Source organism: Triticum aestivum, chromosome 4B (genome assembly GCF_018294505.1).
Source record: "Triticum aestivum cultivar Chinese Spring chromosome 4B, IWGSC CS RefSeq v2.1, whole genome shotgun sequence".
Taxonomy (NCBI): Eukaryota; Viridiplantae; Streptophyta; class Magnoliopsida; order Poales; family Poaceae; genus Triticum; species Triticum aestivum.
The window spans coordinates 383,923,912-383,996,000 of record NC_057804.1 but is presented as its reverse complement, the minus strand read 5'-3'; positions in this window follow the sequence as shown (position 1 = coordinate 383,996,000).

Genomic DNA, 72,089 nt, shown 5'->3' with positions numbered 1-72,089 from the left:
CGCAAGGAAGAAGAACGAGTCCATGAAGAAGATGAAGCCACAAAGACGAACCAAGCATAGACGAACGAATCCTCACGATCGCAACGAAACGGGAACTATCGAGAAGAAGCACACAACATAGTAAACACACCACACATGAACAAGGTATGATGCTCAACCAAGTATGATGCAAGAGAAGACTACATGAAGCTACTCATGGCAAGGGATGATGCAAACAAGAGCAACACATCAAGGCAAGTTTAAATGAGGTCGGGAGCAACATATAACAATTCCGGTAAGTCCTCATATGCAAATTTCGAAATTGGTCCAGATCTGAATAAACATTATGTTCAAGTTGTAATACAGCAAGTTAAGATGCACAAAAATGATCTACACGAGATTCTAGTCAAGTTACATATAAAGTTCATTTAATTCGGAGCTACGACCTAGAAGATATGAGCAAGACAAGTTAAACATGGCATAGATGCAAAATGCACCCAAACATCAAGCAAACACCTCCAAACAAGGATGCAATATGATAATATGAAACTACATGCAATTCTAAGCAAGTTTCATATAAAGCACACTCAAAACGGAGCAACGGTTCAACACATACACTCTATATAAGTCATAACAGCAATCTATACAAAACAACAACTAAGCATCTTGCAAGCACCAAACCAATATGCTACAGCACCTTAACATAAAAACAAAAGGCATGGACATGATGTACAGGTAATGCATTACATAACATGAACACTGAGCTATCTCCATAAATCACTAGAACATGCTCAAACACACATGGCAAGATTGCAAATAATATCAGTTTCAGACTTTACAGAAATAACATCAGGTTGCAATGTTTAGAGCTATCAAACAGCATGTTACAGGAACTTATCATGGCAAACAAAGGCATGGCATAAACCTACTAAATGCATAGATCAAATGTCCTTTACTGACCATGAGCCAAAAGGATCAGAAGATAAGATGGCACCCATGTAAACATAGCAAGTTATAATACAGATTCAAACATGGCAGGAACAACGATAAGTAGACATGTTGGTGAGCTTGTGCCACTCACCACAGAGCATTACATGGCACGGAAAGGCAACCAACAGTAAGAAGACATATTTATGAAGCTAAGCATGACAAGAGAAAGTCCATAGGGTGCAAGGAACACTAGCAACAATCATGGCAACAACTGAACTTAATGTTAACAGGACGACAGCACCATTATTAAGCAACTTTAGAGCAAGATTACAACAAGCTACAGCAGGCTATAATTGCAACCAGGGGCATGAATGGATAGAGCATAACATGTAGAACAAAAAACCCTTAGTGAACATCTCCAGATTATGCATAGAATGACTAGTAGCAACAGATTTACATAGCATCACGAAATAACAGATTCAGCCTAGAAAAACAGTAACAGCAAGTACCCTACTTAACAAGCCCGATTCACTCTCCACAAGTCATTGCATGACAAGATAAGCATAGCATCAGCAAGAAGACATGTTTATGAAGCTAACCAAGGCAAGAACAAGTTCATAGCATGCAAGGATCAACTACAACAACCTTGGCAAAATTGAATAACATGTAAACAATCTCCCAGGAAACATTTTGTAGCAAAAGTAGAGCAAGCAAAAGACATGCTAGACTACTCAATAATTGCAAAAAGGGGCATGAATGGCTAGAGAAAAACCATATGTTCAAAACACCCTTACTGAAGTATCTCAAAATAAGCATGGATCTCTCTGTAGCATCAAGTTTACATGGCATCAAAATAACAGCAGAACAGGGACTAAGATCAGCAACATCACAAAGCCTAGTTTACATGCTTGTGCTAGTCACCACATTGATCACAAAAATACATGGTAAGCACCACTGTAAAGAAGACATGGCATAGTTCAAAACACATGTAGACATCAACCTCATAGGATGCACACATCAATCATGGCAAAAATGACAAATGAGCAAGTTCTCTTAATAGACAGCAGGCAACATCATATAGCACTCTTGCAACAATGATTCAGGCATCAAGATGGACTCAAATGAACATGATGCAATAGAACGAAATGAAGTACTCATTGAGTCGAACAACTTGACATATTACATGCATGAAACAGAGCTACAGATGCAGAGATATGATGCGATGAACATGGCATGATAATGTAAAAAATACTTCGGGGACTTAGCAGATTTTCTCACCCCGGGGACAAAGTCAACTGCGGCGAGGTGGCGGCGGATCTCGCCGGAGATGGAGAAGAAGATGGCCGGAGGGCCGGGGAGGACGTTGGCGAGGCCCGGCCGGACCGGATCTGGCCGGATCCGGCCAGAGCTGGTGCGGACGACGCGGAGGAGCGACGGGGTCGGCGGAGGCGAGGTCGGGCGGGCGGCGGCGCGGACGGTACCGACGAGGGGAGGCGGCAGGGCGCGGCGCTGGGGCGGCGAACGCACAGGCCGGCGGCGGCGGGGATGACCGGGAGGCGCGGCAGAGGAAAGCCGGCGAAGAGAGAGGCACTCCGGCGGGCTGTGGGAGGCGCCAGCGATGTCGGCGAAGGCGAGGAGGCGGCGGCGCGGGGATCCAGCGACGCGGGCGCGGGGGGGCACGGCTCGGGACCGGCGCGAGCGCGGGCGGGCCGGCCGTGGGCCTTGCAAGCCGCGGCGGGCGCGGAGGAGAGAGAGGGAGGGCGTGGGTGAGGTGTCGGCGTGGGATTGGGTGCGGGCGGCGTGGCTGCTGACGTGGCACGCCCTGATTGGGCTGGGCGACGTGTCCGGCGGACATGTCCGGCGTGGATGGACATGTCCGGCGGCCCGGGGAGGAGTTTGCTAGGGTTTGATCCGCGAAAATGGACGGGAGGACGTTTATATAGGCATAGGGAGCTAGGAGAGTCCAAATGAGGAGCGGTTTTCGGCCACGCCATCGTGATCGAACGGTGGAGAGCATGGAGGGGGTTTGGATGGATTTTGGGCTAGTTTGGAAGGGTGTCGGGCTGCAAGACAAAAGAGGCTTTTGCGGTTACCCGGTTAACCGTTGGAGTATCAAACGACCTCCAAATGGCACGAAACTTGACAGGCAGTCTACCGGTGCTATACCAAGGCCGCTTGGAAAACCACAGGCCATTCCGAGAACATTTAACACGCGCTCACAATGAGAGAAAAAAGGGGAACACCGGAGGACATAGGAGTGCTGGATTGCAAAATGGACAACGAGGAAAATGCTCGGATGCATGAGACGAACACGTATGCAAAATGAGATGCACATGATGACATGATAAAATGCAACACGCAAGCAAATGACATGGCAACGACGGTGAATAACTGGCAGACAACTGGCGCATCGAATCCGGGGCGTTACAACACTCCTCAACTAACAAGAGATCTCGTCCCGAGATCTTAGGACCGAGACGAAAGGGAAAAGGGATGAGGTGAAACAAGAACGGAAGAGAAGAAGCAAAGAATCGAGAGCATTCGGGAAGAAGAGAGGAACGACGAGAATGACGAGAATCAAAAGCTCACGGAATTAGATAGACTATGAAACCACTCCGGTTAGAACGAGATAGGAAAGGAATAAAACTGAAAGGATTTAGGCAGCACTCCGACTGAACATGGAAAGAATAGAACATGAACTTGAGAGGATGGAATGATACTTGATGAACTCTTGTAGAATAAATTAAATCATGAAGAACCACCATGAAGAACTCCGGTAACAAAAGGATGATGAGATAGAATGAAGGAAGAAAGAATAAGATGAGCCTTGCGGTGATTTAGATGGAGGTTTCGACAAAATAGTCGAGGAAAATTTGAACTCCGGAAAAGAAAAGATGAAAACACGTGGAACTAGAATTTATTCAACAAGAACAAACTCTTAAGGAAGGAATTAATCACTTTGAGGAAATAAGAATAATATTTATTGTATGCTTATCCTTCATCAAATTAAATTGATGACAAACAATGGATTTTGCATATTACTTGTTCTTGTTGAAAAGAATTAAGGGGAATGTGGCACAAAACTTGAGAAAGTCTTCAATGAACCACCGGTAGGATTGAAAAGAATGAATGAATTAATATGATAATCAAAGAAAAAGAATATTTAGCGAACCACCATTAGAAATGAAAATGAACGAATAAAAGAGAAAGAATCGCCGGGAAGAATTAGAAGAGTCGAAGAATTCTTCTGGAAAGATGGCCTCCAGATGATCGAGACGGAAAAATAACTCCTCAATTACTCTGGATGGATGAAAAGAATTGCACGACTGGAAACAATTTGATAGGATAACATCGAGCTAGCACCACGAATCTTCGAGAGGACAGACAAGATTTAGAGGAAAACTCTTCTTCTGTCTTCAAATGACGACGAGAAACACCACCAAAATTACTAAGGTACTCCGGGAGAACGAAAAGCAAAGAGGTTAAGCCAACAATAAAATGATTTGAAATCAATCTTGGAAAGGCATCTGACTGATGAAATTCATTCTTACGTCAGACTCCAAAAATAATTTGGAATAGCTCCGGAATAATTAGAAGAGTCAGGTAAGATCCTGGGAAAAGACCTGTGGGTTAGGGGCCACTAAAGAGAAAACACCGTTGAAAAGGATTGTAGAACAGATAGATGATGCACCGGAACAATTGAAATATTTGAATGAGGTGACAACCTCGAATTAATTGGAACACTGACGAATCTCCTGAGATGTCTTGAGCACTCCGGAAGGATCAACTAGCGAGAGGCGAACGAGCAGGGAAAACACTTGAGCCGAGGAAAAGAATGAAATCACTACCAAAAATTAGAATTGAATCCACCGGAAAAGAGATGAAGAATGTCCATCGAGACGAGAATTCACCGGTTGAAATGATTTACGAAGACTGAAGAGGTTCCGCACGAATGAGATAGATGGTCGAGGGAGAGTCAGACTCCGGGAAGAAAAAGGGTGGGAGGGCGGGAAAACAAAAGCAACTTGGAAGGGGAAACGACGAATATCTTGAAGAAAAAACACCGATTGAAATCATTGAGGAAAGAAAGCAAAGACTTCACACGAGTAGGATGGATAGTCGATTACGGACTCCGGCTCTGAGAAGGAAAAGGGGTGGGAAGGTGGGAAAAGAAAACCACTGAGGATAGAGAAATAACTTCGTTGAGAGCAAACTGAGGATTGAACTTGCAAAGATGAAGAGGCTCGAGTCGACTTGACGAGAAATGCGCCAAATGAAAAGAGAAGAGAACCAACGACCGAAAACTAACCACGTGATCCTAAAGAAAAATTTGAAGGGGAAGAGAAGTAATTCAAAACACCTACGTCAAGATTCCTTACCAGAGCGACGAAGGGGCTGAGGAGTTAAAAGAATTCCTACTCTCCGATATAACTAGACTCAGACAACAATTTTCTTCTAGACTCAACAACGGCCAGACTACACGATCAATCAAGGGGGCTCCTAGGGTCGGTCAAGGCTCTGATACCAACTTGTCACGCCCAATATGCGATACTATCCTAAAGAGACTCGAAGGTCCCACCAAGGATAGAACCGCATATTGAAACGCTTTTCCAAGGTGGATATCATTACATCAACATTACATAATAGTTGGGGATACATACAAGAGGTATACAATGCCACACGAATACAACATCATCATACATAAGAGCATCATCCGACTACAGATGAAACACAAACAGAAACTCGAACGATATCCACCCTGCTAGCCCAGGCTGCCGACCTGGAACCTATCCCCTGAACGAAGAAGAAGCAGAAGAAGAACTCCAAAACAAGCAAACATCGCTCTCGCGTCATGATCATCGCATAATCTGTACCTGCAACTGTTGTTGTAGTAATCTGTGAGCCACGAGGACTCAGCAATCCCATTACCATGAGTATCAAGACTAGCAAATCTTAATGGGAAAGGAAGGGGTAAAGTGGTGAGGTTGCAGCAGCGGCTAAGAAAATATGGTGGCTAACATACGCAAATAAGAGCGAGAAGAGAGCAAGCGGAACGGTCGTGAAGCTAGCAATGATCAAGAAGTGATCCTGAACTCCCCGTCAAACATAACCCAAAGACCGTGTTCACTTCCCGGACTCCGCCGAGAAGAGACCATCACGGCTACACACGCGGTTGATGCGTTTTAATTCGGATCTGGTGTTAAGTTATCTACAACCGGACATTAACAAATTCCCATCTGCCTATAACCGCAGGCACGGCTTTCGAAAGATTATACCCTGTAGGGGTGTCCCAACTTAGCCCATGATAAGCTCTCGCGATCAACGAAGGATATACCTTCTCCCAGGAAGACCCGGTCAGAGTCGGAAACCCGGTTTACAAGACATTTCGACAATGGTAAAACAAGACCAGCAAGACCGCTCGATGCGCCGACAATCCCGATAGGAGCTGCACATATCTCGTTCTCAGGGCAACACCGGATGAACACTACGTACAACTAAAACCAGCCCTCAAGTTTCCCCGAGGTGGCGCTGCAAGTGGCTCTGGTTCGGACCAACACTTAGACAAGCATTGGCCCGGGGGGGCTATAATAAAGATGACCCTTGGGTTAATTACTCCCAAGGGAAATATAGGTGGTGGTGAGGCAAATGGTAAAACCAATGTTGGGCCTTGCTGGAGGAGTTTTATTCAAAGAGAACTGTCAAGGGGGTCCCATAAATCACCCAACCGCGTAAGGAACGCAAAATCCGGGAACATAACACCGGTATGACGGAAACTAAGGCGGCAAGAGTGGAACAAAACACCAGGCATAAGGCCGAGCCTTCCATCCTTTACCAAATATATAGATGCATTAATAATATAAGAGATATTATGATATCCCAACATAATCCTGTCCATACTGGAGCAATCTTTAACTTCACCTGCAACTAACAATGCTATAAGAGGGGCTGAGCAAAAGCGGTAACATAGCCAAGCAATGGTTTGCTAGGAAGGGTGTCAAAGGTTAGAGGTTCATGGCAATTTGGGAGGCTTGAAGAGCAAGAGAATAGGTAGCGCAGCAAAGCGATAGAACGAAGCAACTAGCATAGCAATGACAGTAGTGAGATCCAGGGTAGCGGTTATCTTGCCTGAAATCCCGCAAGGAAGAAGAACGAGTCCATGAAGAAGATGAAGCCACGAAGACGAACCAAGCGTAGACGAACAAATCCTCACGATCGCAACAAAACGGGAACTATCGAGAAGAAGCACACAACATAGTAAACATACCACACATGAACAAGGTATGATGCTCAACCAAGTATGATGCAAGACGAGACTACATGAAGCTACTTATGGCAAGGGATGATGCAAATAAGTGCAACACATCAAGGCAAGTTTAAATGAGGCCGGGAGAAACATATAACAATTCCGGTAAGTCCTCATATGCAAATTTAGAAATTGGTCCAGATATGAATAAACATTATGTTCAAGTTGTTATACAACAATTTAAGATGCACAAAAATGAACTACACGAGATTCTAGTCAAGTTACATATAAAGTTCATTTAATTCGGAGCTACGGCCTAGAAGATATGAGCAAGACAAGTTAAACATGGCATAGATGGAAAATGCACCCAAACATAAAGCAAACACCTCCAAACAAGGATGCAATATGATAATATGAAACTACATGCAATTCTAAGCAAGTTTCGTATAAAGCACACTCAAAACGGAGCAACGGTTCAACACATACACTCTATACATGTCATAACAGCAATCTGTACAAAACAGCAACTAGGCATCTTGCAAGCGCCAAAACAATATGCTACAGCACCTTAACATAAAAACAAAAGGCATGGACATGATGTAAAGGTAATGCATTACAAAACATGAACACTGAGCTATCTACATAAATCACTAGAACATGCTCAAACACACATGGCAAGATTGCAAATAATATCAGTTTCAGACTTTACAGAAATAACATCAGGTTGCAATGTTTAGAGCTATCAAACAGCATGTTACAGGAACTTATCATGGCAAACAAAGGCATGGCATGAACCTACTAAATGCATAGATCAAATGTCTTTTAATGACCATGAGCCAAAAGGATCAGAAGATAAGATGACACCCATGTAAACATAGCAAGTTATAATACAGATTCAAACATGGCAGGAACAACGATAAGTAGGCATGTTGGTGAGCTTGTACCACTCACCACAGAGCATTACATGGCATGGCCAGGCAACCAACAGTAAGAAGACATATTTATGAAGCAAAGCATGACAAGAGCAAGTCCATAGGGTGCAAGGAACACTAGCAACAATCATGGCAACAACTGAACTTAATGTTAACAGGACGACAACAACATTATTAAGCAAATTTAGAGCAAGATTACAACAAGCTACAGCAGGCTATAATTGCAACCATGGGCATTAATGGATAGAGCATAACATGTAGAACAAAACACCCTTAGTGAACATCTCCAGATTATGCATAGAATGACTAGTAGCAACAGATTTACATAGCATCACGAAATAACAGATTCAGCCTAGCAAAACAGTAACAAAAAGTACCCTACTTAACAAGCTCGATTCACTCTCCACAAGTCATTGTATGACAAGATAAGCATAGCGTCAGCAAGAAGACATGTTTATGAAGCTAACCAAGGCAAGAACAAGTTCATCGCATGCAAGGATGAACTACAACAACCTTGGCAAAATTGAATAACATGTAAACAATCTGCCAGGAAATATTTTGTAGCAAAAGTAGAGCAAGCAAAAGACATGCTAGACTACTCCATAATTGCAAACATGGGCATGAATGGCTAGAGAAAAACCATATGTTCAAAACACCCTTACTGAAGTATCTCAAAATAAGCATGGATCTCTCTGTAGTATCAAGTTTACATGGCATCAAAATAACAGCAGAACAGGGACTAAGATCAGCAACATCACAAAGCCTAGTTTACATGCTTGTGCTAGTCACCACATTGATCACAAAAATACATGGTAAGCACCTATGTAAAGAAGATATGGCATAGTTCAAAACACATGTAGACATCAACCTCATAGGATGCACACATCAATCATGGCAAAAATGACAAATGAGCAAGTTCTGTTAACAGACAGTAGGCAACATCATATAGCACTCTTGCAACAATGATTCATGCATCAAGATGGACTCAAATGAACATGATGCAATGGAATGAAATGAAGTACTCGTTGAGACGAACAATTTGACATATTACCCGCACGAAATGGAGCTAAGGATGCAGAGATATGATACGATGAACATGGCATGATAATGTAAAAAATACTTCGGGGACTTGGCAGATTTTCTCACCCCGGGGACAAAGTCAACTGCGGCAAGGTGGCGGCGGATCTCGCCGGAGATGGAGAAGAAGATGGCTGGAGAGCCGGGGAGGACGCTGGCGAGGCCGGGCCGGACCGGCTCCGGCCGGATCCGGCCGGAGCTGGCGCGGACGGCGCGAAGGAGCGACGGGGTCGGTGGAGGTGAGGTCGGGCAAGCGGCGGCCGGAGATCGCAGCGCGCGGCGGCGCGGACGGCGCTGACGAGGGGAGGCGGCGGGGCGCGGCGCTGGGACGGCGAACGCACAGGCCAGCGGCGGCGGGGTTGACCGGGAGGCGCGGCAGAGGAAAGCCGGCGAAGGGAGAGGCGCTCTGGCGGGCGGCGGGCGGCGCCGGCGATGGCGGCGGAGGCAAGGAGGCGGCGGCTCGGGCCCGGCGCGAGCGTGGGCGGGCCGGCCGTGGGCCTCGCGGGCCGCGCCCGAGAGGGAGGGCGCGGGTGAGGTGGCAGCGCGGGATTGGGTGCGGGCGGCGGCGCTGCTGACGTGGCACGCCCTGATTGGGCCGGGCGACGTGTCCGGTGGACATGTCCGGCGGCGCGGGGAGGAGTTTGCTAGGGTTTGATCCGCGAAAATGGACGGGGAGGACGTTTATATAGGCATAGGGAGCTAGGAGAGTCCAAATGAGGAGAGGTTTTCGGCCACGCAATCGTGATCGAACGGCGGAGAGCATGGAGGGGGTTTGGATGGATTTTGGGCCAGTTTTTTAAGGGTGTTGGGCTGAAAGACAAAAGAGGCTTTTGCGGTTACCCGGTTAACCGTTGGAGTATCAAACGACCTCCAAATGGTACGGAACTTGACAGGCGGTCTACCGGTGCTATACCAAGGCCGCTTGGCAAACCACGGGCCATTCCGAGAACGTTTAACACCCGCTCACAATGAGAGACAAAAGGGGAACGTCGGAGGACATAAGAGTGCCGGATTGCAAAACGGACAACGGGGAAAATGCGCGGATGCATGAGACGAACACGTATGCAAAATGAGATGCCAATGATGACATGATAAAATGCAACACACAAGCAAATGACATGGCAACGACGGCGAATAACTGGCAGACACCTGGCGCATCGAATCCAGGGCGTTACATCGGAGAGCTCGGAAATCCGGATAAAGTTTGTCCTCAAAATAGAGGAAGAATCAGTGTATTGGTCCTCCACCACCGCTATTTGATGGGTGACCGACGGAGAGTTAATATTCCTTTGGTCGGGTTTAAGCCCGATCCGATCATAGTCCATAGCGACTCCTAGGGCGGCGATGCGATCCAAGAGCTCGTTCAAGGAGGAGAGCTCCATTGGATCCATCTGCTCGGTGGATTCCGAGCTGACGGGGAGGCTGCTTTTGATGACCCGAGAAGTCATCCTCGGCGCGACGGCCGAACGGGCGGTCATGACGAAGCCGCCTGGTCGGAGAGTTTGGCCTATAGCCAGGACTCCCCCAGAAGTGATGTTGTCCTCGACAATAAGGTGAACCATCAAGCCTTACTGTGATGGCACAGTGGAACTCTCAATGAAAGCACCAATGTCGGTGTCAAAACTGGCGGATCTCGGGTAGGGGGTCCCGAACTATGCGTCTAAGGCTAATGGTAACAGGAGGCGGGGGACACAATGTTAACCCAGGTTCGGGCCCTCTCGGTGGAGGTAATACCCTACTTCCTGCTTGATTGATCTCGATGATATGAGTATTACAAGAGTTGATCTACCACGAGATCATAGAGGCTAAACCCTAGAAGCTAGCCTATGATTATGATTGTTGTTGTCCTACGGACTAGACCCTCCGGTTTATATAGACACCGGAGGGGGCTAGGGTTACACAGAGTCGGTTACAAAGAAAGAGATCTACATGTCCGGATTGCCAAGCTTGCCTTCCACGGAAAGGAGAGTCCCACCCGGACATGGGATGAAGTCTTCAATCTTGTATCTTCATAGTCCAACAGTCCGGCCAAAGAATATAGTTCGGCTGTCCGAGGACCCCCTAATCCAGGACTCCCTCAGACGCCCCTTCCTCGTCGCCGCCCAGAGCCACCGCGGCCTCGTCGACTCATGGGGCTCGCGCGCCAGCACCCCAGGCCGCGAGGCCCTTAGGGTCTGCACTTCTGAAGAGGCGCTGGGACTACGCTGTCGTGGACCAGTGAGTATCCTGCCCTGACCTTGCCCTTGCTCCTGCTTCTGTCGCGGCTTCCTGATGCCTCCTCCTTGATCTACTAGGCCGCCGTCATCATCGAAGAAGAAGAAGGAGGGGGCGGCCACATCCTCGGGAGCCCAGCAGCCCGGCACGGCCACGCCTCCTCCGGCGCAGAAGGGCGGCAATGGCGCCCGCACCTCTTCGGCCCGGTCTTCCTCGCCTGGCCCAGAGGAGCGTATCCAGGGGACAGCGGCCCTTGATGCTACGTCGGTGTCACGCCCAATATGTGACCCTATCCTAAAGGAACTCTAAGGTCCCACCAAGGATAGAAGCGCATATTGGAGACGCTTTTGCTAGGTGGATATCATTACATCGTACCATTACATAATAGTTGGGGATACATACAAGAGGCATACAAAGCCACACGAATACAAAAACATCATACATAAGAGCATCATCCGACTACGGATGAAACACAAATAGAAACTCAAATGACATCCACCCTACTAGCCCAGGCTGCCGACCTGGAACCTATCCCCTGATCGAAGAAGAAGCAGAAGGAGAACTCCAAAACAAGTAAACATTGCTCTCGCGTCATGCTCATCGCATAACCTGTACCTACAACTATTGTTGTAGTAATCTGTGAGCCACAAGGACTCAGCAATCCCATTACCATGGGTATCAAGACTAGCAAAGCTTAATGGGTAAAGGAAGGGGTAAAGTGGTGAGGTTGCAGCAGCGGCTAAGCAAAGTATGGTGGCTAACTTACACAAATAAGAGCGAGAAGAGAAGCAAACGGAACGGTCGAGAAGCTAGTAATGATCAAGAAGTGATCCTGAAACTACTTACGTTCATACATAACCCAAACCGTGTTCACTTCCCGGACTCCGCCGAAAAGAGACCATAATGGCTACACACGCGGTTGATGCATTTTAATTGAGTCAAGTGTCAAGTTCTCTACAACCGGATATTAACAAATTCCCATCTGCCACATAACCGCGGGCACGGCTCTCAAAAGTTTATACTCTACAGGGGTGTCCCAACTTAGCCCATCATAAGCTCTCACGGCAACGAAGGATATTCCTTCTCCCAGGAAGACCTGATCAGTCTCGGAATTCCGGTTTACAATACATTTTGACAATGGTAAAACAAGACAAGCAAAGCCGCCCGATGTGCCGACAAATCCCGATAGGAGTTGCACATACCTCGTTCTCAGGGCACACCAGATAAGTCAAGATATGAGTAAAACCAGCCCTCAAGTTTCCCCGAGGTGGCCCCGCAGGTTGCTCGGTTAGGACCAACACTTGAAGGAGCACTAGCCCTGGGGGGGGGGGGGGGGTTAAATAAAGATGACCCTCGGGCTCCAGAAACCCAAGGGAAAAAGGCTTAGGTAGGCAAATGGTAAAACCAAGGTTGGCCCTTGTTGGGGGAGTTTTATTCAAAGCAAACTGTCAAGGGGGTCCCATAAATCACCCAACCGCGTAAGGAACGCAAAATCAAGGAACATAACTCCAGTATGATGGAAACTAGGGCGGCAGGAGTGGAACAAAACACCAGGCATAAGGCCGAGCCTTCCACCCTTTACCAAGTATATAGATGCATTAATTAAATAAGAGATATTGTGATATCCCAACATAATCATGTCCATCATGGAGCAATCTTCAACTTCACCTGCAACTAACAATGCTACAAGAGGGGCTGAGCAAAGCGGTAACATAGCCAAGGAACGGTTTGCTAGGAAGGGTGAAAAGGTTAGAGTCTGACATGGCAGTTTGGGAGGCTTGATCAACAAGAGATATGTAGCACGGCAAAGTGATAGAACCAAGCAACTAGCATAGCAATGATAGTAGTGAGATCCAGGGTGACGGTCAAATTGCCTAAAATCCCGCTAGGAAGAAGAACGAGTCCATGAAGTAGACAAACGGACGTAGTCGAACGAATCCTCACAACTCCGGAACAAAACCGAAGCTACCGAGAGAAGCAAACCGGAAAGAAGCAAACAACATGGTAAACAACCATCACATAAACATGGCATGATGCACAATCAAGCATGATGCATGTCCGGTTTAAAGATGCATGACATGGCATGGCAAAGTGCAACAAACAACACTACAAATTAAGTGGAGCTCAATGTGCAACGATTTGCATATTGACAAAACACCACAGTCAAGTTATTTAGTCCGCTCCCGTTTATGTACCCAACAATATTAAATGTTATTAAACATGGCAAGGGGTGAAGCATAATATAACTACCTATCTAGGCAAGTTCAAATGAGGACGGAACAACAATTCCGGAAAATCCCCATGTGCATATTTTAGATTTGGTACTGTTCTGCCCTAAACCATATTTTATTGTTGCTAAACATGAAAATAAAGTGCACCAGGTTAAACTATGCATTTTTCCACCCCATTTACATATAGAGTTTATTTAAAACCGAGCTACGGTTATTTGGTTATGAAATAAATCATTTTAGCATGGCATTTAAGAAAATTTAAACAAACAACATTTTAAACATGGATGAAAGTAGCAAATTATGAAACTAGATGAAAAACTAAGCATTTTGCATATATAAATCATTTTAATCCGATGCACGGTTGTTGAGTTATTAAATGCGTGAACATGAGGGTGCAATCTGTAAACATGCATTTTTCTGGATAATTGGACAAAATCACAGGCAAGGAAAAAAACACATTGGGCCGAATCTGGCTAGCCCGATAGTGTACAAGAGAGGGACTGGAGGGGGGCTGCTCACATTGGGCCCTGAGGCCGAATCTGGAGCTGGGCCACGGTGCTGGGATGAGGCAGCCGACGCAGCAAGACGATGCGTCCACGGTGCAGGCGAGCGGGCGGTCAACGCGGAGGGTCAACGAGCAGAGGATCGGGTGGCTAGGCGTGTGCGTCCTCTCCTGATCGATGCAGAAGCAGGGGAGGTCGATGCGGTCAATGGGTACGGGCGACGCCTCGCTGGACTTTGCGCGGTCGCGGACGAGGGCCTTTTTCATCGGGATCACGCCGGATCCGTCGAACGAGGAGTCCAGGCAGGGCTTGACGCGGCGAACTTGAAGGAGGCTGCTGTTAACTGAAGAAAAGCTAGAGTTCAGAGGGAAACAAAGGAAGGGAAGGAGAGATAGATGCAGTGGGATGGCAAGGGCCTGACGAGGCGACCTGAATGCTCACCGACGAGGTCAGCGGCTGCAAGGCTGGGACAAAGAAACTGCGCCGGCGGTCGGAAGGAGCTGAGGGTGCGGCCTCGTTCGTTGGCAGGACTTGGCGAGGAGGAGGACGAGGCAGAGGCGCGAGACAGCAGATGGGTCTGCGTGCGGCAGCGTGGCGAAGTAGAGCCCGACGGGGGGTCTCCATAACAGAAGGCGAGGCCGGAGGGGTGCAGAATGGACGGGTCTGTCCGGGAACAGGGCGGAGGCGATATGGGCGTCGAGGAGCTGTAGGCCATGGCGACGACACGGTCCTGTTCAGGGAGAGAGAGATGTGAGCAGAGAGAAAAGGAGGAAGAAAGAGAGCTAGGGAAGGAAAAGAGTGGGACGAGGCCGGTCCTGGTGTTGCTGGCTATGGTTGGGCGGTGGCGGATAATGAGGAAGGTGGTCGGAGATGATTTGGATCGAGGAGAAGGTGGCGGCTGTGGCTGGTGGTTTGGATCGGGAGGGATCCCGAGGAGGATTTGGAAGGTGGCGGCGCGAGGGTTAGGGTAGGGGGCTAGGGTTTGCACTGATTATATAGCTGGTGGGTTAGGTTAGGGCTAATTTGGGTCCTTCGAAAGAAATCGGGCGGTTGTGAAAAAATAGGCTAGGAGACACAAAGAAGAAAGCGAAGATATTTCAGGGATGTTTGGGGATGATCCGAATCCAACGGTCGCGACTGTCTGGATCAGGTTCGCAGAAGTTTCGGACGCGCACGCGAGGGGTTTGCAGGATGTGCAGAGAGGTTAGGAAGCCAGGCAAGAGGGAAACAAAATCTGGTTGGTCTCGGAACGATCAACGAAGGCAAGCGGAACATGGCAACTACGAGCAACTACAAGTTTTATGAAAACATGCGGATGCAATGCTATGATGAATGCAACACACAAATAAATACACACAACGATAACGGAAAAAATGGAAGCCGTCTGGAGCATCGGTCTCGGGACGTTACAGTCAGCTCCTGAGGCGCGCTTGTCCCCGGCTCGCTGGCCTAGGCCCCGCAGGCTCTGGAGCTCCTAGCTCTTCTTCCACCACCATCAACCTGCAGGTCTTGGCGACGATGCTGCCTTCTCCTTCCATCCCACCACCAGTTCTTGATCCTACTGCCTCGCGTGACGCCCTGTAACATGCCCTTTCTGCGCTGACCCGGCTGCGGGGTGATCTTCAAGACGCTGACCGCCGCCTGGTGGCCGGACACCTGGAGCTGATCTCTGGCTGGCTGCACTCGGATGCATCTGTTAAGGCGGCGCTAAGCCAGGCCGCGATGGCTTCCGAAAAGGACAAGCCCAAACCGCAGCTACTCGCAAGGTGGCGCCGAAGGATGCCGGGGCTGCCCAGGATCATTGCCGGTCGCTGGAGTCCGAGCTGGAGACCATGCGCAATGAGCGGGCAGCCGAGGCTCGTGACCGCACGGCAGAGGTGGAGAAGATGAAGGCCTGGGAAGATGCGGTCAATGTCGTGACGCCGAATTAGAGCAGTCAGCGAGGGCACAGGCCGTAGAGCGCAACCACCTGCAGGAGATGGAGAAGAACCTGGAGGCTGAGAAGACCCTGCTGGAGGCCAGGGTGAAGATTCTTGCCGAAGACCGCATGGCCTTCAAGTCCCTTGAGGATAGATCCCGCGAAGCACTGCGGGCACTCTACGAGAAGCACTTGGAGAAGCCACCCTCGACGTACGACGAAGGCCCCGCCCAGCTGCTTCCTTATCTTGTCAAGGCGCTCGAGGGTGTCGTCGATGGGATCGGCCCCATGGTGGAGGGGGAAGCCCGCGTTCTTTCCTCTTCGGCTCTGACACGCGTCTTCAGCCACCTGCATCTTCGCAACGCCAGCGCCGACCTCGGTGATCTGCTCGAGCCCGTGGAGGAGGCGCGATGCGCAGCCGCAGCCGCAGCCGTGGAGGGCCAGGTTGAAGCCCTGTTGAAGAAGTTCCTCCCCATCGAGCCCACGCTTCCAACCGACGGCCCCACCGATCCTGCGGCCGAGGCCAACGACACGACCGACGGTGCCACTGCCTGCGGGAAGGCGCTCCCCAACATGGCGCCCAAGGCTGGAGAAAGGGCTTGCTAGTGAAGGACAGCGCTCCTTCTTGTTTTACTTTCCTGCGAGCTTTCCTGTGACATGAGACGTGCCTCGTGGAGGCGTTAAAACTCTGCTTGTCGTTTGGGGGACAATATGCTATGTAATAATTTATTTAGGTTCTGTGATTTCCTTCCCGTTTGCTTGATTTTCTAGGCCGGCAGGGCCCGACCCCGCGCATACCTCAGCTGCTGTTGGGCCGTCTAGATCACCAGGACGGTCCAAGGGGTGAGGGGCTACGTTGTCGGTGTCAAAACCGGTGGATCTCGGGTAGGGGGTCCCGAACTGTGCGCCTAAGGCTAATGGTAATAGGAGGCGGGGGACACAATGTTTACCCAGGTTCGGGCCCTCTTGATGGAGGTAATACTCTACTTCCTGCTTGATTCATCTTGATGATATTAGTATTACAATAGTTGATCTACCACGATATCATATAGGCTATACCCTAGAAGCTAGCCTATGATTATGATTGTTGTTGTCCTACGGACTAAACCCTTCGGTTTATATAGACACGAAGGGGGCTAGGGTTACATAGAGTCAATTACAGAGAAGGAAATCTACATATCCGAATTGCCAAGCTTGCCTTCCACGCAAAGTAGAGTCCCACCCGGACACGGGACGAAGTCTTCAATCTTGTATCCTCATAGTCCAACAGTCCGGAACAAGTACATAGTCCGGCTGTCCGAGGACCCCCTAATCCAGGACTCCCTCAGTAGCCCCTGAACCAGGCTTCAACGACGACGAGTCCGGCGCGCAAATTGTCTTCGGCATTGCAAGGCGGGTTCCTTCTTCGAATACTCCATAGAAGATTTTGAACACAAGGATCATGTCCGGCTCTGCAAAACAAATTCCACATACCACCGTAGAGAGCACAATATTCCACAAATCTAATCTGCTGACAACTTTTCATAGCGTGACATCACGCCGCGGCTGGTCATTATGCAAACCATTTTTTTCAGCCTGCTACTGCACATATTGCGAGGCGGTTTTATTGGCACGTCTTGTGGAAGCAGAGATTGTGTCCCCTTATCACGGGATTCTCTTCAATATGGGTGTGGGTAACCCAACTGCGCCATCAACACGGCACATGGGGAATAAGCGAGTTTATGGGGCAAGTGGGGAGGCGCACAGTTTCTACCACCTTTAAAGAGATAATGATTCCCCCTTTTCACCCACGCCCTGTTCTTCCTCTGCACATCCATTATCGCTCAAGCTCCAGCGCCCAAGTTCTCACCTTCTCCGCAAAGTCATTCCAAGCATGTCCGGAGCGGGAGGCAAGTGGATGGCCTCCTCCGTCACGGAGGAGGACATTACGAAGCTTCGGGAGGCCGGATACCTGTCCGCAAACATCACGCACCGGCTTCCGGCCGAAGGGAAAATCGTCCCCACCCCAAAACCCCAGGAGAGGGTTGTGTTCCTCGCTCACTTCGTCCGCGGACTGGGTTTCCCCCTCCGCCCGTTCGTCCGCGGGCTGATGTTCTACTATGGGCTGGACTTTCATGATCTACCCCCCAATTTCATCATCAACATCTCGTTGTTTATCGTCGTGTGCGAGGCTTTCCTCCGCATTATGCATCACTTCGGCCTATGGATGAAGACCTTCAACGTGAAACCGAAGGTGGTGGTCGGCCAGCAGGCGGAGTGCGGGGGCGCCATGGTGGGCAAGATGCCCAATGTCACCTGGCCCGAAGGCTCCTCTGTGGAGACCCTGAAGGGGTGGCAATCGGGGTGGTTCTACATCACCGAGCCGCGCGACACCAACTGGGTGGCGACCACCGAATTTCGATCCGGCATCCCCATGCGGCTCACCTCCTGGAAAGAGAAGGGCTTAGCCTGGGGTTCATTGGTGGAGCTGACCGGACTTCAGACCCGCGTCAAAAATATGATAGGCAAGAAAATCAAGCTTGTCAACATGGTCCAGGTCATGCTCATCCGTTGGAGCCTCCCGTGTCAGAGACGGGCTTTCAATATGTGGGAGTTCGACCCGGCCAAACACCAGACATTGCGAGAGCTCTTCGACATGATGCACGAAGATGTCTGGAAGGTGCTGTTCAAGGCCACCAAGGTGCCCCCACCCATAACCGAAGATCGCAGACTCAGTGCAAAACGCCAAGCCCATTTAGTGAGTTTTTATGTTTTGCAAGATGTGCCCTTTACCAGCATACTTGTGGGAGGAATCTAATCTTCCATGCTGATTCAATAGGACTGGGTAGCGTTAGCGGAGCGGATCGACTATCCAGCTCCGCTACCTGAAGATCCAGTATCGTCCCTTCTAACGAAGATGTTGTTTTCGGCGCCCTACGAGGTGCCGGATAAGAAGGCCAAGAAGAAGGCCACGGGGACCAGGAAAGGTCTCCGACGCAAGGTTGTGTCGGACTCATCGTCCGAAGACACCAAGGCGCACTCCTCCAATGAAGACGAGGAGGAGGAAGAGGAAATCCCTCCCCCAACCGAGGGGGAAAAGAAGAGAAAGGCTGCCCTGCATGGGGAGTCCGAAGCGTCCAAGAAGGGAAAGACCTTCCTTCCGGACAACTCCACCACAGCCACCTACAGCAGCGAGGAGTGGTTACCCAGGGACAAGCCCCTGGCTAAGTCGTAAGTATCCGGACACTATAATACTTTCAGTATGTTTTTAATTATTGCTTCTTATCATGCCAAACATGCTCATGCAGTCCAGCCAAGTCCCGCATCGACGTATCCTCTTCGGATGGGTCTCTAGGCCTATCGGTGATGAACAACAATTCACTCCTGATAGCCTCCTCCCCCCGGCCCGCGGACAACACCGAGGTGTTGTCTCAGAGGATACCGGACCAGGGGGAGACAGTTCTGGAGACACCCTCCGGCGAAATCCCAGTCGCCGGGCACATGGAAGGGAAGACCCCCATGGACTCCAATAACGGGGGCCGCAGTAAGTCTGGCCCCAAGCCGAATACGGCTCCGGAAACCCAAGTGGTTCCAGATTTGGGCAGGCAGCCTCTCTCTAAGGAGGGCTAGCCGCTCGTATCGATGACCTCTGTCCATCCAGAGGCATCGGATCAATTGCTGGAAGCGCTTCACGGCGCTTCCATTGATGAAGAACACCGTACTCTTATGAGTACGGTGATTGAGAAAGTCCGGTCCGCCAAAAGCGGATTGACCGAAGCCTGCGCTAGCCTCCTAACAGGCTTTGAGGTAAGTAACAAAATTGTGAGAAAATATCACAGTGTAGACAGTAGCCCCTGATGCTCTGTTTGGTGTTCGGAAAGAAAAGCCAAACAGAGGGTCAAATAACATCCGCATGAGTCTAACAAAAGATGTCTATGTGAATAAGCAGGCATCACTGCTGGCCGCTGCCGCTCGTATTGCGGAGGTCTCTGAACCGAAGCGGGACCTGGAGCGGACCGGGGGAGAGCTCGGCCTCGTGAAGAGGCAGCTCGAGGAAAACAAAGGTACACAATACCCCGTCTATGTATTTATTGAAAAACTTGCTGCTGCTAATAGAAGCATCATGAACTTTAATAGGGGCCACGACTGAAGTGGCGGCCCTTAAGAAGGCGTTGACTGAGGCCAAAGACAAAGCGGCCAAGGAGCGTCGAGCGCGAGAAGCAAGAGGCCCGGGTCGATGAGGTCCAGCAAGAGCTCCAGGATTTCGTCAAAAAATACGAGTCCTTGGAGCGTGACTCTAAGACGCAAGAGTACGAGCTTGTGAAGGCCCTCCAGAGCATGTGAGACGCCAAAGCCGAAGCCCAAAAGGCCCTCCAGGAGATTCAAGCGGCCAAGAATATTGCGGCGGGTAAGGCATTCATTATGCAAAGCAAGCATGTGAAGGAGACTTTCCTTTTACTTACCCGAATTTGGAGCTCTCCAGGATCATTCGCAGATCTGCCGTGCAGCATATCTGATGCCATAGAGTTCTACCGAGCTGAAGAAGGGAGCTCAAAGGAGAAGTTGTTCTAGTCTTAGTATATTGGGACCTAACATCCGATGCCCTTGAGCGACCAGCTGAAGCAACTGGTCGAACTACACAAAGCGGCCGAACTGGCCATGAAGGACCTCATAGTCCGGCTGTGGCCTACCGAGCCCCTGCCCAGCAGCTACTTCAGCCTAGTAAAGCGGCTTGTGAGTGCCTGTCTGCGGCTTGAAGTTATAAAGTGGTCAGTTTGCATTGAAGGTGCACGAATGGCCTTCGCCCATGCAAAAGTGCACTGGGCGAAGATAGATGCCGAGAAGCTGATGACCGAAGGGCCGCCGAAGGACAAGGAGCATCGCCACCCCGAAAAGTATTACGATAGTGTCCTGAAGGGCTCCTGCCTCGTGGCGGAGCAATGTGCGACAGATGTAATCTTTTAGTGAATACACTCATTTTATCCTGTAATATGAAACAAGTTCTTTTACGCAATGTAACACTTGCTTATTTAAAATTTTCCCTTCTGTGCGACCATTTATAAAATATGAGAGTTGGCAGTCATCGGCTTCTATCCCCATGTAACTAGTACTGGGGTGTTTGGGATAAATCTAAACAATCTTTATCCAAATTTTTGGTCCTTTAAGGAGGTGTTTAGCGCAACGAACAAGGTAACGGACTATACAGCCTTATCACTCTCACTTAGCCATAGAAGTTCTATAATTTTAAATTTTGGCATATCCCCTGGTATTCTTAAGCCAAACTTGGGGCACTATACACGCCTAAATCGGACAAGGCCGATTCCTCACCCAAAGCGGAAAAAATCTTTAAGGATTTGAGACCTCTTGAACAGCGACCAGCTCTCGCTGCATCATGACAGTCAGTTTTCGGCTTTCTCTACTGAGGTGCTCGTCCGGAAGAACCGGGACACAATCGCAATAGTTCTCCCTGTGCCATCTTAGCTGATATAGCCGAAAGTAAGGCAGCAAATCATGGGAGCCGGGCAAACCCAACTATTGACCCAAGACATGATTCGGAGCTGATACATATAATGCTATAATTTCAGGGTGTCGCACTGTCGAAAGTGTTCGGACTTTTCTTGCCGTGTTATGGGGTACACTGAAGCCCCTGGCGAGCTGAACGTACCAGAATGTACGGGTGCAATTTGTAATAAATAAATAGTCAAGGAAAAAGGAGAAAGGAATGTAATAATAAGCTGACGCTGTACATTATTTTCCATTGTTATTTGAATAATACGTCAAGGCATATGTGTACAAGTAGTGGGATAAGCAAAATAGGACTATTTGACATGTCCTAACCAAGAACGAGCTGCGTGTGGGAATGTAAAATAGGTATAGCAATCGTTATCAGAGACCACCTGGGGATTTCCTTGTACATCAAAGCTCCTTGCCTCCTTGGTGTTTCCGTCCCGTGATAGGTCTGATAATCAAGCTATCAAAAGAGCCTCCAGAAAAATAGGGACCTGAAAGAAAGAAACGGGGTGAAGGTATACGGATCCTGGGGCGGTTGAGCCGCTTTGTGGACCGTATTGTAGTCGTGCCTCCACCTATGCCCATGGTATTTTAAGTGTTTAATTATGTACGCGCGGCACAAATTTCACCGCTAGACTGGGACTGGGACGGAGGCCGAATTGCTAGGTGAGCTCTGGACGTGCTAGACGATCCTGTTGTAGAGTACTTCAGACTCGCTTGGCGGTGTCCGGGGGCTTTATTGCCGAATTGGAGGTCTACCTAAGAAGGCTGCTCTGTACTTCTGCTGCGAGGGCCGCAGTGTGCTCCTTCCTATGGAGGGAGCGCTATGTGTTTCCATTGACTGTTATAACCCCGCGAGGTCCTGGCATTTTGAGCTTGAGGTATGCATAATGCAGTACCGCATTGAATCTGCCAAATGAGGTTCTTCCAAGCAGTGCGTGATAGCCGCTGCGGAAGGGGACTGAGGGAGTCCTGGATTAGGGGGTGTCCGGATAGCCGAACTATCACCTTTGGCCGGACTCCTGGACTATGAAGATACAAGATTGAAGACTTTGTCCCGTGTCCGTATGGGACTTTCCTTGGCGTGGAAGGCAAGCTTGGCGATACGGATATGTAGATCTACTACCATTGTAACCGACTCTGTGTAATCCTAACCCTCTTCGGTGCCTATATAAACCGGAGGGTATTAGTCCGTAGGACGAACAACAATCATACCATAGGGTAGCTTCTAGGGTTTAGCCTCTCTGATCTCGTGGTAGATCTACTCTTGTACTACCCATATCATCAATATTAATCAAGCAGGAGTAGGGTTTTACCTCCATCGAGAGGGCCCGAACCTGGGTAAAAACATCGTGTCCCTTGTCTCCTGTTACCATCCGCCTAGACGCACAGTTCGGGACCCCCTACCCGAGAACCGCCGGTTTTGACACCGACATTGGTGCTTTCATTGAGAGTTCCTCTGTGTCGTCATCTTTAGGCCCGATGGCTCCTCTGATCATCAACAACGATGCGGTTCAGGGTGAGACTTTTCTCCCCGGACAGATCTTCATATTCGGTGGCTTTGCACTGCGGGCCAATTCGATTGGCCATCTGGAGAAGATTGAAAGCTACGCCCCTGGCCATTAGGTCAGATTTGGAAGTTTGAACTATACGGCTGATGTCCGTGGAGACCTGATCTTCGACGAGTTCGAGCCACAACCAAGCGTGCCGCACTGTCACGATGGGCATGATCTAGCTCTGCCACCGGACAGTGCCCTGGAGGCCGCACAAGTGTCTGCTCCGACCCTTAGCTCGGAGCCGACTGCGCCGATCCAGTATGCGGTCCAGGCTGGACAGGCCCGGATTGTTTCTTTTCAATGGCTTTTTCCGCTGACCATACTTAGAGCCACTGAATCCGGCATTGACGGCCATGTCTTCGGCATTATCGCCATTATTTCGATGTTTGTGTCTGTTGCGTCGAGGCTTGCCGCTACTATCTCTGGTATCTGAGGTGCCAGGATTTCTTGGTGTGCTATTGCTGCGAGCCAGCCAGCTATCCTCGCCCGCACAAAAGCGGGTCATCAGTGTCGTGAGGGCTGCCATAGACTTCGGCTTCTCTTGGCCGAGGTGTCGGGCAAGCCACTCGTGACGGATGTTATGCTTAAAGGCCGCTAGGGCTTCGGCATCCGGACAGTCGACAATTTGGTTCTTTTTAGTTAGGAACCGTGTCCAGAATTTCCTGGCTGACTCTCCGGGCTGTTGGGTTATGTGACTTAGATCATCAGCATCCGGTGGTCGCACATAAGTTCCCTGGAAGTTTTCCAGGAATGCGTCTTCCAGGTTCTCCGAACTTCCAATGGAGTCTGCCGGCAAACTATTCAAACAATGCCGAGCTAGTCCCTTGAGTTTTAGTGGGAGATACTTGATGGCATGTAGATCATCGTTGCAGGCCATGTGAATCTGGAGAAGGAAATCTTCTATCCATACCGCGGGGTCTATAGTCCCGTCATAGGGCTCGATATTCACGGGTTTAAACCCTTCTGGGAATTCATGATCCATTACTTCGTCAGTGAAGCATAGGGGGTGTGCAGCGCCTCTATGTTGGGCTACATCACGACGCAGTTCAAATGAGTCCGGTCTGTTGTATTCTGCCCGACCGGATTTGTACTTAGTATATCCGGCGTGGCGGTCATCGTCACATGTTGGGGCGCGCCCCCGTGATCCGTAGATCGATCTTGACTGTCCTGCTTTGTTTTCCAATTTGTCTCGCGGGTCATGTGTGTAGCCCCAGGCCTTCATGTTTTTGTTTGTTTGGCGACGGGGTGCGGGCTGGTGTTCGGGATGATGCGCCGCTTTGTCTCGGCCACGAGGTGGCCGGTCAGCCACATCCTGCGCTGGTAGTGTAGGCTCTAGTGCCTCCTCCTCGAATTGAGGTAGCAAACAACGCTTTGGGTAACTTTTGGTTGGGCGCTCGAGTCTGTATTCCTCGGCTGCCAGTACCTCAGTCCATCTATCAGTTAGCAGATCTTGATCAGCTTGAAGCTGTTGCTGTTTTTTCTTCAGGCTTTTTGCAGTGGCTATAAGCCGGCGCTTGAAGCGCTCCTGCTCGACGGGATCCTCAGGCACGATAAATTCTTTGTCACCGAGGATCACCTCGTCTTCGGAGAGGGGCATGTAATTGTCGTCCTCCGATTCTCCATCTGTTGCCTGTTCATCAGGGCTAGCTTGCCCATCCCCCCGTCCGTCTTGCTCGGAGCTTGGCTGGGTGGGATTGTTTTCTTCTTCAGCATTATTCGGAGTGCTATTCTCTCCTGTGCCAGCATCGCTATTTTTTGCTATGGCGGGGTTTAGAGCGGCGCCGCTGACGCCGACGCTTAGATTGCTTCTCAAGGGGGTTATCCTCCATTGCCTCATCGCCATTTCTTTTTTGGGTGTGTCCACCATATATATATATGTCATATGATGAGGTGGCTGTCCAGCGCCCTGTGGGCGGTGGTTCCTGTTCTTCTCCTGCATCGTCGTCCACACCGTCGATGTCTTCGGAGTCGAAATCAAGCATGTCGGTTAAGTCGTCGACAGTGGATATTAAGTGGGTGGTGGGTGGGGAACCAATTTCTTTGTCGTCCGCTTCCCACTCAAGCTGGACATAGTTCAGCCAAGAGTCTCCTGGCAGGGAGAGAGATTTTAGTGAATTTAGCATGTCGCCCAAGGGCGAGTGCTGAAAGATATCCGCGGAGGTAAACTCCAAGATCGGTGCCCAATCAGATTCGATAGGCACAGATGTACGTGGTCCGGAGCCTATGGCCGGAGACGAGTCCGAGGGTTCGATGACACAGACCTCATTGGAGGCGAAGTCTGTGTTCGGCTCTATTGCCGAAGAGTGTGCGGCCTCCGTGGCGGGGTCTATCCACCCGTTCTCGGATGGCGCGATCTGCTTAGGATCTAAGGCCAGGGCAGCTGTAGGTGCGTTCTCCGACGCACCTGTCATGGGCTCGAATCCATCGAAGATCAAGTCTCCGCGGATGTCGGCAGTGTAGTTCAGGCTTCCAAACTAGACCTGATGGCCAGGGGCATAGCTATCGATCTCCTCCAGATGGCCAAGTGAGTTGGCCCGCAGTGCGAAGCCACCGAATATGAAGATCTTTCCGGGGAGCAAAACCTCACCCTGGATCGCATTGTTGTAGATGATTGAAGGAGCCATCAAGCCTTATGGTGACGACACAGTGGAACTCTCAATGAAAGCACCAATGTCGGTGTCAAAACCGGTGGATCTCGGGTAGGGGGTCCCAAACTGTGCGTCTAAGGCTAATGGTAACAGGAGGAGGGGGGCACAATGTTTACCCAGGTTCGGGCCCTCTCGATGGAGGTAATAACCTACTTCATGCTTGATTGATCTTGATGATATGAGTATTACAAGAGTTGATCTACCACGAGATCACAGAGGCTAAACCCTAGAAGCTAGCCTATGATTATGATTATTGTTTTCCTACGGACTAAATCCTCCGGTTTATATAGACACCTGAGGGGGCTAGGGTTACACAGAGTCGGTTACAGAGAAGGAAATCTACATATCTGAATTGCCAAGCTTGCCTTCCACGCAAAGGAGAGTCCCACCCGGACACGGGATGATGTCTTTAATCTTGTATCTTCATAGTCCAATAGTCCGGCACAAGTACATTGTCCGGCTGTCCGAGGACCCCCTAATCCAGGACTCCCTCATACATGGCCAGTTAGGCTCCTGAGTCGTGATGCTGAGGAGTCCCCCTTGACGCGCAAACGGCATGCGGGAAGGAGCCGCTGAAGTAGGTCTTAGGGTTCTACATCGGCAGGGCCCGACCCCGCGAATACCTCAGCCGTCGTTGGGCCATTCGAATCACCTGGACGGACCAATGGGTGAGGGGCTATGTGGCCAGTTAGGCTCCTGAGTCGCGATGATCAGGAGTCCCCCTTGACGCTCAAACAGACCTTCATATCTGTCCTCGCCGAGGTCCCGCTCGGGAGTGGCGCGCAACGACCAGGTGCAAGGGACCTGGCAGGGCGGTGTACACTAGGCAGGGCCTGAGTGTAGCCCCCATGCCCAGCCCCCTCGTGCGACCCTCCGGATGGGAAAGCATTGCGGTGAGGCTGGACACTGAGCCGATGGCTCCCTGAGGTTGGTACGGCCATGGGGCCGCCCTTAGTTGTTTATCATCAGCATGGAGCGTAGCGCTTCCGCACTTGCACGGGCATAGCCGCTCCTCGACCGTGTCGACTGCTAGCGCGGAGAATGGGGCTTCCACCGGTTCGTGGGTGAGGGATCCCTCCGAGTGAAGCCCCCGGGGCATGTACAGCCCCGCCATGACACGTGGCTTGCACGGCAGGGCTAGACGAAGTGTGTCTGGGCACTCGTGAGCCATTGCGGGACTCACGAGGCCCTAACTCAAGGTGGGTTGCGCCTGGTCTTGGTTCTTAATAGCTTCAGTGATCCTGTGAGATGGTTAGGCAACCTGTGCCAGACGAATTTCCTGAGGCGATCCCATGAGCAGGCCAGACACCAACGACCCCAGGAGGTGACGTGAATGGGGCCGGCCCGTCAGACAGAGCTCAGTCGTTGGGTTTATCGACCCTACAGGTATGGACTCGAGCACAGACGCCGTGCCAAGCCTACTCATGCGAGAAATCCTAAGGGAAGACAACCGGCGCGCGGCTTCCGTGGCAATGAGGGTGGTCGCGGGTAGGGCATCGATGTACCAGATAAGCAGGTGATAGCCATAGATAACTCATGTAAGGAGACAAGCTAGATTAGTTAGATGCAAGAATGATACCTGCCACTGGTATGGACCCTAGTGGTCTCGGGATGATGCATCCCAAGGGGCGCCCCCACCAGAGTAAGCTAAAGATGCAAAAAGATACATGTCGCAGGGACAGGCCCGTGCGACCTGGGAATGGTGCAGCCCGAGGGGCGCTCCCAGCTGAGTAAACCGGAAAATGTCACATGGTTCCGTTATCGAAGGAGTGTTGAGGTACCTGGAGGTACGCTTTGAAGAGGTCGCTCCTCACGAGCCACCAGGGCCCTGAGCCTCAGGAGGCTCTGGGGGCTCGGGTGGTTCCTTGAGGACCGTCGCCATCTCCGCCCGGACCGCGTGATGCATGGCCTCCTGAGCCGCCAGGATGCTCCGTAGATGACGCTGGTAGGTGACAGCCGCATTCGGCAGGACAAACGGCATGCGAACATAGCTGTGAGGTGGACCCTCACGCCGGCCAACGTGTGAAGGCTAGAAGCGCTCCTGAGATGCGGCCCTGTTGAGCCCTGGAATGTCGACGCAGATGCGCAGCCCGTCGTCCTCGCCAGCATGGCGAGCTGCGCCGGGTGGTGGGTGGCGGTCGTTGCGCATGGTCCTTGCTTCCTGAAGCTCTTGGATTGCCTAGGTGATGAACTCCTGAGCAATAGGTGCTCCTCGCGTTGTGCCCTCTTGAGGGAAACATGCAGCGAAGCATGCCTCCACGCGGTGCCCAAGCGCCTCCCTCGTGACATTGGCTAGGTCTGAAGCCCTCCAGAAGAGAGCCCCAAGCCCAGCTTGAGGAGGGCACCGGGCGCACATTCCCATGCGAGGGAGTGAGGTGTCCTAGCTGCGGGCGCAGATCCTGAGGTGGTGCTACTGGAGACACCGCTTCCCTAAGGATCTGGGTGGATTAGCTGCTTCTTCTTCTTGGGGATGGCCTCAGGAGGGTACACGATGCCTTCATTGTCGGGGGTCTTCGACTGCTGCAGCTTGGAAGGCACGCTCTAGGGAGCACACTGCATCTCTTTCTTCACAGGGGACCGTGATGACTCTGCTGCTTCCTGGCATCTTGAGGACATTATAGCCGTGGTGGGTCACCTCCATGAACTTGGCCAATGTTGGATACCCAAGGATGGCATTGTACGATAGATGGATGTGGGCGACATGGAAGTCAACGAGCTCGGTGCGGTAGTTGTCACGCTGGCCGAAGGTGACAGGGAGGCAGACCTGCCCTATTGGGGTGGTGGAGCCGTCGGTCACTCCTGAAAAAGGCTTGGTAGGTTGTAGCTGATCGTATGGAACTTGGAGGCTATCGAACGTCTTGTCAGACAGGACATTGATCCTGCGCCGCCGTTGATCTTGGTGACTTGGACGTTGCTGAAGAGGGGCGAGCAAAGCATCGGGAGGGCGCCGGCAGTAGCCGTGCACTTGAGCTGGTCCGACGAGTTGAAGGTGATGGCGCACTTGGACCACCTGAGCGGGCGCGTGGCCTTGAGCCTGGGAAGGGCCGCATTCACCTCGCGAGCAAACTCCTTGAAGATGCGCTGGGAAGCTGGGGCCTAAGCGCCGCCCAAGATGCAAGCGATAGTGCGTGGCTCCTAGAAGCCCCCAGCCCCCTCATCCTGATGGTGGTCGTCATTCCTTCTTGGCGGTGGTGGCAGCGGAGCGAGGCTAGGATTTTCCTAAGGAAGGTCCTCACGAGGCTGGTCCCTCCAGGCACCCTCACGAGGCTGGTCCTGCCAGTGGTCCTCACGGGGCCAGTCGCGCCACTCCTGACGGGGGCTGCGGTCGCCCAACATCGTCCACTTCATCGTCCTCCTCGGTCGTAGCCCCAGTCGTTGCGCTCGGGGCATCGACCGAAGCGTCCATCTCGAATGGCCCTGAGCTCTTGACAGTCATTGTTGTTGTGGGCGCATAACGGACGACTTCTCTTGGATGACTCGGGGTAGTCCCGGCCTTGCTTCGTATGTGGCTCCGTCGCGAGCATGACTGCCCCCTTGTGCTTCAAGTCCTTGGCCTTGGATTTCTTCTCTTCTAGGTCGGCAGCAGGGAGTTCGAGGAGGGAGAGGCGCCCCTCCTCAGCTCTCGCACACTTGGTCGCCATGTTGAACATCTCCAGCACCGTACATAGGTCCTCGTGGATAGCAAGCTCCTCCTTCATCTTGACATCGCGGATACCATCAGAGAACGCTGAAATGATGGCCTCGTCCCTCACCTTGGGGATCTTGAAGAGAATGTTGTTGAAGCGCTGGATGTACTTCTGCAGGGTCTTTCCGGGTTGCTGCTTGATGTGAGTAGGTCACCCGCGGCCGGCGGGCGGGCGCGAGTGCCCTGGAAGTTGGCGATGAAGTGGTCGCGCATCTCACCCCAGGAGGAGATCGACCCCGGGGCAGATTCAGGAGCCACGAGCGACACCATCTTTGAGAGCCATGGGAAACCAGTTTTCCATGACTTTTTTGTCATCGTTGGCCGCCTCCATGCTCAGCTCGTAGAGCTGCAAGAACTCCGCGGGGTCGGGGGTGCCGTCATAGCGCGGAGGCAGGTTTGGCTTGAACTTGCCTGGCCAAACAACGCTACACAGCTCCGGAGTGAAGGCACGGCAGCCTGCTGTGGCCACAGGGACCCACTACGGAGGCAGAGCATGGTCTTGATTCCCGCACACCGCTGCCACAAGCGGCACGCGGTCTTGACGCGGTGGCGCCGGGAGTGCGGGAGCGTCTTCTCGCGGTCAGGGAACTTCTTGGCAGCTTCCTTCTTCATGCGCGGGTGCCCGGCGCAGTGGGTCGCGCCGAGGGGCCGCACGTCTTGGTGCCAGGGCGCCGCATTGGTGCGGAGGCGACGGAGGCACTCCTTGAGCTACATCGCCCGCAGCTGGAGGAGGGTGAGGCAGCGAGAGGGACGGTGCGGGGGAGCCCCCAGCGGTGCTGACGAGCTCGGTGATGCGGTCCAGCCAGTCCCCGTAGGGGTCGTTGACCGGGCGGTAGCGCAGGAGCTCACGTGCCATGAGCAGCGCGGCCTGCGCGTCAGTGGGAGTGCGGCGAGCGAGGGACGATGAGGCGGCCGGAGTCAGCGACGGGGTAGCCGTGCAGCCCTCCTGCCGCATAGAGGGGTGCGGGGAAGATGCTTGATGCTTGTTTCCCATCAGGCCGGTGGCGGCATTGGGGGCTGGTGATGGAGAACGACGGGGAGGCCCACCGACAGAGGCTGTCTGAGTGACATGGGCAGCCAGGGCGGCCCGACACTCGGCGCAAGCTTGACGCGCGTCCTCCATGGACGTGGTGGAGCGGTGGAACGTGGATTGACGGGAGGAAAGCTTCAGCACACCCCTACCTAGCGCACCAAATGTCGGATTACGGGTTCTGGCAAAACCCTTGAGGTTCAAACTATGGGGTGCGCACGAAGATCTCTCTCCCCCTAGCTCACACTCTCACCACGATCTCAAAGCCTAGCTCGCCTAACCGAAAGAACAAGGGACACAAGAGTTTATACTGGTTTGGGCCACCGATGTGGTGTAATAGCCTACTCCAGTATGATGTGTGGATTGCCTTGTAGGCTGGGGATGAACAAGTACAAGGGAAGAACTACCCCCTGAGGAGAGGTGTTCTTGAGCTCGGTGAGGTTATGCGTGTATGGATGGAATGGATCTGATCCAAGATCAGTTGGGGCCAAATCATTTGCCTCCTACGGTGGTGGCAAGTCCTATGTATAGAGGCCTGGGTCCTCTTCCCAAATGTTAGGCGGGAAGGGCTCCCACAATGGCCAATTTGAAGGGCGGCAGCTAGTACAAGCTATCCTGACAAAAGGTGGTCTTCGCCTGCCAAACGTTCTGGTGGTGACGCCGTCATGGGCTTCGCGATGACCTCCGTCTTGCCGTCCTGCTGTTCTTGGTCTCGTTGCACTGATATGGAAACATTTGCCTAATGCCTCGGGACTCCTCGCCTGCGCCTGATCTTTTAGCACCAAAGAGGAAACAAGTACTCTGCGCCCACTGGCGCCTGTCTGGCCTTGGTTGTCATGGCTCACGTCACGGGAACCTCACGAGGTGCCCCTCGCCTTGATCTCTCCGCTCCTCGCAAGCTAGCCTAGTGAGGCTGCCCCTGAGGAGGTCTTGTGTCGCTCGCCTCGCAAGACTTGGCCCCTCGCGAGGGTCTTGAGTGTTCGCTGGTGAAGATGGGTCGTACCAGGACACTAGTGGAGCCACGCCGTGGGCCGCAGGCAGGCAAGTCTGGGGACCCCCGTTCCCAGAACACCAACAACCATCGTGCATGTTTATTTGCATAACACTTTTGAACCACCGATCTGATGTTGAAGATCTGCTACTTATGCTTATAATATCATCAATCATGCAGGCCATCCTTATCATATTCCCTACACACAAGAACATAACATGTGCCCTTGCGGTTTACCCCAGGGCGGGTCATAATGCCCCATATAAAATCCACTCGTGATTGTACAGTCCATAACCAGGGCGGGTTTATCAAAACCTCGTATATTCATAACAAGTAAATAACATTCCTGTGATATTTGTTCATACTGCCGGCTTACCACGCCATATGCAGTAAGGGCAACAGCCCAAAGACTTAGATCATAGAACTCCAAGTGCATAATCAAAGCACACTAGCGACTTATCATCCAAAGCCAGGCTGGGTTATCAAAACTCTCGATAGATTCAAATATGAATCCTAAGGATCAAGGCGACATGTCCCAAACCAATATTAAACCATATATCAATACGGTACAAAAGATGAACCCAAAAAAATGTTCAAAGCAAATACAAATCAGAAAAACAAGGCTTTCATAGGCCGCCAAACCTCAATATCAAGTGCTATTAAAGGGCTGCACAGCCACTAAGTTAAACCTTTATTCAAACCTGTAAGCTGGGCCTCACACGACCAATCGTCATATTAACTTTGACAAGTTCAGGGTCTTTATAAGATTGACTGTTAAGAGTTTGGCGAGTCATTCCAGGATTACCTGGTCCGAGTGGCAGGCATACAAAGGCAGGATAACCCAGATTTTTGGTGAATACAACTGGCGTCCAAGCCAATCAAAAGGGTAAATAAAGCTATGCTCATGTAATAGGATGCCCCCAAGTGATTTTTAACAAGCCGTCAAGGCAGGTTAGCTATGTTTGAACTGTACATTGTAACAAGTTCTCTTTGGTAACCTTTCAACTTAGGGAAAAAAATCCCCAAGTTATTTGCAACGAGGTGTATAAGCCGGATCCAAGGGTAGTCATAGCTATGCTCAATGAGAAGGAAGCCCCCATGTTATTTCATAACAAGGCGTGCAAGCCGGATCAAGAGGGCAATCATAGCTATGCTCAATGAGCAGGAAGCCCCCAAGTATTCTTATGAATTGACAAGAAAGACATGGATACTCAGAAATGAAATGACAGAGGCCCTGAATTATCAGGGATGCCGACTTTATTATACTAATCATAATATATACATTGGTAGAAGTATGTACATCACAAGAGCCGGTAGCTCAGGTGTAATAAGGCCGAAGATGAGCAATGTTCCACGGCCGGCGGGTCTCCTCCTCAGACTTGCGTGAGTCCTTGTGCTCTCGAATATCAATGAGGTAGTATGACCCATTGTTCAGATTTTTGCTAACCACAAAGGGGCCTTCCCAAGGTAGGGATAACTTGTGCATGCCTGTTTGATCCTGGATGAGCCGGAGCACCAAGTCACCTTCTTGAAAGGTCCAGATTTTAACCTGGCAGCTATGATAACGATGCAGATCTTGCTGGTAAATCGCCGAGCGAGCCGCTGCAAGGTCACACTCTACATTCAGGAGGTCAAGAGCATCCTGACGTGCTTTTTCACTATCAGCTTCAACATAAGCCGCCACACGGGGCGATTCGTGACGGATGTCACTAGGGAGAACCACCTCTACTCCGTAAACCATGAAGAAAGGCGTGTAACATGTAGATCTGTTGGGGGTAGTATTGATAGTCCATAGCACCAAGGGCAACTCCTCCACCCAACAACCTGGCGTCCTCTGCAAAGGGACCATAAGCTGGGGTTTTATGCCTCTCAAGATTTCTTGATTGACTCTTTCAGCTTGACCACTGGACTGGGGGTGGGCCACAGATGAAACATCAAGATGAATATGTTCACCTTGACAAAATTCTTTCATAGCACCTTTAGGCAGATTAGTGCCATTATCAGGGATGATGCTGTGAGGGTAACCAAAACGGAAAATCACCTTTCTGATGAATTGAACTGCCGTTGCCACATCACACTTGCTGACTGGCTCTGCCTCAACCCACTTTGTAAACTTGTCAACCGCCACCAAGAGGTGAGTCTTTTTGTCCTTGGGTCTTTTAAAAGGTCCAACCATATCCAGCCCCTAGATTGCAAACGACCAAGTAATTAGAATCATCCTCAATTCTTGAGCTGGCACATGAGCTCGTCTTGAAAATTTCTAACAACCATAACATTTGCTGACCAAATCCTCTGCATCAGCATGAGCCGTTAGCCAATAGAACCCATGACTGAAAAGCCTTAGCCACGAGATACTTAGAGTCGGCATGATGGCCACAATCTCCTTCATGAATCTCTCATAGATTCTCATGGCCCTCCTTAGGAGAAACACAATGTTCAAACACCCACGTGACACTGCATCGGTGCGACTCTCCATTGACAATAGTCATTGACTTAGACCGCCGGGTTGCCTGCCTGGCCAAAGTTTCATAATCAGGTAACTCACCCCGGGTCATATAAGCCAAATATGGAACTGTCCAATCAGGAATAGCATGAAGAGCCGCCACCAAGTGTGCGTCCAGGTCAGGAACAACAAGGTCTTCCTCTATAGGCAATTTAACTGAAGGATTATGCAAAATATCAAGGTAAACATTAGGTGGTACTGGCTTACGCTGGGACCCTAGCCGGCTTAAAGCATTAGCCGGCTCATTTTTTCTGTGATCAACATGATCCACTTGATAACCTTTGAAATGACCAGCAATAGCATCAACCTCTCAGCGATAAGCCACCATGAGTGGATCTTTGGAATCCCAAGTTCCTGAAACTTGCTGAGCCACCAAATCTGAGTCGCCAAAACACCTCACCCGGCTTAGATTCATCTCTTTAGCCATCCGAAGACCATGGAGCCAGTATTCATACTCAGCTGCATTATTAGTACAAGGGAACATCAACCTTAAGACATAACAAAATTTATCACCTCGTGGGGAAGTCAAAATAACTCTAGCCCCCGAGCCTTCCAATTGCCTGGATCCATCAAAGTGAATAGTCCAATATGTGCGATCCGGCTTCTCCTTAGGCATCTACAACTCTGTCCAGTCATTGATAAAATCACAAGTGCTTGAGACTTGATAGTTTTCCGAGGCATATACTTCAAACCATGGGGTCCAAGCTCAATGGCCCACTTGGCTACCCGACCTGTGGCTTCTCTATTTTGAATAATAGCCCCCAAAGGAGCAGAACTGAACACAGTGATGGGATGACCAAAGAAATACTGCTTCAATTTACGACTAACCATGAACACCCCATAAACCAGCTTTTGCCAATGTGGGTACCTCTGCTTAGATTCAATGAGTACCTCACTGATATAGTAAACCGGCCATTGAACCGAATATTCCTTTCCCGATTCCTTCCTTTACACAACAATTGCTACACTAACATCTCTGCTATTAGTAGCCACATATAATACTAAGGGCTCCTTATCAATAGGAGCTGCAAGGATTGGTGGCTCAACCAACTGCTTTTTCAATGCCTCAAACACCTGATCGGCTGCATCACTCCAGACAAGGTGATATGTTTCTTCATCATCTGATACAGAGGGATAGCCTTTTCGCCCAAACGGCTTATAAACCGGCTTAAGGCCGCAATACGACCCGCTAGATGCTGGACATCATTAATACAGGTCGGCTTAGCCAAAGAAGTGATAGGCTTGATTTTCTCCGGGTTAGCTTCAATGCCTCTTTCAGAACCCAAAAAACCCCAAGAGCTTGCCTGCTGGCATACCAAAGACACACTTGGCCGGGTTAAGCATCATCTTGTAGACCCGGAGATTGTCAAAGGTCTCCTTCAAATAATCTATCAAGGTTTCCTTCTTTCTGGATTTCACAACAATATCATCCACATAAGCATGAACATTGCGTCCAATCTGGTCATGGAGGCAATTCTGAACACATCGCTGATAAGTCGCCTGGGCACTCTTAATCCCAAAAGGCATAGACATTAAGTAGAAGGCTCAAAATGGAGTGATGAAAGTTGTCTTCTCCTGGTCCTTAACTGCCATCTTGATCTGATGATAACCAGAGTAAGCATCCAGAAAACTCAAATGCTCACAACCCGCCGTAGCATGGATGATCTTATCAATACGAGGAAGAGCAAAAGGGTCAGCCGGACAGGCCTTGTAAAGGTCTGTGTAATCCACACACATACGCCAAGTACCATTTTTCTTAAGCACCAGCACCGGGTTAGCCAACCATTCAGGATGAAAAACTTCAATGATGAACCCAGCCGCCAAGAGCCGGGCCACTTCTTCACTAATGGCCTTATGCCTCTCTTCATTAAAACGATGAAGGAATTGCTTGACCGGTTTAAACTTTGGATCAACATTGAGAGTGTGCTCAGCGAGTTCCCTCAGTACACCTGGTATGTCTGAAGGCTTCCATGCAAAGATGTCCCGGTTCTCACGGATGAGCTCGATGATCGTGCTTTCCTATTTTGGATCCATATTAGCACTAATACTGAACTGCTTAGATGAGTCGCCAGGAACAAAGTCAACCAGCTTAGTGTCATCTGCCGACTTAAACTTCAACAAAGGGTCATGCTATGTGGTTTGCTGTTTTAAAGGTGTCATATCAACCGGGTCAACATTGCCTTTGTAGAACTTCAACTCTTCTATTGCACAAACAGACTCGGCATAAGCAGCATCGCCCTCTTCACACTCCAAAGTTATCTTCCTCTTGCCGTGTACTATGATAGTGCCCTTACGACCCGACATCTTAAGCTGCAGATAAACATAACAAGGCCATGCCAGAATTTAGCATAAGCCAGCCGTCCAAACAAGGCATGATAAGGGCTCTTAATCTTGACTACTTCGAAAGTCAATGTCTCAGCTCTGTAATCAGATCATCACCAAAGGCTACCTCCGAAGCTATCTTACCCACCAGGTACGCCGACTTACCAGGCACCACCCCATGAAAAACAGTAGAAGACAGTTTAAGATCTTTGCCAGTCAAATTCATGCGGCGAAAAGTATCATAGTAAAGGATATTGATGTTGCTGCCTCCATCCATGAGCACCTTAGTGAACTTGTACCCTCCAACCTGAGGTGCAACCACCAAAGCCAACTGACCTGGATTGTTAACTCGGGGCGGGTGATCCTCACGGCTCCATGCAATAGGATGTTCAGACCATCGCAAGTAACGAGGGACTGCCGGCTCAACCCCATTCACCACTCGCTTATGAATCTTATGATCTCGTTTGCACAAGCTCGTGGTAAATACATGATATTGACCACTATTCAGCCGTTTCGGATTGCTCTGATAACCCGACTACTCCTGTTGATTCCCTTGACCAGATTGCTGATTAAAACCACCTTGATTGCCTTGGCTCTGGAAACCAGAGCTTGAGCCGCCACCCCCAAAGCCAGGTCCATGAGAACCGAGACCTGAGCCACCATTCGGGCCATGATTATTCTAGAAAAAACTGGAATTTCTGTACTCCCTCATGAGGAAGCAACCCTTCCATAGATGGTTGGCCGGCTTCTCTTGCGTACCGTGCTTCGGGCAAGGTTGATTCATCATCGCCTCAAGGTTGAACTTTAGCCCTCCAAACTGGGGCATGGACGCTTTCCCCTTACGACGTTGATTATTATTCTGCATATTGGTGTTAGCCACAAAATCTAAACCATCGTCGGCTTTGCACTTACCGTTGCCACCTTGACTCGCTGTATTATGTTGTTGTCCCTTTGCATTGCCACTCTTCTTCCCCTTGCCACCCTTCTCCTCATCAGACTCGGGCTCTTTAGTACTATCAGAGTCGACGTATTTAACAAGATCTGCCATGAGCTCTCCCATATCATTGCAGTGGCGCTTAAGCCGCCCTAGCTTCTTCTTAAGGGGAAGGAAACGACAATTCTTTTCCAACATTAGGACGGTTGAACCGGCATTGATACTAGCCGAGATCCGGCACACCCAATTGGTGGTTGATTCGCCCTCACCCTGGACGCAAGAGTCTAAATCAAGAATCGAAATAGGTTGCCCGCACGTGTCTTTGACATTTTGGATAAAACACATTTTCAATTCGACCCATGACCTGATGGAGTTAGGGGCAATCCTTTCAGCCAAGTGCATGCCGGCCCGTCCAACATCATGGTGAAGTACTTAGCACACACAGCGTCACTAACATCCAACATCTCCATGGCCATCTCATAGCTCTCAATCGAGGCCTCTGGGGGATAATCCACTGTGTAATTAGGCACCTTGTAGGGGCCCTTGAAATCCTTAGGCAAGCGCTCGTTACGTAGAGCCGGCACTAAACATGGCACACCAAGGGTTCTACAGGTCACTCCTGCCTCCGCAGACGATGTTGGGTAAGCCGGAGATTGTTGTTGAGCCGCCAACTGAGCCGCCAGCTCAACTCCCCGACGCGCCCTGCCTTGATCCACCAAAGTCTGAGCATCATTACCAGCACGCAGCGTGTCATGCCTACGAGGCTGGTTATGGTGTCATTCACTGCTTGTAACTACTGGCGAATCAATATGCCTGCTATAACTCCAGCTTGGGCGTGGGGTTGAATGAATCCGTTCACGGCTGTGTGAGTAAGCCGCCTGTTGAGCCACCATTGTCTGAAGAAGCTCTCCGGCCCTCCATATCTCCATCGCAGCTGGTGACTCTCCTTCCACAGGGAGAGCTGCAAATCATGTAGCTACAATAATCATACTATCCAGAGGGTTAGAATAATGACTCGGCGGTGTCGGAACATGCTGAGGCGGAGTCAAATTCAAACAAGACGGGTCTACAGCGCGTGGCTGAACCGGCGCTCCGGTCACGAGTGCCTCAACAACCCGATTAACCACGGGCGGGTCACTGGTCCCTGCCCTAGGTGTGTTAAAAGGTTCCTAGCCTCAAACTCTATGGGTAGACGGGTCTGGTGCCTCCTCCTCATAATAGCGCTTGAAGCATTCTAATACAAGGTGAGCCAGAACGACTCTTCCTGGATCCGCTGTGATTGCGCGTCCAAGGCGGCTCGCTCTGTTGCCATCCTAGCATTCTCAGCAACAAGTTCTTCCTTGGCTTGAGCTATCTCATCTCACAGCTTCGCGACATCCACTTTATATTCTTCTTGAGTCTCTGGGGTTACCTCTGCGCCCATTAGAGTAGCCAAAGCATCCAAAAGCTTGGTCAGAACCTGAGCCGGAGGGCGCATAGAGCCACTCGCTCCGGCCGTCGCCCCGACCATTGAACTAGAAGTCATAGAAGTAGCAGTTGTTGAATTGAGCATTGGTTGTGTGCCAGCCATGAAAATCGCAACCCGGTTTGGCAGATCATAGGGGTCCGAAATACTGTCACCACCTGGACAGCCCCCAAGCCCGCCGTCTTGCAATTGATATATGGAATTGGTCTTGCTAGTTGAGGACGCATCACTAGAGTAGATGACCATCTCTCTGTCGGACACATATCCTTCTTCAAGATTCACTCCTTGACTAAAACCCGCGAAAGCGTGCTTCAAGGGGGTTGAACCTTGGCGGGTCGTGCACCCTGAGCCGGCTTGACAATGTCGGTGCAGGTGTCCGGCTCAGACCCCGACTCGCCGATCTTGCAGATGAAGACGTGGATTCTGCCGAAGGGACCCGATACTCGTATTCAATTGAGCCGGCCTCGGGGCCCCAGCCAATGTTGTCGATGTAGAGATTGCCGCGATGACTCTTGGTCATTCGGCCCACAGCGTATCCCTTGATCCCTGCGAAGTTGCCCTTCAAAAACACAAAACCACCGTGTGCTGGCCCCATGGTGGGCGCCAAGTGTTGTGGACTTAACATGGCAGATGCCCTAGCAAAAGGACTTAGGTGTGGAGCCATCATAACTAGGTTAGCTTGAAGGGGTTAAATGGGACAAATGACACCGAGAGTTTACCTAGGTTTGACCCCTCTCAACGAGGTAAAAGCCTACTCCTGTTTAGGCTGTATTGCTTGGGTTTCAATTACCAGGGAGAAAATACGCTTGACCTAGTTCTCTATGAGTTGTTTCTTGAGTTAACCCGCCGCCGGGTTACTCCTTTATATACACATGTTGATGCCCGGTGGCTTACAGAGTCCCGGCCGGCTCATAGAAAACATGTCCGTCTTGGTATCTAATTAAGCTTTTCTTACAATACAAGTTAAACGTATGGCGGCTAATACTCGTGGGCCTCAAGTCATCCCCGGGTCTTGGGCCTTCAATAAGCTTGCTCTATGAACCGCCATCTTCATGTCTTCTTGGGCCTCTTCATCTTAAGCCGTTAGTGGCATGACCCAGCCTCTCCTGGGTGGGTCATACCTAATAGTTATATCCCCAACACTATGCGTTAGCAGTAGTTAGCGAGTCAACCCCGACGCAACGATGGAGATCAAGGTGTCGAGCCGGTGATGATGGAGATCATGACGATGCTTTAGAAATGGAGATCAAAAGCAAAAGATGATGATGGCCATATAATGTCACATTTTTATTTCATGTGATGTTTATCATCTATGCATCTTATTCTGCTTAGGAACGGCGGCATCATTATAAGATGATCCCTTCACTAACTTTCAAGATAAAAGTTTTCTCCTCAAGTATGCACCATTGCCAAAGTTCGTCGTTTCGAAGCACCTCCTGATGATCGGGTGTGATAGACTCTACGTTCACATACAATGGGTGTAAGACAGTTTTGCACATGCAAAATACTTGGGTTAAACTTGACGAGCCTGGCATGTATAGACATAGTCTCATAACACTGGAGACCGAATGGTCAAACATGAGTCATATAGTAGATATGATCAACATAGATATGTTCACCATTGATGACTACCCCATCTCACGTGATGATCGGACATAGGTTAGTTGATTTGGATCATGTATCACTTAGACAACTTGAGGGATGTTTATTTAAGTGGGATTTCATTAGTAATTTGACTAATTGAACTTAAATTTATCATGAACTTAGTCTTATAGTTTTGCATATCTATGTTGTAGATCAATGGCCCGAGCTACTGTTCCCCTAAATTTTAATGCGTTCCTAGAGAAAGCTAAGTTGAAAGATGATGATAGCCACTACACGGACTGGGTGCATAACTTGAGGATTATCCTCATTGCTGTACATAATAATTGTGTCCTTGATGCACCGCTAGGTGACAAGCCCGCTCCCGCTAATCTAAACATTGTTAACGCCTAGCAAACATGGTCTGATGACTACTCAATATTTTAGTGTTCCATGCTTTATGGCTTAGAACCGGGACATCAAAGACGTTTTGAACATCATGGAGCATTTGAGATGTTCCAAGAGTTGAAGTTAATATTTCAAGCAAATGCCCCGGTTAAGAGATATGAAGTCCCCAACACTTTCTATAGCTGCAAGCTGGAGGAGAACAATTTTGTGAGTGAACACATACTCAATATGTCTGGGTATCATAACCAGTTGACTCGACTGGGAGTTGTTCTTCCAGTTGATAGTGTTATTGACAGAGTTCTTCAATCACTACCACCAAGATACAAAGGCTTCATGATGAACTATAATATCCAAGGGATAAATAAAACGATTCCTTAGCTCTTCGCAATGCTTAAGGCTGCAGAGGTAGAAATAAAGAAGGAGCATCAAGTGTTGATGGTTAACAAGACTACTAGTTTCAAGAAAAATGGCAAGGGAAAGAAAGGGAACTTCAAGAAGAATGGCAAGCAAGTTGCCACTCCCAAGAAGAAGCCCAAAGCTGGACCCAAGCCTGAAACTGAGTGCTTCTACTGCAAAGGGAATGGTCACTACAAGCGGAACTGCCCCAAATACTTGGCGAATAATAAGGATGGCAAAGTGAACAAAGGTATATTTGATATACATGTTATTGATGTGTATCTTACTAATGCTCGTAGTAGCGCATGGATATTTGATACTGGTTCGATTTCTCATATTTTTAACTCAAAACAGGAGCTACGATATAAAGGAAGATTGGCTCGGACGAGGTGACAATGCACGTCGGGAATGGTTCCAAGGTCGATATGATCACCATCAGCACGCTACCTCTACATATACCTTTGGGATTAGTTTTAGACCTGAATAGTTGTTATTTGGTGCCAGTGTTGAGCATGAGCATTATATCTGGATCTTGTTTATTGCGATATGGTTATTCATTTAAACCAGAGAATAATGGTTGTTCTATTTATATGAGTAATATCTTTTATGGTCATGCACCCTTGATGAATGGTCTATTTTTGTTGAATCTCGATCGTAGTGATACACATGTTCATAATATTGATGCCAAAAGATGCAAAGTTGATAATGATAGTGCAACATACTTGTGCACTGCCATTTAGGTCATATTGGTGCAAAGCGCATGAAGAAACTCCATGCAGATAGACTTTTGGAATCACTTGAATATGAATCATTTGATACTTGTGAACCATGCCTCATGGGCAAGATGACTAAAACCCCATTCTCCGGAACAATGCAACGAGCTAATGACTTATTGGAAATAACACATACTAATGTATGCGGTCCGATGAGTGAGCATGCAACGGGTATCATTATTTTTTGACATTCACAGATGATTTGATTAGGTATGGACATATCAAGATGAAACACAAGTCTGAAACTTTTAAAAGTTCAAGGAATTTCAGAGTGAAGTGGAGAATCATCATAACAAGAAAATAAAGCTTCTACAATCTGATGGTGGAGGGGAATATTTGAGTTACGAGTTTGGCCTTCATGTAAAACAATGTGGAATTATTTCACAACTCGCGCCACCTGGAACACCATAGCGTAATGGTGTGTCTGAATGTCGTAACTGTAATTTATTGGATATGGTGCGTTCTATGATGTCTCTACCAATTAACCACTATCATTTTCGGCTTATGCATTAGAGATAGCCGCATTCACGTTAAATAGGGCACCGTCTAAATCCATTGAGAAGACACCGTATGAACTGTGGTTTGGCAAGAAACCTAAGCTGTCGTTTCTTAAAGTTTGGGGTTGTGACACTTATGTCAAAAGGCTACAGCCTAATAAGCTCGAACTCAAATCGGAGAAGTGCGTCTTCATAGGATACCCTAAGGAAGCAATTGGGTACACCTTCTTCCACAGATCCGAAGGCAAGATCTTTGTTGCCAATAATGGAACCTTTCTAAAGAAGGAGCTTCTCTCAAAGGAAGTGAGTGGGAGGAAAGTAGAACTTGATGAGGTAATTGTACCTTCTCTCAAATTGGAAAGTAACATCATAGAAATCCATTCTGGTGATGCCTACACCAACTAGGGAGGAAGATAATGATGTGATCATGAAACTTCGGATCAAGTTACTACTGGACGTCATAGGTCGAACAGAGCATGTTCCGCACCAGAGTGGTACGGTAATACTGTCCTGAAAGTCATGTTATTAGACCATGGCGAACCTACGAAATATGAAGAAACTATGTGTCGGATTTCGGGTTCTGGAAAAACCCTTGAGGTTCGAACTCTGGGGTGCGCACGAAGATCTCCCCTACCTAATCGCGCCCTTAGCCTCACCGCGATCTCAAAGCCTAGCTCACGAAATCGCAACACAAGAGACACGAGATTTATACTGGTTCGGGCCATCGTTGTAGTGTAATACCCTACTCTAGTGTGGTGGATTGCCTCTTGGGCTGAGGATGAACAGTACAAGGGGAAGAACAGCCTCCTGAGGAGAGGTGTTGTTGTGCTTGGTTGGTGTGAGGATGGAGTGGATCCAGTCCAAGATGAGTTTGTGTGGGTGAGGATGATCTGAATCAGTTGCTTCCTACTATGGTGGCTAGTCCTATTTATAGAGGCCTTGGTCCTCTTCCCAAATATTGAGCGGGAAGGGATGCCACAACGGCCCATTTGAAGGGGGACATCTAGTACATGCTATCTTGACTAAAGGTGGTCTTCGCCTGCCAAAGGCTCTGGTGGTGACGTTGTCTTGGGCTCCATGGTAACCTCCGTCCTGCTGTCCTGCTGGTCTTGGTCTCATTGCGCCGATATGGAAACCTTTGCTTGATGCCTTAGTACTTCTCGCCTACGCTTGCCTCTTTGGCACCAAATAGGAAGCGAGGACACTGTGCGCGCTAGCGCCCGCCTGGCGCCTGCCTGGCCTTGGTCGTCATGGCTTACGTCATTGGAAGCTCGCGAGTTTCACCTTGCCTTGATCTCTCCGCCCCTCACGAGCCAGCCTGGTGAGGCCACCCCCGAGGAGGTCTCGTGTCGTCCGCCTCGCGATGCTTGGCCCCTCGGGAGGGTCTTGAGTGTTTGTTGGTGAAGACGGGCCATACTAGGCCGCGAGTGGAGCCACGCCGTGGGCCGTAGGCAGGCAAGTCTGGGGACCCCCGCTCCCAGAACACCGACAGTAGCCCCAGGGCCCAAGGTGCCCTCGGACTTGGCTTCGGGGCGAAGCCAAAGGGCAAGTGCGGAGCACCGCGGGCCCTAACAGCCTGCGGCCTTGGTCGACGCGTGGCGATTGATTGGATGTGGGCGTCTCCGCTTCCGCATGCTGCCTCGGCAACTGCCCAACTTGACTAGTCCCTGCTGCATGCAAAAAGGGTTATCATTACCTGCGATCGTGGAGGTTGGCGGTTGGCCTCCTTTGGGCTATAAATGAGGAGGGAGGCTGAGCCCCCGTTGCCCATCTCTTCCTGCTCTGCTCGCTTCTTCTCCCTTGCTCCATTGCTAGTAGCGGCATCATGGCACCAATTCAAAGATTCTCGGCCATAGAGAAGGGAAAAACTCCCCGCAATGAGCCCGGGCCGCTTCCGTCGTAGAAGAGGCCGGTCCATTGTCATGACGTAGTTGTGAGGCAGGAGGTGACAAGGCCTTGGTACGAGCGGCCACCCCTGGGTATCCGCTGCCTTTATATGCCCAAGCCGAGGGCTCAGGAGGAATAGGCGGCGAGCAGCGTCGCCCATGACGCGGCCGTGGTCGTCGCGCCATGGTGGTGCACGCCGTCGCCTCAGGAGCCCACGCCATGGATTCCTCGCGCGAACTCATGCTATGGGAGGCGATGCCTCCGTGCACTTGGATCCGCTTCCCCTAATTCTTCGCCACCGAGATGCCACCAAGGGGTCCTCTGGAGCTGTGGCTGCAGCACATCGACTGCGACGCCCCGGTGACCGGAGCAGAAGTGGAAGTCGTCTCCCCATGCAAGATCTTCATGACCCGAGGCTGGGGTGAGGTCGCCCGGGTTTGCCGTGCAGAAGGCGCCCTTGTGATCCACTTTGAGTACGACAGCGCCTCCACCATGTTCATCAAGGTCTTCGACGTGGAGGGTCATTGCTTGGAATGCTGCCCCGGAGGGGGTCGTCGGGACGGTGCAGCGGCCAGCACTGGGCGCGCCGTTGGCTTCTCCAGCGGCTCCTCCAGCAGCAGCGGTAGCGCTCAGGAGTCCAGCGATTCTCCCGAGCTCTACGAGACCCTAGAGACAAGCAACGACAACTACATGCCTCCAAGCTCTCGCCGGGCCCAGAGCAAGGCTGTGGCGTCCGGCCGTCACCGTCGCTTATCTAGATGGGGTTGGCGCCGGCCTCCCATGGCCCACCAATGATGATGGCGTCGGCTGTGCTGGCGCGTGTAGATAGGGCTCCTAGGAACTCCCCTCTTTTGTTCCCCGCTAGGAATCGAAACGAACCCTGTGGGGGTGTGTAAAGAACATGTAATGTCTTTTGTTGATATTATCCTTATTATGAAATTGTGCGAGTGCGCATCCTGTTTCGGCTCAGTCTCCCCTTTCTACCCTCACGATGACATGGTGCTCTATGCTGACAGGTCCTGGTCCCCAGGCAGGCTGCAGCCGTCGCTGGTATGCCAGGTTGCGATGACATGGTCAAGGCCAGGAGGTGAGCGGCCCGGGGTCCAGTAAGAGCTCCTGAGACGTGATGCTTAAGCGTCCACTGAGAGGTAAGAAAGGGAGGCGACTTTGCCGTCACAGGGTTGTAGCAAGTGAGGATCCCGTATCTTAGCGATTGGTTGGTCCGAGCGCGAAACTCATCATGTGTTCACTACTAGCCTGTGTAAGCGTGATCAGAAGCTTCACAAAAGGGCAGTTAATGCTGTTGAACGGTAGTGCCACATTATTTATGGTGGTTCGAGCAGCCCATTGTGTGGAGCAGAGAGGATCATACGCCCCGGGTTGACAATCCAGGTAAGCTGGCTTTGGTGGTAGCACCTCAGGTGGGAGGTTACAAGTTTACCAAAGTCCTGATGAATGGAGGGAGCAGTATCAACATCCTGTACTATGAGACTTTTCGTCGCATGGGGTTGACAAACAAGAGTCTTAAACCGTCCAACACTGTTTTTCATGGTGTAGTACCAGGTAAATCGGCATATCCTGTTGGCAAGGTCGCTTTGGAGGTTGTGTTTGGAGATGAGCATGATTCTAGGTCTGAAAAATTGACCTTTGAAGTGGTGAAAATCTAGAGCCCGTATCACGCACTGTTTGGACGGCTGGCTTACGCAAAATTCATGGCGAGACCTTGCTATATCTATTTACAGCTCAAAATGCCGGGTCATAAGGGGACTATAACAGTACATGGAAGTCGAAAGATCGCTTTGGATTGTGAGGATGGTGATGCGGCTTATGCTGAGTCAGTTTGTGCTACAGAGGAGCTGATGTTTTATAAGGACAATGTTGATCCGGCAGACATGACCCCTCTGAAGAAGCCCACTACTGAGCATGACCCGACCCTGAAGTTCAAACTGGCTGATGAAACTAAACTTGTTGACTTTGTTCCTGGTGATTCATCCAAAGAGTTTAGCATCAGCACCAATCTGGATCTGAAATAGGAAAGCACGCTCATCGAGTTCATCCGTGAGAACCGGGACATTTTGCATGGAAGCCTTCTGACAGGCCAGGTGTACCGAGGGAACTCGCTGAGCACACTCTCAATATTGATCTCAAGTTTAAACTGGTCAAGCAGTTTCTTCGCCGCTTTAACGAGGAAAGACGCAAGGCCATTGGTGAAGAGGTAGCCCGGCTGTTGGCTGCTGGATTTATCATCGAAGTGTTTCACCCCGAGTGGTTGGCTAATCCGGTGCTCGCTCTTAAGAAAAATGGCACTTGGCGTATGTGTGTGGACTACACAGATTTGAACAAGCCTTGTCCGGAAGATCCTTTTGCTCTCCCGCGTATCGATCAGATTATTGATGCGACGGCGGGTTGTGAGCGCCTGAGTTTCTTGGATGCTTATTCAGGTTATCACCAGATTAAAATGGCAGTTAAGGACCAGGAGAAGACAGCCTACAACACTCCCTTTGGAGCCTTATGCTATGTTTCTATGCCCTTTGGGCTCAAAAGTGCCCAGGCAACTTATCAGCGTTGTTTGCAAAATTGTCTTAACACGCAGATTGGGCGTAATGTTCATGCCTATGTGGATGACATTGTGGTAAAATCCAGGAAGAAGGAAACCTTGATAGATGACCTTAGGGAAACGTTTGACAATCTTCGGGTTTACAAAATGATGCTTAATCCGGACAAGTCTGTCTTTGGTGTTCCGGCAGGCAAGCTCTTAGGCTTTCTGGTGTCCAACGGAGGCATTGAGGCTAATCCGGAAAAAATCAAAGCAATTACATCTTTGGCTAAACCAGAGTGTATCAATGATGTTCAGCGTTTGGCGGGTCGAATTGCAGCCCTTAGCCGGTTTATCAGCCGTTTAGGAGAGAAGGCAATTCCTTTGTATGAGATGTTGAAAAAGACAGACGATTTCGTCTGGAGCGATGCAGCCAATGCGGCATTTGAGGACTTAAAGTGGCAGTTGGTTGAACCACCGGTTCTTGCTGCTCCGGTTGACAAAGAGCCCTTGTTATTGTACGTGGCTGCTAATGCCCGTGCTATCAGTGTGGCAATTGTGGTGGAGCGCAAGGAGGCTGGTAAGGAATATCCGGTTCAACGACCGGTTTACTATATCAGTGAAGTACTTATTGAGTCAAAGAAATGGAATCCGCATTGGCAGAAGCTGGTTTATGGGGGTTTTATGGCAAGTCGGAAGCTCAAACAATACTTTCAAGGCCATCCCATTATAGTGGTCATTTCCGCTCCTTTGGGTGATATAATTCAGAACAGGGAGGCAACTGGCCGGGTTGCAAAGTGGGCAATTGAGCTTGGCCCGCACGGATTGAAGTATATGCCTCGGACATCAATCAAATCACAGGCGCTTGTTGACTTCATCCATGATTGGACCGAGTTACAAGCACCAGAGGACAAACTGGATAATACATACTGGACTATTCACTTTGAGTGATCCACGCAATTGGAAGGCTCAGGGGTTGGAGTTGTTCTTACTTCCCCTCGAGGTGATAAAATTTGTTATGTTCTCCGCTTAATGTTTCCTTGTACTAACAATGCAGCTGAGTACGAGGCCTTGCTCCACGGTCTCCGTGTGGCTAAGGAAATGAACTTAAGACGGGTTCGCTGTTTTGGAGATTCTGATCTGGTGGCTCAGCAAGTTTCTGGTACTTGGGATTCTAAGGATCCACTCGTGGCAGCTTACAGACGCGAGGTGGATATTGTGGCAGGTCACTTTAAGGGTTATCAGGTTGAGCACATTGACCGGCGCAAAAACGAAGCAACAGATGCTTTTAAGCCGGATGGGATCTCAACGTAAATCGGTACCACCCAATACCTTTTTAGATATCTTGCATAACCCGTCTGTTAAGTTGCCTACAGAGGAGGATTTAGCTATTCCTGATCCAGAGACCCAATTGGTGGCCGCTTTACATACCGCTCCGGATTGGACGGTTCCATATTTGGCGTATATGAACCAGGGCGAGTTACCAGATGATGAGGTCTTTGTCAGACAGATAATCCGGCGGTCCAAGTCCATGGTTATTCACAATGGCGAGTTACACCATTGCAGTGTTTCAGGCGTATTCCAATGTTGTATTTCTCCTGCAAAAGGGCAAGAAATTCTACGTGAAATCCATGAAGGGGATTGTGGTCACCATGCCAGTTCAAAGTCCCTGGTGGCTAAAGCTTTTCGTCATGGGTTCTATTGGTTGACAGCTCATGCTGATGCGGAGGATCTGGTAAAGCGGTGTGACACTTGTCAGAAATTTTCACGTCGAGCTCATGTTCCGGCTCAGGAGCTACGGATGATTCCTCTCACTTGGTCGTTTGCCACTTGGGGGATTGATATGGTGGGACCTTTTAAGCGCTCCCAGTATAAGAAGACCCACCTGTTGGTGGCGGTTGACAAGTTCACTCAATGGGTTGAAGCGGAGCCCGTCAGCAAGTGTGATGTAGCCACGGCAGTTCAATTTCTCAAAAATATCATTTTCCATTTTGGTTTTCCACACAGCATCATTACAGATAATGGCACGAACCTTTCTGAAGGTGAGATGGAGGAGTTCTGTCAACGAGAACACATCCGGCTTGATGTAGCGTCCGTAGCTCATCCCCAATCCAATGGTCAAGCTGAGAGGGCGAATCAAGAAATCCTGAAGGGTATCAAGCCCCGGCTCATGGTTCCTTTGAAACGGACACCGGGTTGTTGGGTGGAAGAATTACCATCTGTGTTATGGAGTATAAACACCACGCCAAACCGATCTACGGGGTATACACATTTCTTTATGGTTTATGGGGTTGAGGCCGTCCTCCCAAGTGATATTCGTCATGGTTCGCCCCGGGTTGCCAATTATGTTGAAGCGGATAATGAGCAAGCACGCCAAGAGGCGCTGGACCTGTTAGATGAGAAACGGGACATGGCTTTGGCTCGATCGGCAGTTTATCAACAAGACCTGCGGCGTTATCACAGCCGTCGGGTTAAGACACGAACCTTTCAAGAAGGCGACTTAGTGCTCTGGCTCATCCAGGATCAGACCGATATGCACAAGTTATCCCCACCTTGGGAAGGACCCTTTATGGTCAGCAAAAATCTGCATAATGGATCATACTACCTCATTGACATTCGAGAAGACTCACGCAGTTCTGAGGAGGAGACCCGGCGGCTATGGAACATAGCTCTCCTTCGGCCTTACTACACTTGAGTCATAGGCTTTTCTTTGTACATATTTCAATAGTGTATATATTATGATCAATATAATAAACTGGCATCCTTGCTATAAGCAGGGCCTCTACAGTTTTTTTCTTCAAATTTCTTTGTTTACATGCGGGCTTCAGCTGACAAAGCGAAGTACTACCTGTTAAACTGGCTATCACGCCACAACACAGCTTGGGAGCTTCACACCCAAGGGGCCAAAGAGAGTCTGGATGTTATGCACAACTCAAACATAGGCACCCATTGAGCACAGCTCACAAAGTTACTTGGGGGCTCTTTTGTGCAAAAGCCACAAAGAGTTTGAAAGGACCCTTGTAATTGGGTATCGACCCACGGCTTGGAGCCTGGTGTATTCACCTAAAACCCCGGGTTAACCTGCCTTCATCAAGTAAGCCACTCCTATCTAGGTAATCCTGGCATGACCCGCCGAACATTTGACAAGTCAATCTTATACAGGCCTTGAACTTGTCAAAGTTAAAATGACGATTGGTTAGTTGGAGGCCCATCTTAAAAGGCTTTGCAAAATGGTTTAACTCAGTGGCCTGGCAGCCCATGAAAAGCCTCGAATTTGGGCCTGGCAGCCCTTGAAAAGCCTTGACTACATGGTTTCTTGTTTGCTTTTTTGCTAAGTTTTCACCTTTTGATGAATTTATCTTGAACCGATGTCCATTGACCCGGTGTGGCTTTTCAGTAATCATATTAACCCAGTGTTTGTTAACCCGGCTTGGCTTTCAGCTATAAGTTGTCAGACCATCTTATCAAATCGGTGTTTACAAAACCCGGCCTGGCTTTGACTATATGTCGCCACTTTGATCATCTGGTGTTCATCGTAACCCGGCATGACTTATTCATAACATCATTATAGGGTAAGGATTATAACAGCTCAAGATTTGGGTGTTTACCCTTACTAAGTGATTTCATATGACAGACATAGGGATTGCATAATATTATGAAGATATATAAGCCAGCACTGAAATTGTCATGGCGGATCAAACAAAGTATATCCCAGTGCACGACGGTAGCAGATCAAAGTATTTTAACTAGCCTATTACAAGGCGCTTTACGACCCAAAATACAGAATTGTTCTTTCCACGGAGCAAAGTTTATGAAGCATCAATCAGATTGCCGGGTCAGGACTCATCACCATGTTGACGTGAAGTTGATGGATCATCTGGCGTCGGTTCAGCCTCCTCCTCCCCATCCAGTGGCTGGAAGTCAGTGGTGGTCCAGTCAATCCGGGTTAAAGCCTGAAAGACAGCCTCTTCACTTATAAGTTCAGTCAGATCAACGTCAGGGGCGTAAGTGTGCTTACAGATTGGCGGAATAAGACTTTGCACTTCCGGCATGACAGTGTCAATCCATTTGTTGTTGGCATCATAGAAGGACCGGTGAACAATCAAGTTAGCTTCTTCTGCCAATTGACTCGCCAGAGGATGCATCTCCCTTGTCACAATTTTGAGGGCTTTGTTTTCAAACTCTGCCCCATTTTCTTGTTCACTAGGAAAGCCCTTGGCGATATCAACCAGATCTAGGTCAGCTATCCATGCTTTGGCTCGGGTAAGTGTCAACAAAGCGGCGGCCCTGGTAGCAGATCGTTTCATCTCTTCTATGTGTGCCGTCATCATGGATAACCTTGCTAGAGTATCCTTGATCAATGTTGGGGCTGGATTGTTGTATGAGGCTGCACAGATAACCCGTTGGGCACCGGTATACAGTTGTTCAATCAGAGTATATGCTGCCTTCAGCTTCATCCGCATGTTAGAGCCTAGATAAGCAATGCCGCCACCTACAAACGGTTTAAGAATTTCATGTTAAACCGGCAAATTACAAAGATGGTCATTCAAGAAGCCTTGGCAAGAGTACTTACCAAATATTGCAGAGGTCATGGAATTCACTTGGCGCTTCAACCTAGTTAGCTCTTTCGTCACCGGTTTAAGAGCCGACTCAGCGTCTTCATCCCGCTTCAGCAATGCATTCTTTTTAGTCTCCCAGTTGGCACGCTCAGTCTTGAACCCTTCTTTAAGTTGTTCCATGGTTGCTAAAGCGGTTTTTAGCTCATCCTTGGCCTTGGAAGTCTCTGCTTGTTGGGACTTGATATTCTCTTGAAGATCAGCAATTTGAGTGCCTTGGTGATTTATATCAGCCTGCCACAGTTAGAGGAGGAGCATGTAAATATTTTGTCAAAAGTCCCAAGCATATAACCAGTTATACACTTGGCACTTGGGGGCTAATGCGGATTGCTTCTTTACTACTAATTGTTTAAAGTCCCAAGGATCAATACAAGTTTTAATCTTGACACTTGGGGGCTAATGCGTGTTTGATCCAGAAAATACACAAGGAAAGTCAACAAAGTACAGTATGGAAGATAAAAGTCCTGATTTGTCTTCACAAGACAAACCGACCCTTGGGGGCTACGCAGTTGAAGTGTTCTTTATCTTTAAAAGACCCGGTTTAGCTTTAAGAGATAAACCGGCCCTTGGGGGCTACAATACAATGAATGTACAGAATAAAGATGAAGATGTTTGGAAGATTACCTCATAGCGTTCCTTCATCAGATTCACCAAACCGGCCTCATAATCTCGGCTGGTGTAAAGCCTGTTCAAGAATCCGGAATGAAGATCCTGAGCAGAAAGGTTAACATAGCTTGACAAATCGGTCTTCCCTTTCCCCTTGCCCATAGCAGCAAATTCGTCCTGGGCAGTATGTTTTGATAATGCAACTGGATTGCCTGGGGCGGTATAAGCAGTGCGAGTGACAACAACATCATCATCTTTGGCTGGGCTCAGTGGATTGACATTATCTTTGGCTGGGCTTCGCGGATTGGCAGTAGGGTTTGGCGGATTGGCAGCAGGGCTTGGCGGATTAGCAGCTGAACTCAGTGGATCAGCAACTGGATTAGGAGGCGTGGCACGTGGACTTGATGTATCAACATGTGTAGCCGGGTCAGCCTCCGGCGGATTAGCATCAATAGCTGGGTCTTGCGGAGCAGAGTCATCTATGACAATATCAGGATTTTCACCAGCAGTCTCTAGGGTCTTCTCCGGATCAGCATCGTCAGTGGGGCCGCTGGTCTTGGCTTTCTTGCTCAATCGTGCCTTGGCACTACAACATGAAAATAAGGATTATTATGATAAATCGATGCATGAAGAAACAAACCAAAAAGCAGTATGCTTACCCAGCAACTATTTTAAGGGGAGGCAGCTGAGTGGTTGATGAACCGCCAGATGAATTGGAAGACACTTGATAATTCAGATCAGATGGATTGAGTGGGTATCGAAAGAAACCCTTCAAAGGATAAAGTTTTTCGGGAGAACAAGTAACCTCCGGACGACGCTTCCGGGTTGGTGTGTCCGGTAAACCGGAGGAGGTGACTTGCTTTTCCACTGTGTCGGGTTGTGCGATGCCCTTCAGGTTGCTGTGTCTTCAAAGAAAATTTTGGTTCCAAATAAGCAAGAGGGTGAGAGTATTTCACTTTCCGAACTACATGGCGAAATCTTTGAACCGACACAAGATCTGAATTGGAGGAAAGAGAGATTACCTCAACATGGTCCGCACGGCTGACCTCCGCATCATCCTGATAATAGTGATTGTTAATAAGATGTATGAAAAGGGAGCCAAGGGAGTCAAGTTCTACCTCTTGATCCGAATCTTCAACGTCTTCGGGCGGATCAGCAGTTTTGCCGGTCTTCTTCTTGGCTGCTCTCTTTATAACTTTGCTCTTTGGACGAGGAGCCCTTGCCGGTTTATCTGAAGCCTTCCTTTTCCGAAAAGAGCTATTGGCCTGTAAAATTAAACCGAGATTTGTTAGAACAATGTTAAAGCGGAGGCAGATCAAGAAAGCACAAAGTTAAAATCTTTACTGCTGGTGGTTTGTTGGCGGTGTAAAAGGGGGCCAGCCCGGTTTGGCTGCATGCGGCGATTGGTTCCTCTAACATCTTCTTCACCGATTTAGTGACTTCATCATCAGTCATTTCTATTTAATTAAACAGCTAAGGGTCCTTGGGGTCGCCGGTATACCCATGCATTAATCCGGAGCAGCGACTTAAGGGCAGGATGTGCCATTTAACCCAAGAGCGAATGAGATCAACACCAGTCAAACCGTTGGCCAAGAGAGCCCGGAGCTTGGCGAGTTGAGGTGCGTAAGTTGGCCGTTCTTTGGCAGTTAATCGTCGAGGTAACGGATGGTTGTTGCTAAGTCGGTGAGGGCGGTAACCCGGCAAGGGATTTTCTCCAGCAGGGGCAGTGTTCTGACAATAAAACCAAGTTTGGTTCTAGTCTTTGGGATGGCTGTGGTGTGATGCATGTGGGAAATCAACTTCCTTCCTCTTCTGGATTGATAACCCGCCAAGTTCCGTGTTAGGACCATCAGAAAACTCAGTTCAGCGGTTTGGATGGAAAAAGTCCAGGAAGAGCTCAACAGATGGTTCTTCTTGAAGGTAAACTTTACAAAATACTTGAAAGTTGCATATATTTGATACAGAATTTGGTCCAATATCTTGTGGATGGAGTTGAAAGCTCGCAAGGACATCCCGGAATTTTTTTGCTCTGGGAGGGCTGAAGCCCCGGTCTAGGTGCTGCATAAAAACAATAACTTCTCCATCTTGAGGCTCAGGAGGGCACTCAGGGCCAGGAACTCGCCAGTGAAGGACATTTTTTGAGGTTAAAGTGCCGGTTACAACGTATCCATTGATCTGTGTTTCCATAATCCGGGACGGAACCCAGTTGCAAGCGGTGAATTGCTTGGTCATCTTGGAAACAAACTGTAAAAGGAAAAACGAAGGCCAGTTTACGATGGATGGTTGATGTGTACTGATCAGTGTTAAACCGAGGAATTTGGTGAAGGCCTATATGTGAGTTAAACCGGAGTTTTATACTCAAGATAAGGTGGCGGTTTAAGTGAGGGCTAATGATATATGGCGGATTACCAACTACTAAAGATTTAAACCACGCTTAGGTGGAGGAGCCAGAGATGAAAGTCTAGTAAGTGTTGACAGAAATAGGTTTCACACAATGATGAAATTAATTTGGATCTACCATGCTTCAGTAAGAAAAAATTTCGCGACCTATAAAGGAGTTAAACAGGAAAGAGGAGTTCGTGCGTTCTATTAAGGATTCTGTACAAAGAAGGAAGATCTACTAGTACTAAAACTGGATGCGGAGCAACTACCGCACGAGATCTATGCTACAGATAGATCAAGGAAACTATGGCAGAAGCAAATATGAAGAACTGAGAAGAACACTTATGAACACGGATGAATGCAGAAACCCTAAGTACAGATCTCGGGTGGAGAGGAGGAAACTTACCAGATGTGCAGGGATAGCGGAAAAGAGCCGCAGGTTTCTGGTACGATCAGGTTGATGCAGCGGCCTTTGTCGATGCAGTGCTCGAAGGTTGAGGGCGGCGTCGGAGCTTCAGAGCTTAAGCGTCGCGAGGAGGAAGAAGAGGCATGGAAGGGGAAGAAAGAAAGGACCCCCCGAGCCTATTTATAAGGCAAATGGATAAGTGGCACGCGCGAGGATCTAGGAGCCTGAAGAGGCAAAAGTGGGTGCGGCTGCCGCCTCAATCTTCGGGATACCATTAATGAAGGGAATCTTTTTAATCTTTTTATATAGAGATGATGTCATGGTGATCCATTGTTGTGTCCAGAGGATGACGTCATGGTGGTTTAACAAATATTACAGGAGAAGACATCATGGCGGTTTATGAGAATATAAGGAGATGTTCACAGAATTTCTTTAAGTATTGAAGATTAACATGAACAGGTTCAAATCAATCTGGGGCCTAATGTTGGGGATCTAACTACTGAGTGTAAACCGGCCAGGAGGGCCCGGTTCACCCTCAACTATATTGAAGCCCACAAAGACCCGAAAAATGGCGTGTTACTAATGAAATTTAGAGGCCCAGAGCCCAAAGGCGGATCAGGGCCCATAGTGGTAAACCGCCATGCTTATGTAACTTGTGTTGTAAGTTAGGAAAGGAGAGACCGAGCCGGACACTTGAATGAGTCGGCCTCGGGACTCTGTAGACCGGCCGGGCGTCAACCTATGTATATAAAGGGACGACCCGGCGGCGGTTTAGGGACAAGAAACAACACCTCAAGACCTAGGCAAAGCGTATTCGCTCCCTGGTCATCGAAACCCAATCGATCCCATCACAACTAGACGTAGGCTTTTACCTTCATCGAAGGGGCCGAACTAGTATTAAACTCCCGTGTCCCTTGTCCGGTTTAACCCTGTCGGCGTTCTGGGAACAGGGGTACCCAGACTTGCCTGCCTACAGCCTGCGGCATGGCTCAAGGAGTGGCCCAGTACGGCCCATCTTCATCAGCACATGCTCAAGACCCTCGCGAGGGGCCAAGCCTCGCGGGGCGGACGACAGGAGGCTTCCTCAGGCATGGCCTCGTTAGGCTGGCTCGCGAGGAGGCGGAGAGATCAAGGCGGGGTACCTCATGAGGTGCTCGTGACGCAAGCCATGACGACCTAGGAAAGGCGGGCGCCGGCCTGCGCAGAGTCCTTGTTTCCTCTTTGGTGCAAAGAGGGCAAGCGCAGGCCAGGGTATCAATAAAAGGCAACCATTTCGGTGCAACAAGACCAAGACCAGCAGGACGGCAGAATGGAGGTCATCGTGGAGCCCAAGCCGGCGTCATCATCAGGGTCTTTGGCAGGCGAGGACCAACTTTAGTCAGGATAAGTGTACTAGATGTTCCCCTTCAAAATGGCCAATTGTTGGCACCCTTCCCGCTCAATATTTGGGAAGAGGCCCAGGGCATTCGCCTATAAATAGGACTAGCCACCCACAGGGTAGGGAGATCAGAAGAACAAGGGTAGAAAGACAGAGAGAGAGAGAGAGAGAGAGAGAGAGAAGCGACTGAACCCTCCTTAGCAGTTCATCGCACCAGCCAAGAATAGACCCTCGCGAGGCTGTTCTTCCCTTCTACTGTTCCTTGTCAGCCCCAGAGGCAATCCACCACACCACAAACTGGAGTAGGGTATTACACCACAATGGTGGCCTGAACCAGTATAAATCTCATGTCCCTTGTGTTGTTTTTCATGTAGTTTTAGATCATTGCGTGGCGGCGAGACATGGGTAGGCACGAGGTGTGATCTCTGCGTGCACCCCAGTGTTCGAACCTTGAGGGTCTACCGGAACCCAAAATTCGACATTTGGCGTGCCAGGTAGGGGTGTGCCGGAATCTGCCTTCCGTCGCCTCGTGTTTCGCCGCCTGTCCCATCCATGTCAGACGCTCGTCGCGCGCGCGCCGAGCGTCAGGCCGCTCTCGCCACTCGCATCGCCCAGACGGCCCCCGCTGGCAGGCGCCTTCGCCATTCCCCGTCACCTTCCGTCAACGCCGCCACCGGCCCGGCAGGGAACGAGCAGCAGGCATCATCCCTGCATCCTTCAGTGCGGCGAGAAGGCCGCACCGCCACCCCGTGGCTGACTCCAGCCTGCTCCTCGTCACACGCCCGTCGCGCTCCTGCGGACGCGCACGCCGCGTTGCTCCTGGCACGGGAGCTCCTGCACTACCGTCCCGTCGATGACCTCTACGACGAGTGGCTCACCCGCATCACCGTGCTCGTCAGCGCCGTTGGGGGCTCCCCTGCACCATCCCTCTCACTGCACCGCGCCCCGCCCTGCGCGGGCGACGAAGCTCTGGGGGCGCCTCAGCCGCCTCCCCATCAAGAAGGCGCCTTAGCCCCAAGGCGCGTGGCCCCTGGGCGGAACCCACTCCGTCCGACGCCAGCACAGCAAGAGAAGAGCTGCCAAGTGATCCCTTGTCCCCAAGAGGCCGCCCGTGTGCTCCCCGCACCGGCTCGGCACGAACGCGCTCCTGCTCCAGCGCATCAAGACCCCGCGCTGCACCTGGCGGTAGCGCATAGAGACCCGTAAGATCAAGCTCTCCGTCACCAAAGGGCTCCCACGGCGACTGCAGGCTGTCGTGCCTTCTGCGCCGAGCTGCGCAGTGTGGCTTGGCCGGGCAAGTTCAAGCCAGACCTGCCCCTGCGCTACGATGGCATAGCTGACCCTGCTGAGTTCCTCTAGCTCTACGAGCTGGGCATCGAAGCCGCCAACGGGGACGAGAAGGTCATGGCGAACTGGTTCCCCATGGCGCTCAAGGACGGCGCCCGCACCTGGCTCCTGAACCTGGCTCCTGGCACGATATCCTCCTGGGACGAGATGCGCACCCGATTCATCGCCAACTTCCAAGGCACCCGCGACCGGCCCCCGGCCATGAGAGACTTGCGCCGCATCAAGCAGCAGCCGGGAGAGACCCTGCAGAAGTTCATCCAACGTTTCAATAGCGCTCTCCTTAAGATCCCCAAGGTGTCTGAGGAGGCCATCATCTCAGCCTTCTCCGACAGCGTGCGCGATGTCAAGATGAAGGAGGAGCTCGCGATCCATGAGGACCGGTGCACCTCCCCTGGAGCTGTTCAATCTGGCGACCAAGTGCGCTAGGGCCGAGGAAGGGCGCCTTTCCCTCCTCGAGCTGCTAGCTGCTGACCTAGAAGATAAGAAGCCCAAGACCAAGGACGTGAAGTGCAAGGGGGCTGCCGTGCTTGCGGCAGAGCCGGACACCAAGTGAGGCAGGGATCAGCCTGAGTCATCCAAGGGCAGCCGATACTGCGTGTACCACACCCTCCACACCCACAACACCAACAAATGCCAAGAGCTCAGGGCCGTGCGAGACGTGTGTGCCGGACGACGCCCCGAGCGCAGCAACCGGGGCTATGGCCGAGGAGGAGGAAGAGGTGGAGGACGATGGGAAAACCGTGGCCCTCGCCAAGGGTGGCGTGACCGACCTCACGAGGACCGCTGGCAGGACCAGCCTCATGAGGGAGGTTGGAGGGACCCACCTCGTGAGAGGGGTTGCAGGGATCAACCTCGCGAGGATCGCCCACAAGGCAACGTGGGCCTCCCTCCTCAGCCACCACAGCCGAGGAGGAATGAAGACCATCACCAAGACGAGGGGGCTGGAGGCTTCCAGGAGCCGCGCACAATCACTTGCATCTTGGGCGGCGCTCAAGCCCCGGCTTCTCAGCGCATCTTCAAGCAGTTTGCTCACGAAGTGAATGTAGTCCTCCCCAAGCTTGAGGCCACACGCCCTCTCAGGTGGTCAGCGTGCGCTATCACATTCAACTCAGCGGATCAGCTCAAGTGCGCGGCCACAGCAGGAGTCGTCCCAATGCTTTGTTCCCCAATCATCAGCAATGTGCAAGCCACCAGGACCCTCATTGATGGCGGAGCAGGGCTCAATGTCCTATCCGTCGAGACGTTCAACAATCTCCAAGTGCCCTACAATCAGCTGCAGCCAACCAAGCCTTTCTTAGGAGTCACTGATGGTTCCATGGTCCCAATAGGGCAGGTCCGCCTTCCTGTTACCTTCAGGAAGCGCGACAACTACCGCACCGAGCTCATTGACTTCAATGTCGCTCACATCCGCCTGCCGTACAATGCAATCCTCGGGTACCCAGCCCTGGCCAAGTTCATGGTCATGACCAATCACGGCTACAATGTCCCCAAGATGCCAGGAAGCGGTGGAGTCATCACGGTGCCCTGTGAAGAGAGAGACGTTGTGTGCTCTCTGGAACGTGCTTTCCAAGCCGCATCAATTGAAAACCCAGATCACAGGAGCGGGAGGCTTCCCGAGGCTGCTCCTAAGAAGAAGAAGACATCGCCTGTTCCAACCCCTCGGGAGGCAGGCCCCTCAGGGTCCGCGCCTGTTTAGGGGACACCTCCTTCTGTCGCATAGGAAGGCGCGCCCGGCGCCCTCTTTGAGCAAGGCTCGGGGGCTCTCTCCTGGAGGGCCATCGACTTTGCAAAGATCACGAGGGAGGTGCTCGGGCACCACTTGGAAGCGTGCTTCAACGCACGTTTCCCTTAGGAAGGAGCAAGGCAAGGAGGGCCAAACCCTTAGGAATTCGTCAGTGAGATCATTCAGGAGCTGCAAGAGTCAAGAGTCATGAGTGGCAGCCATCACTTACCCGCTGTAGCTCCACATCCAGGCGAGGATGGTGGGCTGCATGTCTGCATCGACATACCAGGACTCAACCGAGCCGCCTCTCAGGAGCGCCTCTGGCCCTCACACGTGGGGCGCTGCGAAGGTCCACCCCATAGCTATGTTTGCATGCCTTACGGCCTGCCGAACACGACTGCTGTGCGTCAGCGCCTCATGAGGAGCATCTTGGAGGCTCAGGCGGTCAGGCATTCTGCAGTCCTGGCGGAGATGGAGATGGTCCGCGAGGAGCCGCCAGCGCCTCCGGAGCCTCCCGAGGCCCCTAGGCCTGAGGGCTCGTGAAGATCGTCTCCCGCAGCGCAAGCCGTCCGCTACTTTAGCATCCCTCCGTCTTCAGCATCATCAGGGGACATCCTTCGAGTTTCATTTTTAGCTGGGAGCGCCCCCCAGGGCTGCATCATTCCCAGGCCACGTGGGTCCGTCCCTGCGGCATGTATCCCTTTAGTTCATGTATTCAGCTTACTTTATCGGGGGCGCCCCTCGGGCTGCATCATCCCCAAAGTCGCTCGGGCCCGACCCAGCGGTGATTGTCTTTTTCTGCGTCTATCAAAATGGATTTGCTCCTTCATGATTAAAGTGCTTGACTTAATCGCCCGCTCGAATGACACCAACTGATGGAGCTGCTCCCTCACAGCATGACGCTTGCACATGGGTCCGTCCCTGCAACGTTGACAAACCTGTATGGCTAAGCTCTAGCCGCGGCAACCCTGCAGGGCGCCACCTCACCAAGCCTTCAGTGCCTCGTCACCTTCCTAGAGCAACCAGCAGCTGGCCGGCAATTGTAATGGCAAACCCTCGCTTTTCTCATGATGAACTCGCAGGATCGCTTTAAGGAGCAGCGTCGGGCGAGGCCTCCGCAGCGTCTCCTTCACTCTCGTCCACACGAACCGCTTGCATGTTAAAGGGGGGTACCTGAGCATCGCGACGCATGGGCTCTTACTGGCTCTCCAGCCCTCACCCTCTGGCCTTGTCCACGGCATCACGACCTGGCATACCAGCGACGGCTGAGCCCACTCGAGGGCCGGGACCTGACGACGTAGAGCACGAGGGGGAGCTAAGGCGAGAGGGAAGAGGCACATGGGGACCTCGCCAGGCGACTCCTCGGCTGTCGACGCGCGGGCCCGGCGCCGCGCCAAGGAGTGGTTTCTGACCCCCGAGATAAGTCATCCTCCGGAAACACTAGCTATCGCAGCACATACCTCACACCTAATGCAGTTCCGTTTTGGCGATGTCGCACTCCTTTCGCATTGAACGATAGCTGCTTGAGCGCTAAAGGGGACCTCCTGAGCATTGCGACTCAGGGGCTCTTACTGGACCCCGGGCCGCTCACCTCCTAGCCTTGACCACGGCATCGCGACCTGGCATACCAGCGACGACTGAAGCCTGCCTTGGGACCAGGACCTGTCATCGTAGAGCGTCAAGTCCTCGCGAGGTTCGAAAGGAGGAACTAAGCTAAGACGAGACGAGCATCCCTCACCACTTCATGATAAGGATCATATTAACAAATGGAACTACAAGCACCTTACAAACCCCCGTGGGGTGTGTTCGTCGATTCCTCGCAGGGAGCAAAAGGAGCAAATCCTAAAGAGTGCTAACTACGCGCGCCTCTGCAAGAGATGCCATCATCAACAGTGGGCCGCCAGCCACCGGCGCCAACCCCATACAGATCAGTGGCGACGGCGGCCTGACGAGCCCGCCCTGCTCCAAGAGCGACGTAAGCTCGGGGGCTCGTAGCTCTCGTCGCTCATCTCCGGGGTCGCGAGGAACTCGGCGGAGTTGCTGGATCCTCCGACACCTCCGCTGCCTGAGGAGCTGCTCGAGAAGCGGTTGACGAGCCTAGTCCTCGCCGCGGCAGGGCCCCGGCCGCCTTTCTCAGGGCAACACTCCAGCCGGCGTCCCTCCGCGTCGAAGACCTTGAAGAAAATCAGGGAGGCGCCGTCGTACTCGAGGTGGATTGCGAGGGCGCGACCCGTCCTGCAGACCGGGGCAATCTCGCCTCAGCCACGGGTCAGGTAGACCCTGCCCGGAGCGAGACCCTGACCTCCGCTTCGGTCACAGGGGTACTGCAGTCAGCATGTTGCAGCCAAAGCTTGATAGGCTCCCTCGGCGGGATCTCGAAGGAAAAGGAAGGAGGGAGGCAAATCCAGGACCGAGGAGGCATGGCAGCGTGAAGCACAAACTCGCGAGAAGAGCCCTCGGCATGAACTCCTGGAGGAACGACGTGCACCGCCGTGATCCGCCGGTGGCGACGGCGCCTCTGGCGATGCCGCTCGGCACTAGCGCCTTCAGGACCTTCGATCCGGGCGTACAAGGGCAGTGGGAATCCCGGTGGCGGCCGCTCGAACCATGGCCTCGACACCTCCTGCCAAGCACCCCCTTCCCCCTAGCAAGAGACGAGCCGTTTCTTCGGAGGAAGCGGGACAGGACCCTCTTGGAGGGGCTTCCCCTTCTCTTCAGCAGAAAACCGACGGATCGGTGCCATTGGCGTAGGGAGGAGCAAGGACGAAGAGGAAGACGAAGAGCAGCGGACTTGTCATATCGTGCAGTTACGGAGGCGTCATGGGTGAGCCAGGACGCCCACGTCCAATCAACCGCCACGCGGCGCCCAAGGCCGCAGGCTATTGGGGCCCGCGGCGCTTTGCACTTGCCTCTTCGCTTCTCTGCTAAGCCAAGTCCAAGCGCGCCTTGGGCTCGGGGGCTACTGTCGGCATTCTGGGAACGGGGGCACCCAGACTTGCCTGCCTGCGGCCTGCGGCGTGGCTCAAGGAGTGGCCCAGTACGGCCCATCTTCATTAGCACATGCTCAAGACCCTCGCGAGGGGCCAAGCCTCGCGGGGCGGACGACAGGAGGCTTCCTCAGGTACGGCCTCGTCAGGCTGGCTCGCAAGGAGGCGGAAAGATCAAGGCGGGGTACCTCCCGAGGTGCCCGTGATGCAAGCCATGATGACCAAGGCCAGGCAGGCGCCAGGCGGGCGCCGGCCTACGCAGAGTCCTTGTTTCCTCTTTGGTGCAGAGGGGGCAAGCGCAGGCCAGTGTATCAAGAAAAGGCAACCATTTCAGTGCAACAAGACCAAGACCAGCAGGACGGCAGAATGGAGGTCATCGTGGAGCCCAAGCCGGCGTCATCGTCCGGGTCTTTGGCAGGCGAGGACCAACTTTAGTCAGGATAAGTGTACTAGATGTTCCCCTTCAAAATGACCAATTGTTGGCGCCCTTCCCGCTCAATATTTGGGAAGAGGCCCGGGGCCTTCGCCTATAAATAGGACTAGCCACCCACAGGGTAGGGAGATCAGAAGAACAAGGTAGAAAGACAGAGAGAGAGAGAGAAGCGACTGGACTCTCCTTAGCAGTTCATCGCACCAGCCAAGAACAGACCCTCACGAGGCTGTTCTTCCCTTGTACTGTTCCTCGTCAGCCCAGAGGCAATCCACCACACCACAAACTGGAGTAGGGTATTACACCACAATGGTGGCCTGAACCAGTATAAATCTCGTGTCCCTTGTGTTGTTCTTCGTGTAGTTTTAGATCCCTGTGTGGCGGCGAGACATGGGTAGGCAGGAGGTGTGATCTCCGCGTGCACCCCAGTGTTCGAACCTTGAGGGTCTGCCGAAACCTGAAATTCGACAAACCCCTTCAAGCTAACCCGTCGCGATGGCTCTATGACTAAGTCCTTTCATGAGGACATCTGATGTGTTAATTCCATAACAAGCCCCCCTTTTAACGTGCAAGCTAATTGCATGGGAGAAGAAGGAGCCCATGGTACCGCCCGCTGTTGTCCTCGGGAGTTTCCTGCAAGTCAGCGGGGCACAGATTGCCATTATGATTGTCAGCCGACCACTGGTCGCTCTGTAAGAGAATGAAGGCACTGGGGGCCTGGCGAGGTGATGCGCGCAGGGCATGCCGCGGGTTAGAGCTCGACCGATCAGATTTATCGACATTGCAGGGATGGACCCAAGCACAAGCGTCATGCCAGCGTGAACAGCTCCCGTGGTAGGTGACAATCAAACAGGTGATAATCACAGATAGGTTAAGCATGGAAAGCAGACTAGCTTAGGTAAGTGCAAGAACGATACACGTCACTCGGTCAGACCCAAGCAGCTTGGGGATGATGCAGCTCGAGGGGCGCCCCCAATAGATTAAGCTAAAGACATAAAAGGATACATGCGGCAGGGACGGACCCACACGGCCTCGGAATGATGCAGCCCGAGGGGCACTCCCAGCTAAATAAACTTGGAAGATGTCACCTGGATCTGTTGTCGAAGGGGTGTTAAGGCAGCTGAAGACATGTGATGAAGGGGTTGCTCCTCACGAGCCACCGAGGCCCTGGGCCTCGGGAGGCCCTGTGGGGCCAGGCGGTTCCTTGAGGTTCGTCTCCATCTTCGCCAGGACTGCATGGTGCCTGGCCTCCTGAGCTGCCAGGACGCTCCGCTGGTTGCGCTGGAAGGCAGACGTCCTGCTCGGCAAGCCAAAAGGCATGCGAACATAGCTGTGAGGTGGGCCATCGCAGAGTCCCATGCGCGAAGGCCAGAAAAGCTCCTGAGATGCGGCCCTGTTGAGCCCTGGGACGTTGATGCAGATGCGCAACCCGCCATCCTCGCCTGTATGGGGGGCCGCGCTAGGTGAGCGGCGGTCGCCGCGCATGGCTCTTGCATCCTGCAGTTCCTGAGTGGTCTTGGCGATGAACTCCTGAGCGTCGGGTGCTCCTCGCCCGGTGTCCTCCTGAGAGAAACATGTTGTGAAGCACGCCTCCATGTGGTGCCCGAGCGCCTCCCTCGTGATGTTGGCAAGGTCGGAGGCCCTCCACAAGAGAGTCCCCGAGCACTGCCCGAGGAGGGCGTCGGGCGCGCCTTCCTATGTGAGGGAGGGAGGCGCCCCAGGTGCGGGCGCTGATCCTGACGTGGCTCCACTTGCGGTGCCGCTCTCCTGAGGCCCTGAGTGGAGCAGCTGCTCCTTCTTGGGGATGACCTCAGGAGGGTGCTGTGCTGCATTGCTGTGGGGGTCTTTGATTTACGCTTCTGGGAAAGCGCACTCGAGTCAGCACACCTGAAAGTGCGTTATACCGACTAGAGGGTGGGTGAATAGGCGGTTTTTATGAATTCTTTGCTGAGGAATTTGCTGGTGAGGAAATTCCTTAGCGAAGAACTACTTGCAGCGGAATAAGTACTCAGAAGTAAACATAACATAACACTAGCATAGTCATCGTGATGAAATGAAGACAAGCACAGAGTACAAAAAGCGTAAACACAGGATAGCACAGGATGAAGATGGACAGACTGAAGAAATTGAACTGAGGAAATTGAGAAAGTTTTCAGTCAAGGTCTTCAAACAGATATGAACAAGCACACAATAACTTAAATTAGGAAACGAAAGAGTTGAGGAAATAGAACCAATAAGCTTGGTGAAGACAATGATTTGGTAGACCAGTTCCAACTGCTGTCTCAGTTATACATCTGGTTGGAGCGGCTAGGTATTTAAACTGAGGACACACAGTCCCGGACACACAATCCTTGCCGTATCCTCCTTGAGCTAAGGTCACATAGACCTCTCCCAATCACTCGTGGTAAGTCTTCAGGTGACTTCCAAAACCTTCACAGACTAGGTCACTCGACGATCCACAATTCCTCTTGGATGCTCTAGACCATGACGCCTAATCGTCTGGAAGAAGCACAGTGTTTAAAGGTAACAAGCTTCGGATCCACGCAGGATCAATATCTTCAGTGATGCTCAATCACTTTGGGTTGTAGTTGTGTTGGGTTTGGGTTTTCCTCACTTGATGATTTTCGCTCAAAGTCCTCGGAGGATGGGATGCTCTCAAATGTCAAGTGTCAGTTTCTCTCAGAGCAGCCAACCAGCTAGTGGTTGTAGGGGGCAGCTATTTATAGCCTAGGGAGCAGCCTGACATGATAAGATATAAATGTCCTTCAATGATATGACCGTTAGGTGGGTAGATATTTTGGGACAGCTGGCGCATAGCATCGCAACTTTCGGAATTTTGAGTCTCAAATTCCTTAGGTCTATCATGTTCCTCACTGTGTAAGCAATCCGCACTGGCGAATTCCTAACTCCTCAGTCAGAAAAAATTCCTCAGAGACCAGAAGAATTTCGTCTCTGTCACTGAAGAATATGACTGAACTGTATGAGATTTCCTATGGCTTCACTCGAATGGATTGGTAGGTGTAGGATTTTGACTTGAGCATCACATGGAAATTTTTCCTTAGTATTTCCTCGACCCCCTTTAACAGTATGGTGTTTCCTATGACTCAAGAAAGAGAAAATGGAACTACGAAAACAAAAGTCTTCAAGCTTCATGTTCCTCGAATGATTGCCAAGTCTTCAAGGTCACACCAATTTCTTCACTTTCAAAGTTTTCGGAAAGTCTTCAGAAATCCAAAGTCTTTAGTCGAAGAACTTCATTTTTATGGGTCGACTTTCTCTGTAAATATCAAACTCCTCATAGACTTATAGACCTGTGTACACTCACAAACGCATCAGTCCCTTAACCTATAAGTCTTCAATACACCAAAATCACTAAGGGGCACTAGATGCACTTACAATCTCCCCCTTTTTGGTGATTGATGTCAATATAGGTTAAGTATTCAACGGGGATAAACATATGAAGTGTAAATACTGATATTGAGGAATTTGATTGCAAGATATAGAAGAACTCCCCCTGAAGATGTGCACAGTGAGGAATTTCCTTTCGAAGCAATGCACACTTGAAGAGTATAATCATGGAGATCTCCCCCTATATCTTGTAATTCATACACGCATTTGACATATAGTATGAAGAATTTGAAATGCATGATGAAATATGGTGACTGATGTAATTCAGTATGCGTGCATTAACATTAATGAGGAATAAGCATGCAGAAGAACTCACCAAAAGTATCAGGCCACCATAGAGTTTAGGTTAACAACTCGATCCAGCAAAGTCATCAAAAGAACGAGAGTTGTAACTTAGCAAAAAAACGCCCATATAAGATAGACCCGCTTGAAGACTAACTCAAATTTCTCCCCCTTTGTCATCGAATGACCAAAAGGGTTGAAAATGAGGACGAACGCCCCTGAAGAATATCATGATGATGGAGGAGCGCCAGCATTGTTGGGGTCTTGAGTCGATGTAGGGCCTGCCACAGTGTCATCCAAGTCTTCATACAAGTCCGTGTCGCGTGATGAAGAATATGAACTGGCGACCAAGGAAGGAACCTTGACCTTCTTGTATTTCTTCGGTGGAGGAGCAGACCATTCCAAATCTTCCTTGAAACCTATTTGCTTCAGATCTTCTTCACCATAGAGACGTGACTGAATAGCCCAGGTGTGGTCGAAGACTTCATGGAGGTAGTAATAGTTTTTCTTCACTACATTATGTGTAGCAGTCATGTTGTGAAGAACAGAGCCAAACTGATGCTTAACCCATTTGTGGTTTCGATCCACCTTTTGGTGAAGACTAAGAAGCAGCTCACGGGAAATCATCAGACAAGGAGCAGTGGCTTGAGGATTTGGCTTGGATGCATTGGCAGCAGAATCATGAGTGGCAAAGTCATCATTGGTGGAATAATATGCAGCTTTGCGGAACTGACCATCCAATGGACGAATGCCTTCATCAATAACAACTGGTGCCTTGCCCTTCTCATCAGCTGAGGAATATGTCCGCTTGAGGACTTCAATCGGGGGCAAGTAGCTGAGGTGATTCTGAAAGTCAGCTTTGTAGTTGAGTGAAGACCTTCTTTTGAGAAATCTCATGATCCAAGGAGCATAAGGCTTCAGCTCAAACGGAGAAAGAGCAACATTTGCCAGAGTCCTCATGAAGAAATCCTGATAATTGACAGGGATTCCATGCATGATGTTGAATACCATATTCTTCATGATGCCAACAATTTCCTCATTAGATGAGTCGTGGCCTTTGATATGACTCATAGTCTTCGTCAGAATGCGATAGACGGTTCTTGGCACATACAGCAATTCCTTCACGAGGAATTTGGTCCTTGGGGCTTGACTAGGCTTCAGAGGCTTCATGAGCACTTGCATGTAATGAGAAGTAAGTTCAGGTTCTTGGTACAGACAATGAGCACCTTCAGGTGGAGGACTGATTGGCAGGGTATGAAGTAATTCAGAGGCCAGTGCCTTGTAATGAGTGTTTTTGGTCATCCACTCCAACACCCAAGTGTTGATATCATCAGCATCACCTGTGATGTGCAGTGTGGCGTAGAACTGAAGAATAAGCTCTTCATTCCAATCAACTATGTGAGAGGAAAAGTTGAGCAGTCCTGCATCATGAAGCATACTGAGGACTTGAGAGAAGCAAGGCATTGATTCCATGTCCACGTGAGGAATATGCTCGTGGTTGAAGACTTTGTCCTTGTTGAAAAGCAGTGAAGAATAGAATTTGGCCTGGCTGGCAGTCTAGAAGCGCTTCCTTCTAAGACGAGCATTTTCATAAGGGTTGAATTCAGTGAAGAAAACATGTTCGCCGAAGAAGTCATCAGCCTTGAATTTCTTCTTCTTTGAGAAGGGATCCTTTGGCTTGGGTTGAGGAGTATCAGTCAATTGCATCACCACCTCAGGAATCACAATCTCAGGATCGACAGGCTGAGGAATTGGAGGTTCTTCTTCAACTGCAGCCTGGGTCTTCAATTCTTCATTTACAGTTTCATCAGCACTAGTGGCTAGAATTTCTTCATGGACAGATGGTGTTGCATGAGGTTCTTTAGATCCCATTTGTACTTCAGTAGCAGCAGGGGACTGAGGAATTGCTTGAAGTGGAGTGAACATCAGAGTGTTGGGGTGTTGACTTTCCTAAAAGTCATCATTCAGTACAGGTGTGGTACAACCAATGTCCACATCCTCATCTTATATTTCTTCAATGCCAGCATCTTCAGCAGTGAACTAAGGCATAGGCGAGGAGACAACTGGGGTTGAAGGGATAGCATCCACTTAGATTTCTTCATCCAACTGCTCTGGTGAAGTAGCAGAAGGATTCTCTTCATCGGATTCGCTTGGAATCACATATTCTTCACCAAAAGGAACAAGGTCCTTTGATGGCATGAATGAGACATGAACGTCATCAATTGGGTTGTTAATTGAGCTTGTCAAAGGCTTCATCTTCTTCGGAGCTGAAGAATCTGATGAAGTTGATGCCTTCCTCTTCTTCACAGCTGCACACTCTGCAGCCTTGGTCTTCTTCACATCTGATGGAGTTGCCCTGACTTCTTCATTTTCTTCAGGTGCACCACGAGTGGATGCCCTGGCAATTTCTTTAGTGGCTGGAATGCAGTCATCAATCCTGGTACTTTCATTTTCTTCAGCAGCCTGATTGTCATCAGCAGTGCTGGCATGTTCTTCAGTAGGCTGAGCAGATGCTTCAGCCGGAGTGACTTCAATATGCACAGGGGCAGCAGCACTTGAAGTGATTGTCTTCGTCAGCTTGACGAACCGGACCTTGGCGCCCTTCCAGTCAGCATAGTAGCGATTGAATTCATCACTCAGTTGCTTGATCTCAGCTTGTAAGACAACGAGTTGATCAGGGGTAAGAGTGAGGACATTGTCCTTTAGGTAGCGCTGTTTCTTGTACTGCGCTTTCTTCAGTCTTCTTCCTTCTTGAAGTTTCCACTTTTATTCTTCAATGAAGGCAGTCAACACATGACTTTGACCAGGAGTGAGGTTCATCCCCGGCAAAGGCGTGTTTGTGTCCTTGTGCCATAAATCAATGAAATCTAGGATCAACTTCGGATACAGTAACATTCGCACATTGCTGCCTTTGGCTCTAGCGGCCATGGCCTGTCTGTCTCTGATGATTTCGGCAAGTTCTTCATCATCAGCCTCATCATAAGAAGGCACTTGAAAGGCGACCTGCTTCTTGTGAGGACTTGGTCGAAGGCCTCATCCAGCAGTGGCCTTTTTCTTCAGCAGAGAGGGGCCAGTTGAGGAATTTCGTGTAGCTGAGGAACTTGTAGAAGCTCCCGAGGCAATTTGAGATGCCTGTAGTCCTTTGGCACGTGTCAAGATGCACAGGTGCAGAGGATTTAGTGGGAGCAGCTGAGGACTTTGTCGGAGGAACTGATGACTTTGAAGGAGGAGCAGATTTAGGAATTGGCTGTGAGGGCTTTGAAGAATCTGGCCGTGAGGGCATTGCTGAGGAACTTGGCCATGAGGGCATTGAGGTTGAAGCACTTGGCTTGTGAGCAGGCTTCTTAGCCATGGCCTTCTTTGGCTTGCTAGCAGAGGCCTCAGCAGCGGTAGTAGCAGCAGCAGAGTCTTCATTAAATTTCCTCACTGCTTCCTTTGCTTGTTTGGCCAGTTTGGCCTGGCGCTTTGCCCATTCATCAGGATAATACTCACCGCGCTTGAGGCTGGTGGGATCTGCCAATTGGCCAGGTGACAATGGAGGTCTTGGGCATGGAGGGTTGAGTGCAAATTTCTTCATATACTTGGGAGTGACATATCTATAGTCCCTCCATTCTCGTGCCCATCTCCTCTCAATCTTTTGAATGCGCACCTTGGCTGATTTGTATCTTCCTCAGGGGGTGTGAAATATCCAGCATAAATATCATCAGGGATCTCAAATGCTATGTTGACCTCAGGCCACTTTCCACTCTTCTGTGGCTTCTTACCGTCAGCCATTTTCTTCAGCTAAGGAATATGAACAACTGAAGTTTCTGAAGAGGTATGCAACTTTTCTTCGAGGAACGCTGCAAATGAGTTAAGTTTATGAGAACCTAGTGATTCAGCAGTGGTCATGAGTACCTGTGAACAGAGTATAGTTGCGAGGAATTTGGAGAGGTCATGTGCGTTCTTAGAAGGTTTTTCAAAAAGAATAAGTTTGAGGAATTTGACCAGATGAGTCTTGAAGAATTTCACTAAGCGTTCTTTGTCTTAGGTTCTAGAGTTGTATAGATTGAAAATCCACACAATTGAGGAATCTTGAAGAAAAATCATTGCTTAGAGAAATGAATCAAGAGCGGATGATATGAGAGGTGTTCAGTGTGTGAAGATTTGAAAAATAAACACCTTTGAAGATTTTCAAGAAAACATTTGAATCAAAGAGGGCAATAAAAGTAACTTTTAATTACCCTTGATGAAGAACACGACGAACTCGGAGGTGTAGATGTGAAGTTCGTCAGTTCAGATCTTCCACACCCTAACTCGGCAGAGGCAGATAGCTACGGCGGCAGCGGAGTGAAGAAATCCGCAACCGGCGCGAGTACGACGGTGATGACATCGAGGCAGTGAAGCTTTCCTCACCGACGACAATGAAGTAGCGGTGGCACTAGGGTTTGATAAGCTCGAGCGGGAGTGAGAACAAGCGGAGTAAAAACAAAGTGAGGAAGAGGAGGGGGTATTTATAGTGGGAGTGAAAAATTGTATGCCCGAAGAAATCGGCGAACGTGCCCCTGACCCTTCTCATTCGCTTGACATCTGTCACCCACGTACTGAGAGGTGGCGATCGTGTAAGATCATGGGTGAATAGATAAGTATTGTCGTGGGATGCGGAACGGTTTGAGCGGCAAAGCCGAAAATTTAGATAAGATAAGTTAAAAGTTTCGTTCGCAATTTCTTCAGCTGTCAAGGACACAGTGAAGATTTTGAACGAGTTTCAAATATAACGCACATGAAGAATTTGTGAAAAGATTGGATTGAGTTTAGCATAGAGGGGGAAGGGTCCGTTCACATTCAGTTAGCAGAAAAATCAACTTGAAGAATTAGCAATAAATGAATGTTGTAGAGGAAATAAACTCGTATATATATATATATATATATGTATGTATATATATATATATATATATATATATATATTCAAATGAAGAACAACGATGGAAAGAGTGAAGACAATGCGAAGTTGAAGAATTTGAAAAACTGAGGAATTTCAAAAATGAAGAAAAACTCAAATTGAAGATTTTGAACTTTGGTTGGTGGCGTAACCCACCGTATAAGAATGCTAATTTCAGACACCGCGTACAATTGTCGTAGGGCTCTGAGAATCAATTTCTTCATTAATTTCTTCACACGTAGAGGGTTAGTCTTCATTGATTGAAGAAAAAACGTTACTTTGTGTGTTGTGCACCTAAGTCATCAAGTCAGCATAAGTGTTAGGATGTGTGTTCTTTTCAGAGAACATTCGAAGATCCTAGGATATTTAGCTCACACCGCAACTTGCTAAATATCTTCTCATCCAAGGGCTTAGTGAAAATATCGGCCAGCTGGTCTTCAGTGCTTGCGTGGTCGATGGAGATGTCGCCCCTCAACACATGATCACAAAGAAAATGATGACGAATCTGGATGTGCTTTGTCTTCGAGTGCTGAACTGGGTTATGAGCAATCTTGATAGCGCTCTCATTGTCGCAGTAGAGAGGCACATTCTTCACATTGAGGCCATAGTCCTTGAGTGTTTGCTTCATCCAAAGTAATTGAGCACAGCATGATCCAGCAGCAATGTACTCAGCTTCTGCAGTGGATATTGAAACACAGTTCTGTTTCTTCGAGGACCAACAGACCAAAGATCGTCTGAGGAAATGGCATGTGCCTGATGTAGACTTGTGGTCCACACGATCACCAGCATAGTCAGAATCTGAATATCCAATGAGATCAAATGAAGAGCCCTTGGGATACCATAATCCAAGTGTTGGTGTGTGAGCTAGATATC